Source organism: Nuphar pumila, chromosome 14, assembly GCF_984573655.1.
Source record: "Nuphar pumila chromosome 14, dmNupPumi1.hap1.1, whole genome shotgun sequence".
Lineage (NCBI taxonomy): Eukaryota > Viridiplantae > Streptophyta > Magnoliopsida > Nymphaeales > Nymphaeaceae > Nuphar > Nuphar pumila.
Window position 1 is genome coordinate 77,946,043 of NC_143262.1, and position 72,089 is coordinate 78,018,131.

The following is a 72,089-nucleotide window of genomic DNA, read 5'->3' on the forward strand; positions in this document are numbered from 1 at the left end:
TGTGTGCTTGGTCATATATCTCAATTTCAAAGGTTATATGATTCTATGCCTAATTATAGCATAATGAAAGTCTTTGGGTGCACTTTCTTTGTTTTATTGCCTAGTAGGTATATAGATAAACTTTCACCATGCTTCATAAAGTTTTGTTGGGGTTTTCTCATGGACAAAAGGGATATAAGTGTTATGATCTGAAAAGGACTCTGGTGACTTCTCTTTTCTGTACTTTTTTCTGAGTAAAAGGGGATAGAGAGGAATGTGAGAGTTCAGGGAGAGATAACTCAAGAGGAAGTGGGTAGGTTTCATTTATCCTACTCCAAAAGGCAAGACAATGTGGTAGAAAGTGCACCTCAGCCTTGTAGAAAAAGGATGGAGACTCATGGAGGACTTTATCAACTGAAAACCATTTATGATAGAGCAATATCATTTTTGGATAAGATAAAATCTAAAGTAGGAAATCCAGAGGCCAATTATTATTTCCTTGCAGTTGATGTAGAGCACACTAGTTAAGAGCCTTCCCCTTTATCACCTTCACCTTAAGTATGTTGTAGTTTTAGAGTTTCTATTCCTCCTACTCATTTTGTGTCATATGAGCATTTTCCCCCTCAACATCATATTTTTCTTACTTATCAAACCTAGTTCTTGTGCAGAGAAACCTCAAAAGAGGAGCGACAAGAGGCAATGGCAGAGGAGTTGAAGGCTCTTGAAAGCATACATGCATTTGACTTTGTAGGCCCTTTGCCTGGTAAGACTGTAATAGGGAGCAAGTGGGTATACAAAATCAAGACTGAAGTAGATGAATCAATTGAGAGGTATAAAGTGACACTCGTTCCTAAATGCTATAGCCAACAATTTGGCATTACTTTTGCTAATATCTTTGCACCAGCGGCCAACATGACTACTATAAGGACTTTACTGGTAGTTGATGCAATTCGTTAGTGGAATCTTTGGCGACTTAATGTAAAAAACATTTTTTGAATTGAGACTTGAATGAGGAGGTTTATATGGAGTTACCTCAAGGGTATTTAGATTCACTTTGTATAGGCTCAAGCAAGCACCACGTGCATGGTTTGAGAAGTTTAGTAATGCAATAAAGTCCCTTGGTTTTGAGAAGAGTTATCATGACTTTGCTTTTTTTGTGTCCTCTTCTAAGCATGAGAAATGAATATTGCTCCTATATGTTGATGACATGATCATCACTGATGATGCTGTATAGAAAATTGTGGGCACCAAGAAAAGTTTAGCTACAATATTTGTGTTGATCTAAGAAATTTGAAGTATTTCCTAGGTTTGGAAGTTGCATACTCAAGGAGAGGATTCTATCGGTCATAGATCTAGTGATGAAGACATGATTAGCAGATGACTGCAAGAGAGTTGCAATCCCCATGGAGGCAAATGTCAAAATGAGAGCTTCAAATAAAGAGAAACTTGAAGATGCTTTGCTTTATATGCAACTTGTGGGTAGTTTGATATATCTAATTATTAGTAAAATTGACATCACATATGTAGTTCATGCAGTCATTCAGTTTATAAGTACTCATACTTCTATTCATCTTGCAACAATGCTCAGAATAATCCTGTATGTGAGTGACACTATGCGTTTTGGCATGTTCTTTTTTGCCTCATCCTCCACAGACATTAGAGCATATTGTGATTCAGATTTTGGAGGAATGATTAAAGATTGTCTTTTCACTATGGGATTTTGTGTTTTTCTCAGCAGTTCCTTAATATCTTGCAAGCGCAAGAAGCAACAACATGTTGATTTGTCCACAACCGAGGTAGAGTACAGAGCCATGACATAGGTTTTTGCAAAAATCATTTGGATAAGATGGTTTCTTAAGGATCTTGGTGTAAAAGTTTGCGGAAGAACTTCTGTGTATTTTGATAATATAAGTGTCATTCATATTGCTAAAAATCATGAATTTCATTAGAAGACAAAACACACTGAAATTGATTGTTACTTTATAATGAAGGCAAATGAAGATGGGATCATTTTGTTAGAACTTGTGAGCTCAAAGGAGCAAGTGGCTAATGTGTTTACTCAGACTTTAGCTCCTTCAAACTTTCAACTTTTCATTTTCAAACTTGGGATGATTCCCTTAGCATCATCTCAAGTTTGAAGGAGAGTGTTTAGAAGTGTAATATGCTTTGTATCATATGTATTACTATTTTTGTGTTCCCTTATCCTTTTATGTATATAGATTATTTAATGAGGGCATTTTTATACTTTAACAAGTAGTTAGTGGTTATGGGTCAACAATTTTTGTCATGTAGTGTAACAAAGAGCGGACACCCCCTTAAAAATGTATTCTTTCCCTCATTTGCAAAGTAGTAAAGTTTTCTTCTTCTTCTTCTTATTGCTTCTCTAACCTTTCTCCTCTCTCTTAGCTTCGACTTAATAACAACAAAGCTAATTCTTATGGTTCACCAGCTCTGGAAAGCTCTCCAGAACACGCTAAGGGAGAAAACTACATGTGGATGATCTTAAACATCACCAAGTCTGCTATAACTATGGTGTTGCATGCCATGTAATGCACAAATCTCCTAGAGGAGATGCTGCTCAACATGGGAAGTTTGACAGATTCAATCGCAGGTAGAATGGTAAAATTAACTCCAGTAAAGAGAGTCATGGATTTAAGAGACCAAGAACTACTTAATGGGAAAGGCCATATAGTAATCGAGATCCTTTGTTATCTAGGAAGCGATTGGCCAATAAAAGACATTAAGATCTGGGCCACTTGGAAGAGAAGAAAAAGGAATAAGAGCTTCTTAGAGAACAAGAATGACCTGTCATTCTCATGGTAAGGAGAGATTTCAGGACCAAAAAGGTAGGAATGAACATGACACTAGGAAAAAGCACCAAGAAAAGAAATGGAGGAGATCCAGTTTGTTGTTGCATCATTCTGAGAAGGCATTGTATTCCTCTAGTTATAGGCACTTCTATTTCATGGTCACATTCGGTGTCATCAAAGTCCTTTGCAAGGGAGGGTTCACATTCTCCCTCAAGTTCTATATCCTCAAAGTCATTTTTTGTATCTTCACAAACAAGTTCCAAAAGTTCTACATCTAAGTCAATGTTTGTATCTCCAAGATCCTTGTCTTTATCTATTTTGTTAGTTCAATAATTTCAATCTTTCCCAAACAGGGTGCATCCAGATGGTGCTGATGCTTCTAGTAGGAATTTGCCAGAGCATGTTTTGCACCTGGCTGCAATGAAATGAGTTTGTTGCATGTAGAAGGTTGGAAGTTAATGAAGCTTAAGAGAATATAGCACCAAATGTGTCAAGCTATCTCTAAAGATGAAAAAACTCTTGCTCTCTCAATATTGAGACTGAAAAGCAACAAGATCATGCTGGACATGGTTATACTGATGAAGTCCATTTAAGTTAAGCTCTTGGTTATAAAGAGAAAGGTTCAAATGCTTTTCCACCTAACAATGATGATTTTTCAGATGATATTTTGTTACTAGAGGATTATGAAGAGAGTGTGGAGTATCGGAGGAGCATACACATTATGTATAACACATATTTAAAAGGGATAGAGCCACATACCTATCCCTGTCATTGCGCTGATGTGAGAGACAGATGATCTCCTAAACTAAACTGCTCATGTTGATGAGTACATGCCTTCAAGCAGTGGGTGAGCAGGGACTGATCTCTGTAAGCCTTCAATTCCACTTGCTACACCACTGCCTAACATGTGGTATATATAGGTATCCAAGGGATACCTTTGAAGGGTCACCATGCATCATACCAAAAGGTATGATGCATAGGAAGAGGCACATACAAAGGGACATTTTATTTCCCAACATTCTCCCACTTGACCCGAGTATGTAAAAGTTTATGTGGATAGGTCTTAAGTCCACTTTATCAGTCCAAATTTGTTGCTATGCTAAACTCTTAAATTTTATAAGCAAATTTGATGCATAACCAACAAAAGAAAGAAAGAGACAATCATATCTTTATTACAGAAAATGTGATCACATAAAAGTCAGTGTACATGATTACAGGGTTTCAAACGTGCCCATCCTCTTAACATGTTCAACATATAATCCTGGAGCCAAACCCTTAGTAAGAGAATAAGCTACCATTTCTTTAGTCCCAATGTTATCAATATACACCAAAAGATTTTGTCATCTCCTTTACAACAAAATACTTCAATTTAATATGCTTACAGAACGTAGTACTTTTGCTGTTATTGGAGAAGGATATGGGGGCTTCATTATCATAAAATACTTTCAGTGGTCTCTCAATAGATTCAACCACCTGAAGTCCTGAGATGAAGTTCCACAACCAAATGGCCTGTGAAGTTATCTCGAATAGAGTTATGAACTCAGCCTCCATGGTGTGGGCAGTAGTAGTTGATTGCTTCCCACTTCTCCAAGAAATCGCACCACCGACTAGTAGAAATATGTATCATGTGGTAGACTTTCTACTGTCAGGACAACCTCCCAGATCTGTATCTAAATAGCTGATAACCTCAAGGTGGTGTGCCTTTCTTTAGGTAAACATATAGTTGTTATCATTGCAAAAATTTTACTTTTACAAGTGAAACTGACCTTTGAAAAAGATTTTAAAAATAATTCGCCTTTGTTTTAAAATGTAGGATAATTCTGAAGAATGGGACTCACCTGTCGGTACGAGGTTCAACCGTTCCTAACACCATAACCCGGGGTAATTGAACCAAGGATCAATCTGGTCCTTTGCTTTGCTCAACTTGTCTAAATCGATGTTCTATTCTTAAATGCATAAAGAATCAGGCATGTGCTATGAATTTCAGAAAATGCAGATTGAAAATATGATGTTTGCTTCAAATATTGGAAATACTTGGAAAAGAGGACACTTTGAAAATTATGAGCCACATTTAAGAAAGTATTTTAAAGAAAAGGAAAATCGATTTATGAAGAAATCCTGATGTTTTGAGAAAATCGATTTCTGAGAAAATTCAAATAACTTAAAAAATTTTGATTTTTTTGAGATAGGATTTTGAATTGATCAAAAGAATGGGTGTGTGGCCCTATGAAATCCTTTCCTGGTGCACTTTAAACCTAAATGATGCATGAATGCAATTTGAGAAAATATTTTTTTTAAGAAGTTTAGGAAAATCATTAATAAAAAAGGATTTTTGTGCCTTATAGAATTTAGATGAAACAAATTCTTTACATATCCCTGACTATGACCACAAATATGTATTGAATAATATCTCATTTGATTCTAAAAGGGGTAAATACTTAGAAAAGTTTGGAAAATATGCTATGATTTTTTAAAATGCCTAAGAGTGTAGGCTATTTGTGGCTTATAAAAAGATGATAAATCTGAGTTTTGTTCGTATTTTGACTATGGCCACAAGTACGAAACCCACCGAGTTTATTAACTCCTTAGAAGCTAGTGCACATGCCATTCGTATGGACCGTAGTGAGTTTGACTATGCATGAATCATCATCCATCACACATTGACATTTATATAAAATTAAACTATATGCAATGCAGCCTAAGCTAAGCAGGAAATTAAATTCTTATTCTAATATTTTTATAATTTATATCAATAACAAATTGAAATAAAAAAAGAAAACTAAAAAAAATACAGCCTTGAGTGTCCCTGCAAAACTAGCAAACTTGTTAGTGAAGATATGTCAGCTTTTTGGGATTTATCTAGTAATATATGAAAATTATTGGATTTATCCGAATATAAGCCTTTTTCCATGTTTCTCAGAGATAAACATAATAACATATGATATAAAATTGAATAAATAATAAAAATAAATAACTTTAAAATTTGGAATTTTAGGAAAAGTGACCAAAATGCCGTTGAAAACAAGACTATGACCTTGAAATTAGAGTTTTCAGAAAAGATTTTTGTAAAACTTTTAATTTAGGGATCAAACAGATTCAAATCAACACCAAATCGGGTGTGGAGCACCCTAGCATGATTATGAACATGATTAAATCCTAAAAATATGAAAGTTTTTATAAAAAAAATGAAATATCATGAAAATAGTATTTTTTTGCCCATATTTTAGTTGAATCGGGACTCCACGGGCATCTTATTTTAATGATTTAATTAAATAAAGCCTCAAATGAATTTTAAAATTTATAAAAATTGACATGGATAGTTCTAATAACTTTAAATTTAAAGAGCAATAAAAAAATTTATATTGTTGGCATTATTTTAATATAGAAATTGAATAAAACATAAAATACACAATTTTGCCTGCGGGTATATAGCTATCACAGTGTCAGACCCAAATTGGGTATCAAATCACCATAGAAATTTATAAAAAAATTTATGGTGATACTAGACAAATAAAAGAAAATTTTACTTTTTATAGATCAGAAAAAGCATCTCTGATTAGGGAGATATTGTTCCGGCAATATACGCTTGATTCCGGCGAACACATAATGAGTTAAAATAAATAGATCCGGTTTTAGGTGCAGGGAAATATATAAAACAGTGTTCAAAAATTATAAACTTCTTGCAGATTAAAGTAAACACATAGATAAAAATACTATTTTTTACGGATCATCGATCAAATTTCTGGTTAGGAAGATACGATCAACACAAGTCGATCTAGGGTTTAGACAATGCATAACGGGCTCTGTAAAACTGATTCTGATTTCTGACAGAGTAAAAATAGCAAATAGATATATAAAAATTTTAAAATTTTATAGAATATAGTAGACATAATAACAAACATATTGTAACTTACGGATTGTTGATCAGATCTCTGATAAGGGAGATATCTCCTCGACAAGCCATTCTCAAATCCACATAGCTTTTTCATGTTTCAAAAAGTATAGTTCGGTTTCACATTTTTTAACAGGGTTATAGAACCCAAAATAATCCTATTTTTTTATAGAAACTTACTGACAAATGCTTGGATCAACCCTAAAAAAATTGTATGTTTTTGATAGAAAATCAAACATAAAATAACCTCATTCCCGCGTGCCCGGGATAAAAAATGCATATTATCTAAAAAGCACTTGAATAAACCTAATTTAAGCATGCAAAAATCATTAAAAATATATAAGTAATACAACGAATCAAGTTTTGATGCATGAACACATAAAATAAACATTAATATGATGAAATAAGATAAAAAAATCAAGGAAAGGATGGTTGAAATTTGATATAGCCTTTAAAAGAGGGATTCGACCATCGAACGGTCGAATCTCGATCTTTTTCGGGCGTTTGATATAATGAGCATGATGTCAACGATCTTGATGAATCAAAAAGATGAAAACAGACATGAATGATCAATGGATCATGATATCAAATCGTGGAGCATGAATCTTGAATAAAAAAAATGAAAAGGGGTCATGCATAGGGGCAGCAATGGTGAAGACGTGAAGAAAATAAATAAAAAGTAAAACAAGTAAAAGAAGAGGAAAATGAACTTACCTTGGGGATGCAACAATGGAGGAAGGAGGAAGGCTGGAGGAGAGGAGAAGACCACAAAATTTGGGAGAGAGAGAGACTGAGAAAAGCATTGGTTAACCCCCCTTTAGGTGCCCCTATTTATAGAAACTTCAAAGCATTAATTAGGAAGAATTTTGATTATTTTGGACTCTTTTTAATTGGTTTGGATGAGTCAAATAAGGAGGGGACGATTTTCTTGAAGAATCCTACCCTAATCCAACACTAATTAGCTAACCCAATTGACCTAATTAACCTTTTCAAAATATCTCAAATGTGGCACCACCTAGTGTGGCCCATATTTGGTTTTTCAAACCCTAAAAAAGAGTTAAAACAAATTTAAAGTTTTAAAATCAAATGGAGTTTTAAAATCAATTAGACTTTTCAAACTTCTAACCTAATTAAGACACTGACTGATCCCAAGCTAACCAAAACTTTTTCAAATGTAGCGCCACCTACTATGGGCCCCACTTGTTTTTTAGAAAACGATTTCAGAACTTTGAAAATAAAGGGGTTGAAAACATTTTTTTTTAGAAACTTCAAAAGGATACTTAAACTAACTAATATTTTGTTGTATTTTTGAAATATGAAAGATATAAAATGAAATAAAATTGAAAATTAGGGTTTTGCACCCCTGCATGGTGGGCATTGCTTAAAGAAAGTTGAAAACTGATTTGAAAATCAAGTTTTTGAAATAAAGGGTTTTAAGAAGGAAAGTCTTTTGAAAGAAAGTTTGAAAATAAAATCGAAGTTCTAAATCAACTAGTGTCCTAAATGGATTAAAACTCTTTTAGATGTGGCACCAACTGCATGGGCCCCACTCTAGAGTTTTAAAAAAGTGGAAATAAAGATTGAAAAGGGTTTTGAAACGGGGTCAGAAGTTTTGAAATCAGAGTCCTAAAATTTTAAACTCTGGAACAAAGGCCTGAAATTTTGAAACTCTTAAATTTGGGTTTTTGAAAGACAAACAAAGAGATTTTGAAAGATCTAAGAGATTAGTGAAAATGAACAAAATACGAGACCAGAGTTAGATTCCTAATCAACTGGGATTCTAGGATAGAGTCCCAGAATTTTAAAACTCTTAGGATTGAATCTGTTTTCGAAAAATAAGTGAAAATAAAGTAAAAAGAGGACATCAGAGTAGAGTTCTGGACCGACTGGAACTCTTGGATAGAGTCCTAAAATTTTGAAACTCTACAATGAAGTTCTGAAATTTAAAATTTGATTGTTTGAAAGATAGATAAAGAAGATTTTCTAAAAAAAAATGAAGTCAGGAATAGAGTCCTAATCCAACTGAAACTCTGGAACAGAGTCCTGATTTGACTAAAACTCTAAAATTTTGACTTCTTTTGAAAGATTTTAAAAGATTTTCATAAAAACAGGTAAAAATAGCTGTGAGAGATACAATCCTGATTCGACTGAAACTCTGAAATAAATTCCTAGTCCAACTAAAACTCTAAAATTTTGACCAAAATAAAAGATTTTGATAAATTTTGTTGAAAACAAGTAAAAATAGAGATAGAAGACAGAGTCCTAGTCTGACTGAAACTCTGTAGATTTTGGCTCTTTTGAAAGTCAGATAAACATGTTTTTGAAAACAAGTAAAAAACAAAAATACATAATGAAATCAGGATAGAGTCGTAGTCCAACTGAAACTCTGCAATAGAGTCCTAGTCTGATTAAAACTCTGAGATTTTGGCCAAAATGAAGGAAATGGATTAGGGATAAGACTTCTTCTGGTTTAAATTCAAAATAAAATTTTGAAAAGGTCCAAAAATCTAAAAAGACGGAGTCCTAATCCAACTAGACTCTAAAATTTAAGAAATTTGGATGAAAGAAGGGATCCAGAAGCGACACCACCTAGATGGGTCTCATTTGAGAATTGAAATCAATTAAAATTGAGTTTAAAATGAATCCAGATTGCTTTTCTAAGAAAAATATTTTGAAATAAAGAAATATGAGATCCTGGGGGTTGACAAGTGGAAAAATATCGATCGAAAACCCAGGTATTTGAAATTGATTCTGAAAGAAAAGTTTTTTAAAATCAAATCTGCATTTGAAGATTTTGAAAAACCAGAGTCCTAGATCTCGAAAATGCCATGCCAGTCAATGAAATGACATAAAATGATATGAAATGCTATAGAATGTTATGAAATGATTGGAAAAGGCAAACCCTGGATAAGGGATTTAAAGTCCCGGACCCTGACAGAGGCAAAGATTTGGAAATTCTTGTCTGAGAATGAGAACTAATAATTAAAATTGTGCTAAAATAGAGATTGAATCTTGATTGCAAGATGAAATGTTTGAATTTAGTGCAAAATTTTGGCTTCGAATAGGTCTAGCTCAGATGTCGACCAACTCGTTTCCTGAAGGATTTAGAGAGCGGACCCTAGTGACAAGAGGAAAGGGTTTGTGAGCGAAGGTAGAAAATTTAGGGTGTTTACAGATGCCCCTCTTTGCTACTAAGCCGGTTAAAAGCCGAGCTTAGTGGCAAAGAAAAACACACCAAATTTAGACTATAAAAATGCCCCAGTTAGAAGAATCCGACTGGGTATGAAAGAATTTGCTCTGGTGATGATGGTAGATATGACATGGAGAATGAAGAAGAAGATTCACCTCATCAGAATGAGGCTCAGGCTCAGCCCTTAACCTAGATGGGACGAAAAATACCTATGGAAGAATGAGGTTCAGGCTTGACCCTTGACCTGAACGGGAAAAATAAAATGGAGAAGAAAATTTACCTCATCGAAATGAGGCTGAGGCTTAGCCCTTAACCTGAACGGGAAAAATAGCGGAATCCTCGAAAGAAGAAACCATAATGGAACCTTCGAATTTTGCACAATAAATCTGAGAAGGGTTTGCAAAAGGATGAAAATGAGGTTCCCTAAAGCTTAAAAATGGGTTGATCTTGGGTATCTCATTATTGAGACTGAATGGCTTTTAAAACCGATGATCTTTCACAAAAACAATTCAGGTTTAACCCTTACCCTGAACGGAAAAAATGAAACAGAATCCTCGCAAGAAGAAACCTTCAGATTTTGCATAATAAATCTGAGAGGGGTCTGCAAAAAGAAGAAAATGGGGTTCCCTAAAGCTTGATAAGGGGTTAATCTTGGGCGTCTTATTGCTGAGACTGAATGACTTTTAAAATAGATGACCTTTCGCAAAAATAATTCATGTTTAACCCTTACCATGAACAGGAACTGTCTATGGTGGGACAATAGGGAATATCGGGAAGTGTGCGAATTTGAGAGCCCAAGTGCTTAGATTAAAACAAGAAGGGATGGATCTTGAAAACTCTTGTTATCAAGTCCTAAAGGGGGATAAAAACAACGCCAGGATATATCAAAATGGACATCAAGCTCTCACTTCGTGTCGGGATAACTTAAAAATATTGTCAATAAGATAAAAATTGTAGTTGATTCAAGATAATTGAAATGTAAGCACATTTGTTTGAAAGATATTTCCTCTTCTACCTAGAGTATTAACTCCAACCAGGGTAACTCCATAGAATCTAAAATCAAATTATTTCTGTTGAGTTTCTTCAAGGAAGCTATCCATTCCCTTGATATGAAAAGAAAGGAATTTGTTCTTAGTATCATAAAAGCGTTTTATAAAAAGATATTGATAAAAGAATTTTATATGAATAAAGAAGATTCTTGGTAGTTTTGGCAATTTGATACTTGGGGTTTACCCATGATGATCTTTTTGCACTCTTTTGAGATATAGAGGTTGGGCTTTCTTGGGGTTTGGTGAGAATTTCATCACATCATGCTTCAACTCGACAATGTTCTGATTTTCCTTGAAAGGACACATCACATACTCCTTCAACTCAGAGATGATTCGAGTCTTCTTTAGTCCCAGAAATTATATTAATGATGTTGTCTCTTTGATTGAAATCACTTGATAATCTTTTGCACTGTTTTGAGACATGAAAAGTAAGTTCTCTTGAGATTTGGCAAGAATTTCATCATATCAGCCTTCATCTTGGCGATGTTCTAATTTTCTCTGGAAGGGCACGTCACATGCTCCTTCAACTTGAAGATATTTCGAGTCTTCTTTAGTCTCCAGAATTATATTGATAGAATTGTCTCATTGGATTGAAAATCTCTTTATAATAACATTGATCAAATATCTTTTAAGTATTGTCGAGAGGTTCATCGCATCATCTTTTAACTTGACGATGATTTAAACTTTTACCAGAAGGGCACGTCATATGCTCCTTCAACTTGGAAATGATCGGAGTCTTCTTTGGCCTCGGAGGTCTAACTCATTCACCAGTCTTCAACTCGATGATGATTGAGAGATCCCTTTTGCAGATAGTTGATTGAAGCTTGATTGATTGGAGAAATATTGAGATTGAGTGAATTCTTTTATATCGCCCATGATATTTTTACTGTCTTATTACCAAAAGAATGATCTTTAAAAATGTGCCATAGCTATGATCAATATAAGTTCACTTATGGCTTTTCAACTTCATTGAATTTTCCTTGCTAGTCATATCGAGGATTTTTCTTCATCCTTTTGGTTGACCAACAGACAAAGCTTGAATTTTATTCTTTCTTCACAAAAGCGTTGTCCTTTTAAAGGAAATACTGAAGGTAATATGAGGTAAAATTTTGTGCAATAAAGATTTTGAGATCAACAATTATTTTTCATGACAAATTGACAAAATATTCTTAAAATCCTTGATGAAAGAAATCGCTTGAGGTCTAAATGACACATCCATGGCTAAATTCTCCTCTCCTTTCCCAAAGAAGAGACTCAGGCTTGACCCTTACCTGAACGGGTAATAAAAAAAAAATTTCCTCTCTTCCTTGAAGAGGAGGTGTTTGCAAAATGAACTTTCGAAGCAAAATTAAGTTTTCATCAAAACTTCCGAACTTTAGGCTTCTCTTATGGAAAGGTGGCCAATAATAAAGGTTGAGAAAAATATCATAGAGGAGCAAGTCCATTACACTCTCCCTGAAAAAGGATCCTTGATGATGGGATGACCTAACAAAAAATATTGGGGGGCCACTAGGAGAACGAGCTTTCGTCGAAGCTCTCCCTAGAAACAAGGTTCCTTGTGTGATAATAAAAAATTGCTTTGCAAATTGTTCGTAAAACACGAGTCCCTTCAACCTCTCCCTAAAAAAAGGTTCAACGAACCAACAAAAATTGTATGCGAAAAGAATGAGCTCGCTCAAACTCTCCCTATAAGTAAGGGTCCCTCACAAGAGAAATGATTGATAATTGATTTTGAGCCAATTGGCAGACGAGTTCGACACAAAGGTCAAATCTTGGATGACCATGATTGATGGATGCAACCCGAAGGTTAGAAAATAATGACTTTGATAGAATAGATAACCCAAAGGTTTTCTTGATAAAAATTGATGACCCAAAGGTTAGATTAAAAATTTGACAAAATGGGCGACTCAGAAGTCTAATTGATAAAACTTGATTGATAAAAATTGATTGACCTGGAGGTCGGAAACTGATTGATTTTGACAAAATTGGTAACCAGATGTCTGATTGACAAACTAGAGTGACTCGAAGGTCTGATAAAGAATGTTTGGCTTGTAGGTTTGAAGATTGGTATTGAGCCTAAACCCTAATGCGAGACTAGTGTTTGAATTGAATTTTGGAAGAGCGACCAATATGAAAATTGGATTTCGAAGAAGCACCAGCACGAACACTGGGTTTTGAAAGAGTACTAGCATGAACACTGGATTTTGAAAAAGTACCAGAACGAACATTGGATTTTGAAAAAATACCAGCACAAACCTTGGGTTTTGAAAAGTACCAGCACAAACACTGGATTTTAAAGAAGTACCAGCACAAACACTGGATTTTAAAGAAGTACCAGCACGAACATTGGATTTTGAAAAAGTACCAGCATAAACGCTAGATTTTTAAAAAAGTACCAACACAAACACTGGGTTTTGAGAAAGTACCAATATGAACACTGGGTTTTGAAAACATACCAGTATGAACACTGGATTTTGAAAACATACCAGTACGAACACTGAATTTTGAAAAAGTACCAGCACGAGCATTGGATTTTGAAAAAGTACCAGTACGAACCCTGGGTTTTGAAAAGTACTAGCACAAACACTGGATTTTAAAGAAGTACCAGTATGAACACTGAATTTTAAAGAAGTACCAGCACGAACACTGGATTTTGAAAAAGTACCAACACAAACACTTGATTTTTAAAAAAGTACCAGCATGAACACTAGGTTTTGAGAAAGTACCAGTACGAACACTGGGTTTCGAAAATATACCAGTACGAACACTGGATTTTGAAAAAGTACCAGCATGAACACTGGATTTTAAAAAAGTACCAACGCAAAGCTGGGTTTAGAAGGAAAGTTCGAGTCAAAACTCGAGTCTTCAAAATAAAACTAGACAAATTGGATTTAAAAGAAGATTCCAGTCAGTCTTCTGGACCAATTCTTGAATTTAAAAGAAGATTCGAGTAGAAACTTGAAATTTCAAAGTAAAACTAAACGAATTGAATCTAGAAGAAAGTTTGAATTGAAAATCGAATTTTCTAGACCAACTCTTAAATTTGAAGGAAAGAATATTAGATGAATTGGATTTGAAGGAAGAAAGTTCGAGTTGGAACTCGAATTTTTTAGACCAATTCTTGAATTTAAAAGAAGTTTTGAGTGGAGACTCAAATTTTCAAAGGAAAGCTAGATGAATTGGATTTAGAAGAAAATTTACGTCGAAACTCGGATTTTCTAGACCAATTTGAATGAAAGAAAATTCGAGTTGGAACTTAAATCTTCAAATGGAAACTAGACGAATTGAATTTGGAAGAAAGTTCGAGTCGAAACTCTGATTTTTGAATTTAAAAGAAGGTTCGAGTGGAGACTCAAATTTTCAAAGGAAAGCTAAATGAATTGGATTTAGAAGAAAATTCGAGTCGAAACTCAGATTTTCTAGACCAATTTGAAGGAAAGAAAATTTGAGTTGGAACTCAAATCTTCAAATGGAAACTAGCCGAATTGGATTTAGAAGAAAATTCGAGTTGAAACTTGGATTTTCTAGTCCAATTCTTGAATTTAAAAGAAGGTTTGAGTGGAGACTCGAATTTTCAATGGAAAGCTAGATGAATGGGATTTGGAAGAAAATTCGAGTTGGAACTCAAATTTTTAAGACCAATTTAAAGGAAAGAAAATTCGAGTTGAAACTCAAATCTTCAAATGGAAACTAGCCAAATTGGATTTGGAAGAAAATTCGAGTCGGAACTCAGATTTTCTAGACCAATTCTTGAATTTGAAGATTGGCTTGAAGGCTGAATTTTGAAATCTCGATTAGTGCGAAGACTGAATTTTGGGATAGTTCGACCAATGCAAACTGGATTTAGGGAGTTTGATCAGTGAGAACTAGATTTAGAGAGTAGGCTTAACCCGAAGGTTGATTTTGACATGATCGGTGAAAAAAATGGTTTTGATAAAAGACTCGACCCGAAGGTCGAGTTTGAAAAAGATTGATGTTTTGAAAAGTGCTTGTGGATTGTGATGGTAGATTTTCAACCTTTATTTTCACGATGACTTGGACAACTGCTGGGGTTCAGGATTTATCCCTTATCCTGAATGGGTATGAATTCGATGCAAATGCAAATGAATGCAAACAAATGCTAATTTATGCAAATATATGCAAATGAATGGTGAGAGATTTTGTTTGATCCTGCCTGCATACAAGACATTTTGAGGTAAAAATAAACTTTCAAAAGATGCCCCAGTGTGACTAGAAAATAAAACATTGAATAGAAGGATAAATAATTGGTATTTGACAAACGCTCTCTGAAGATAATAAGGGAAAAAATTGACAATGCATTTCTTGATTGACTCGGGAGGCACTCTAAAAGAGGTTACTCCTTGCAAAAAGACATATTGCAAAGAAAGATAAACAGTGACAATATATAAAGAAGATGACACCAAACTATGAGGAAAATTGATGTCTTATTGATGCATTGGAAGAGAGATGACAAATCGAGGAAAGAATTGAGACTGCATCGTCCCTTCAAAATGATAGAAGCAAAACAAAAGAGATGAGTGAGCATTGGCATTATCATTCTTCTTCACGTCTGGAAAAGGTATTGGTGAGATAGCTAGTTGATTCTCCTCCTTGTCTCGCACAAGAAGTCCTTCATCGATGCAATCCTACACAATGTTCTTGAAGATGAAACAATGTTCTAAGTTATGCCCCGTCGCTCTGTGGTATTCGTAGAATCGATCATTCCATGTTTCCATGGCAACAGAAGGATCAACGACCTACGAAAGTCTTACCATGTCTTTTGCCAGCATGTATGCGAGAACACTCTTGAGTGTTTGATCCAATGGGGTAAACTTGCGGTCATGGTTCCACCCTTCAGGCTTTATCTTTTGCTGAGCGCTTGATTTCTGCTGAGGCTTGACCAGGACAATCGACTGGTCCTCTTTTCCATCTTCAACGAAGAGATTCTTATCGATGAGTCTTGGACGATGTTCTTGAAGACAAAACAGTGGTCGATATCGTGCCATATTACTCGATAGAATTTGCGGAACTGACTCATGAATCTTTCCATAATTGTGGGAGGGTTCGTGGCTCTTGGGAGCTTGACTAGTCCCTTGGTCAACATGTATTCAAGGACTTCTTTGAGCGGCTGCTCTAGGGGAGTAAACTGACGGTCATAACCTCAGCCATCATGCTTCATCTTTTCTTTATGCTAGGATTTCTGGTGAAAACTCGACTGAAAACGCTTGTTGTCTTATTTGAAGGTACCTCCCTTTTTGCCTCCATTGCTGCTTCTGTCGGGCATAGAACCTTCTGTGCTGCTGCTCTTGCTAGTGATATTCTTGGAGAGGGAGACAAATGTCTTCTTCTCGACGGGAACCTCTCTAGAACTGGCTTCAACTTGCTCAAACAACATTTTAATCATCATTTTCTTAAACAACTGATGTATGGCAGCATCAACATCATCATTAGTCTGCTGACTCTAGTTTATGACAGATTGCAAGGAGGTCATTCCTTGTTCAGATGCAAATGGGTAGCTGATCTATTGGTGTTATCATCGCAAAATTTTTCCCTCCCACTGTGAGAGAGAGAGAAACTATTCTGTGAGTCAAACTCGACCAAAGTTTTGAAAATGAGTTTTTGAAAATAACTCGTTTCCGTTTTTTAAATTTGTAGGAAAATTCCGTAGAATGGGACTCGCCAATCGGTACAAGGTTCAACTGTTCCAGATGCCTTTACCAGGGGTAATTGAACCAAGGATCAATGTGTGCTTAGCTAGGCTCAAATATTTAAATCATGCTCTATTTCCTAAATGCACAAAGAATTAGGCATGTGCTATGAAATTTTTGAAAAATGCACATTTTGAAAAGATGATGTTTGCTTCTGATATTTGGAAAAGATATTCCTTGGAAAATCATGAATCACTTTGAAGCTTTCCTTTTAAAATGAAAATCAATTTCTAAAGAAGATTTGAGAATTTCTTAGAGGTAATTCAAAGATTTTTGACAAAATCAAAATTTTTATGAAATATATCAGTGAAAGGAGATTTGGCCCTTTGAAATACTTTTATAGTGCAAATTAGCCAATATGAATGAATGTAACTTCAAATGATATTTTCAAAGTAAGTTTATTTGAGAAATGCAGTGATTTTGAAGTTAGCCTAAGAGTGTAGGCTGAATGTGGCTTATACGAAGACGACAAATCTGGGTCTCATTCATATTTTGACTATGGCCATAAATACGAATTCCACCGAGTTTGTTAACTCCCTAAAATCTTGTGCATGTGTCATTCGTGTCAACCATAGTAGATTTCAAAAATGCATGAATCATGATTCATCAGATATCAGAATTTATGAAAGCAAACTATATGCAATGCATCCTATTCTATGCAGGAAATGTAAACTCTTATTTCAATATTACATTTGATATTACATTTGAATAAGAAAAAGAAAAGGAATAAATGAACAAAATCTTTCACTTGAGTATTCCTGCAAAACTAAAAAATGATTTAACACAAATATATAGTTTTTTTTTATTTATCCGACAATATCAAGAAATTATCATATTTTATCCAGATATAAACCTTGATTCATATCTCCCTGATATAAACATGAGAAATAAATGATGAAAATGCATGAAAATTCAAAAATAAAGATTGGAAATTCAAAATTGAGGTGAAAATGACAAAAATGGCCTTGATAACAAGATTATGGCCTTGAAATTAGGGTTTTCAGAAATAAATTTTGTAAAAATGAGAGTTTTGAAATTCAAATAAATGCAAATAAAGATAAAATCAAACATAAGATTATATGATATGATTATATGCATGCTAAAACCTTAAAAATGCAAAAATATCACAGAACACTGAATTTTGCCTGATTTTCACCTTTCTTTTGATAGTTTAGCTAACACACATGGCAATTGAACTCAAAATCAAACCAAATTTAGTATGAACAACTATGTTAGTCCTAAGAATGGAATGAAATACGTAAATCATTTTTTTTGGTATTATTTCAATATGAAAATTAATAAAAAACCCTAGAATGCATGCTTTTTGCCTTTTAGCCTACACCTATCCTAATGACAACCTAATTTTGGGTATCAACTTACCATAAAAACTGACCAAATTTTGCAGGGTGATAGTGGACAGTTAGGCAATGATTTTTTATTTTTGCAGACTTGGGAGTCGACCTACGATCAGAGAATTACAACTCTGGCAATATCGATCGAAATTCAGTGAGTTTAAAATCGAAGGCAAACTGACATGCTTTCATACAAATTAGGGGAAAAATAGTAAACAACAAGCAAAATCTCTGAAATTTTAGGAGGATGTTTTAGACAAACATAGGAGCATATCCTTTTTTTATAGTTTTGGCATTGGACCTACGGTTGCAGAGGACACACTAGGTTATCAGACCCCTAAATCTATCAAAATTGTAAAAATAGGAAATCGACAGGTAAACTTTTAAAATCTAGGAAAAATAGAAATCTAAATCCTAAAATCCTAAAATTCTAGTAAATGACAAAGGATATCATGAGGAACGATTCCTCTTTTGACAGACAGATCATCCAACTTACAGGTCAAAAAGCCACAATTGATTTAGGTCGGTCTAGGGCTCCGACGACTTGTAACAGGCTTGATACAATGGTCTGTAAAACCTGATTTTTGATAGATAGCAATTTTTATCAAAAAAATTTATTAAAATCCAGTAAAATACTAGATTTTTCCATGGATCCATTGTATTTTACAGATCATGATTCAGATCTCCCATGAAGGAGATCTCGGATTAACAAGTCTGCTACAAGGGGAGATCTTTGATTTTTAAAAAGAAGATGCAGACCTCGAATCAATCCAAGTTTTTGAAAAGAGATCACAGACAAACAAACATGACTGTCATAAAAATTTTAGGATTTATGGACGAAAAATTTAACATAAAATAATACCTGGACTGGACACCTGAATTAAACTCTACAAGCTAAAAGACATATATTAATGAAGCTAAACAAGATACCTATAAAAGAATAATCCTAAACTAAATGCGATGCCTAAAACATATAATCTATGTGAAAAAGTAAAAATAAAAATGAAAATAAGCAGGGGCATACGAATCATCTTTTTCTTTTGTGGTTGTGGGAAGGAAGGATCTGATCCATGCATCGGATGGATCCTTTCCTCTATAGCCTTGATTGGGGTCACCTCCTTGTAAACCCATGAGATATGGCTTCCCAGCCATGTAAATCCAATTTTAAACTGAATTTACATGGTGAGTTCATAGGTATAAGAAAAAAAGAGAGAAGAAAATATGAGAAAAGGTTTTACCTTGGAGGGCCTTGCTTGATCCGGCTGAAAGAGGAAGGAAACGCCTTGCTGCTGCGGCTACCACCAAGGCTGGAGCTGGCTGTGGTGAAGAAGACTGCCAGTGGCTTGGATCTTGCTGGTTGGAAATGATGTTGGAGGTAGTGATGCGGCTGGAGGAGGTCTTGGAGCATATGGCTGCACTTGGGGATGCTGAAGGTTGAAGGTGGTGAAGCAACCAAGGGTTGTGCATAAATGAGAGGAAGAGAAAGAGAGTTGGAGAGGAAAGGTAGAGTTAGAGCTGAAAGAAGAGAGAGTTCCAATGCTTCAGCCGTATGGTGTGTAAGAGAGGGAGAGAATGAATGCTTAGGCATGAATGTGAGAGCGCTCCAATTGCTCCAGCCGTGTGATGCTTAGGATAATTAGAAAGAGGAGGAAGTAATAAGAAGAAAGGAAGAAAGGAGGGAAAAAAAGAAGGAAAGAAAGAAAGAGATGAGGGAAAGAAGAGAAGAAGGAAGAAAAGGAAAAAGAAGAAGGGGGAAAAAAAGGAAGAAAAGAAGAAAAGGGGGCTGGCGACAAGGAGGAAGAGGGAAAGGGAGAAGGAAAAGAGGGAAAAGAAAGAAGGAAAGAAAGGAGAAAGAGAAAAGGAAGGGAAAAAGAGAGGGAAAAAGGGAAAAAGGAAAGAAAGAGAAGAGGGGGAAGAAAGGAAAGGAAGAGAAGAGGGGGAAGAAAGGAAAGGAAGGAGAGAGAGAGGGGGTCGACCCCCCTTGCGCAGTCCACTTCCTTCTCTAGATGAAAATAAAATAAATAAATAAAAGAATACAAGAAAAAGAGAATTTCTTTTAAAAAAGATTTTTTTTTGAAATTTTTTGAGTAGGGCGTCACCTTGAAGGTGGCCCACATATTATTTTGAAATTCATTTTGAAAATCAAAGGGGTAGAATGATTTCTTAGAATTTTTTTTGGATTAAATGAAATATTTTTGGCAACTTTGAAATAAAACTCAAAATTTGAAATTCTATACCTCTTTATAGAGCAAATCCAGTTTGAAAATTTGAAAATCAAGTTTGAAAGGAATCCAAATTGTTTTCTCAAGAAAATATTTCTAAATTTAGAGTCCTGGGGGTAAAAATGTCAATTTGAAAGCCTAGGGTTTCAAATTGATTTCAAAAAGCTTTAAAATTCGAATCTGGATTGGAATTTTCAAAATTGGAGTTCTGGATCTCGAAAATGAAATGATATGAAATGATGAAGAATGATAAGAAATGATGAGAAACGATATGAAATGTCATGTGAAATGCAAACCCTAGATGAAGGATTTTAGGTATTGGACCCCGATTGACAGTTGTACCAGTTTAAAAAGTGATAATTTTAATAAAAACATGCAAAATGGTTCAAGAAATGTTTTTGTCTCTACAGAGCCAAGGGTGACACTGAAAATTGGGGTTTTAACTAGAATGAACTAGGTTCTAGGGTTTCAGAATTCAAATAAATGGACAAGACACTGACTCAACTAAACTTTTAGACTGAATTGTCAAGAAATGATGCCATTTTCAGATAAATGGTGAGAAATGATCACTAGAGTGAAGTGAGTTATGAACAAAAACTGGGTTTGAGCTGGAACAAAGATCAGTAATACCGAGATGAACTAAAACTGAAGCTCAAACACTAACTCGAGTGACTGGACTTAGCTCAATTTCAGCTAAAATGAGCTGAAATGGGCTAAAATGGACTCCTAGACACTAAGAAATGAATTTAAACTGAAACTGGAGCACTTGAACTCTTGGTGAGCTCAAGTTAGACTTAGGAGGATAGGATTGACTAGGAATGACTGACTCAGAGACAATTGGTTTGGATTCAAGTTAGAAATAAGCTCATTTCTGAGGAAATGAGCCCATTTTGCCAGGACTGACATGCTCATTGTGAGCTCAGGTGAGCTAGAAATGACTGACATTTTAACTGTTCTGAGCTTAAGAATGAGCTTGGCCGACTCTGACTGATAGAGGTTTTGGATGACCTAGGGGTAAAATAGTAATTTTTATGGTGAAAGGGTTAAAATGGCACTTGAACTGGGATAAACTTGGAGTTGAACTCCTATACTGGCCTACCAGAGTTGGCATCTGCAAGAGGGGAGGATGTCTGAGAATCAATAAGAAAATTTTGGGGTGTTTACAGTTGGACGGGTGTAGTTTTCTTGTTAGACCTTGTCTGAACCATGTAGAATCACAAGTGCTCTCTGCAGAATACGAGGGATCATTAGGTTCTGAAAAAAAAATTGGGATAAAGACAAATAGAGAAAAATATTTGTTGAGGATCAGGTTGACAATTTGAAGGATATCCCATTACCATGGATTAGGTCATCGCTGGAATCACGACAATTGCATTGATATTCTTGTAAATGAGATCAACAACTAAAATATGCCCTGTTACCTAGGTGAGGTCGTCAAACCATGATAAAAAGATTAATTGTGGAAGAAAAATGATTTTATTAATAATAAACTTGACAGAGAGGAGGTGAACAAACAATCTGTCACCACTCATGGTAATCAGAAGACACTCGAGGACCAGGAAAAATAGTGAGGGTTGCAAAAGAATCTCAGCTATGAATGAAAGAATATTATGTTCTGGACCAATGGGCAGACTTTAGATCAAACTCTAGCACAATACTTGACAATAATTGAGCCTCAATGCGCTTCTGCCTCTGTGAGAACTCTCTGACACATCGCTCTGGCTGGTAATAAACTGAGAAGAAAGGTCCGAATAACTTGAATCACTTTCCATATGCATAAGTATATCGAGGGGGTGACTCCTGACGGTTTAAGTAGTCCCACACGATTTCCTCTTCATAGAGGTTCTCGATCAAAAATCTGTACCGAGAAGTAGGTAGTGGCTTCTTACTGTTATATCTCAATGAGCTGACTCGAGTTGGCGCATGCCGGAAGAACCAAGACCGTAGTGCGTAGATGCACCCTTCTACTAAGATCAAATCTTTGAGCATGAAGGGGGTCAATCCACGGTACAAGAAGGCAAGTGCAGCCATGACGATTGAGAGACGGTTGATCTGTCGACTTCCCCATCTTCACAAAAGCTATACTATTCTGATGTCATCGTAGTTCTGTCCGTCCTGAAAGAAGGCTAGTCCTACCATGCACAAGACCATTGCATGCTGAATTCTCTCTCGTGCTACGCAGGATAAGGAATCAACTTCTTCAAATGTTTTATACTGTCAGTATAGCTCAAACAAGTTGACACACTGAGTCTCATATACCTCTATCAGTGGCCAGGATCTGCGTCCAGTCATTCGGGCTAGAGCATCTCGAGGGTCGAGTCCATTGATCAAGAATTATTGTTTTAATGGATCCTTTGGCTGACCAGCTGGCTCAGGTAGGCCCATAATATATGAAAATTTGTCCAATAGTAGAGTCATCTCTCCCCATGAGAACCAAAAGGTACAGGTGCATGGATTCCACCGCTCTGCTAATGCTTGAATCAAATTCTCGTTGATAATCTGTTCTCCCACTAATGATGCCAGTTTCAATCCGCAATCACTTAGATGGTTCGGTAACATACGAGAGAAATTCTTGAGCCAAGAATAGTACCATCAGGGAATGAAAGATCTAGTGTTTAAAGTTAGATGATCAGGAAGACCTTACTGCACCTCATAAGAGATATGACCTTTGGGAAAAACTGAATCAAGCTGACTGGATGCCATTAGGATAGGCTGAAAAATAAAAAAGAGATAATGACAAGACCTGAAAAGTATACACAATTTTTGGAAAAGTTGCAGGCAGGATAAAAACAAAGCTTGAAATTTGAGATCCAGAGGAACGAAAGGATAGGAAATCGCCTGGAGTTTTGAGGAAAAGTAAAGGATTTTTTTGAAAAATCATTTAGGGTTTGAAAGAATAAAAAGAAGATGCAAGATATTTTATAAAAAGTAGAGGATTTAAAAATCGTCCAATATTTCTAGAAAATTTATTGAAGAAAATAAAGAAAAATAATTGAAGTACATTCAATCACATCCTGCATAATCAAGTATGCATATACAACATTCCCTAAGAAGCTGACTCTAAATGTATAAATTTTGAAATAGTTGTAGGACCCTAATTCTAACTCTAAAGCTCAGATCAACTGTGTCTAATCATGTTATGCCGATATACTCGAGCCGAGGCTCGATGTACTTGGCATAAAATCAATTTCTCTGGTTCTAGGCTCATATTTTCCAACATCCTTGAGCGCCTGCTGATATACTTTGGACTATGACCCTCGGTACGTGGCAGGGGGAATCAACCCAAATAGGTGTTCCAGTTGTGAGGCTTTATCCCAAACTATGGTTCTGGAAGAAAGCCCAACAATGTGGTGGCCAGGTAAAAGTAGGTGGGGTTATTTTTGAAATATGATCAACATGCAAAAAAAACAGAAGGCTCTAATGACCTAAAGAAGTAGAATTTTAAAAAATTTATGAGAAACAAACATCGTTTTCAATAAAATCCTAGATTGAGGAGGATTGTATTTGACCTAAGTCTAAGTGAGCATGAATAATGCCTCATCAATCGGTCCTACCAAACCATGTCTAAGTCTACATGAGATCCATATCAGCTGGGTTTGAGTCTAAGCTCTTAGGTTCATATGAAATAGAGCTAACATTGTAGAACACGTTTTTGACAAGTTGAACAGAACAAAGCATTAGATTAATCAGGCAGAGACAAGTTCCATCATGGTCGCCAAACTTGTTATCATTGCAAAATTTTTACTTTTGCAAGTCAAACTTACCTTTGAAAAAGATTTTGAAAATAACTAGCCTCCATTTTAAAATGCAGGATAATTTCAAAGAATGAGACTCGCCTGTCAGTACAAGGTTCAACCGTTCTTGGCACCATAACCAAAGGTAATTGAACCAAGGATCAATATGGTCCTTTGCTTTGCTCAACTTGTCTAAATTGATGTTCTATTCCTAAATGCACAAAGAATCAAGCATGTGCTATGAATTTCAGAAAATGCAGATTGAAAACATGATGTTTGCTTCAAATATTGGAAATACTTGGAAAAGGGGACACTTTGAAAATTGTGAGCCACATTTGAGAAAGTATTTTGAAGAAAAGGAAAATTGATTTCTGAAAAAATCCTAATGTTTTGAGAAAATTGATTTATAAGAAAATTCAAATAACTTTGAAAAAATTAATTTTTCTGAGATAGGATTTTGAATTGATCAAAAGAATGGGCATGTGGCCCTATGAAATCCTTTCATGATACATTTTAAACCTAAATGATGAATGAATGCAATTTGAGAAAATATTTTTTTTAAGAATTTTAGGAAAATTATTGATAAAAAGGATTTTTGTGCCTTATAGAATTTAGATGAAACAAATTCTTTACATATCCCTGACTATGGCCACGAATATGTATTGAATAATATCTCATTTGGTTCTAAAAGGGGTAAATACTTAGAAAAGTTTGGAAAATATGCTATGATTTCTGAAAATGCCTAAGAGTGTAGGCTATTTGTGGCTTAGAAAAAGATGATAAATGTGGGTTTTGTTCGTATTCTGACTATGGCCACAAATATGAAACCCACCGAGTTTATCAACTCATTAGAAGCTAGTGCACATGCTATTTGTGTAGATCATAGTGAGTTCAAATATGCATGAATCATCATCCATCACACATTGACATTTATATAAAAATAAACTATATGCAATGCAGCTTAAGCTAAGTAAGAAATTTAATTTTTATTCCAATATTTTTACAATATACATCAATAATAAATTAAAATAAAAAAATAAAAAATACAGCCTTGAGTATCCCTGCAAAACTGACAAACTTGCTAGTGAGGATACGTCGACTTTTCGAGATTTATCTTGTAATATCTGAAAATTGCTAGATTTATTCAGATATAAGCCTTTTTCCATGTTTTCCTTAGATAAACATAATAAAAGATAATATAAAATTAAATAAATAATAAAAATAAATAAATTTAAAATTTAGAATTTTGAAAAAAGTGAACAAAATACCCATGAAAATAAGATTATGGCCTTGAAATGAAGTTATTTAGAAAAGATTTTTGTAAAACTTTTAATTCAGGGATCAAACAGATTCAAATCAATACCAAATCGGGTGTGAAGCACCCTAACATGATTATGAACATGATCAAACCCTAAAAATATGAAATATTTTATAAAAAAAATCAAAATATCATGAAAATAGTAATTTTTTGTCTGTATTTCAGTTGAATTGAGACTCTGCGGGTGTCTTGTTTTGATGATTTAATCAAATGAAGCCTCAAATGAATTCCAAAATCTATAAAAATTGATATGGATAGTTCTAAAAATCCTAAATTAAAGTGGAATAATTTTTTTTTATATTTTTGGCATTATTTTAATATGGAAATTGAATAAAAACCTAAAATACGCAATTTTGCCCTCGGGCGTGTACCTATCATAGTGTTAGAGTTGAATCTAGTATCAAATCACCATATAAATTTATAAAAAATTACAGAGAGATACTAGACAAATAAATAAAAATTTTCCATTTTATATATCGGAAAAAGCATCTTTGATTAGGGAGATATCATTCCGGCAATATATGCTTGATTTTGGCGAACATGTAACAAGTTAAAATAAATAGATCCGGTTTTATGTGCAGAAAAATATTGCAAATAGTACTCAAAAATTATTTTTTTTTTGCAGATTATAGTAAACACACAGATGAAGATATTCCTTTTTACAGATCATCGATCAAATTTTCGGTTAGGGAGATACTGTCCGCATAACTTGATTTAGGGTTTGGACAATGCATAATGGGCTCTATAAAATCGATTCTGATTTCTGATAGAGGAAAAATAGCAAACAAATATATAAAAATTTGAAACTTTTATATAATATAGTAGACATGATAACAAACATACTGCAACTTACAGATCATCGATCAGATCTCCGATGAGGGAGATATTACCTCAGCAAGCCATTCTCGAATCTATATAGCTTTTTCACATTTCAAAAAGCATAATTCGGTTTTTGATTTTTTTGACAAGGTTATAGAATCTAAAATAATCCATTTTTTTTTATAGAAACTCACTGACAAATGTTTGGATCAACCCTAAAAAAATCTTATTTTTTTGACAGAAAATCAAACATAAAATAACGTCGTTCTCGCGTGCTTGGGATAAAAAATGCATATTATCTAAAAAGCACATGAATAAACCTAATTTAAGCATGCAAAAACCATTAACAAAATATAAGTAATGTAACAAATCAAGTTTTGATGCTTGAACACATAAAATAAACATTATATTATGAAATAAGATAAAAAAATCAGGGAAAGCATGGTTGAAATTTGATATAGCCATTAAAAGAGGGATTCGACCATCGAACGGTCGAATCTCGATCTTTTTCGGACGTTTAATATAATGAGCATGATGTCAACGATTTTGATGAATCAAAAAGATGAAAACAGACATGGATGATCAATGGATCATGATATCAAATCATGGAGCATGAATCTTGAATAAAAAAGATGAAAAGGGGTCATGCATAGGGGCTGCAATGGTGTAGACACAAAGAAAATAAATAAAAAGTAAAACAAGTAAAAGAAGAGGAAGATGAACTTACCTTGGGGCAACAACAATGGAGGAAGGCTGAAGAAGAGGAGAGCACCATAAAATTTAGGAGAGAGAGAGAGTGTGAGAAAAGCATTGGTTGACCCTCCTTTAGGTGCCCCTATTTATAGAAACTTCAAAGCATTAATTAGGAAGAATTTTGATTATTTTGGACTCTTTTTAATTGGTTTGGATGAGTCAAATGAGGGGAGAATGATTTTCTTAAAGAATCCTACCCTAATCCAACACTAATTAGCTAACCTAATTGACCTAATTAACCTTTTTAAAATATCTCAAATGTGGCGCCACCTAGTGTGGCCCACATTTGGTTTTTCAAACCCTAAAAAAGAGTTAAAACACATTTAAAGTTTTAAAATCAAATGGAGTTTTAAAATCAATTAGAGTTTTCAAACTTCTAACCTAGTTAAGACATTGGCTGATCCCAAGCTAACCAAAACTTTTTCAAATGTGGCACCACCTACTGTGGGCCCTACTTGTTTTTCAGAAAACAATTTCAGAACTTTGAAAATAAAGGGGTTGAAAACGTTTTTTTTCAGAAACTTCAAAAGGATATTTAAACTAACTAATATTTTTTTGTATTTTTGAAATATGAAAGATATAAAATGAAATAAAATTGAAAATTAAGGTTTTGCACCCCTGCAGGGTGGACCCTGCTTAAAGAAAGTTGAAAACTGATTTGAAAATCAAGTTTTTGAAATAAAGGGTTTTAAGAAGGAAAGCTTTTTGAAAGAAAGTTTGAAAATAAAATCGAAGTTCTAAATCAACTAGTGTCCTAAATGGATTAAAACTCTTTCAGATGTGGCGTCAACTGTGTGGGCCCCACTCTAGAGTTTTAAAAAAGTGGAAATAAAGACTGAAAAGGGTTTTGAAACAAGGTCAGAAGTTTTGAAAACAGAGTCCTAAACTAACTAAAACTCTAGAATAGAGTCCTGAAATTTTGAAACTCTTAAATTTGGGATTTTGAAAGATCTTCTCAGAGATTAGTGAAAATGAACAAAATACGAGACCAGAGTCAGAGTTCTAATCAACTGGGACTCTAGGATAAAGTTCCAGAATTTTAAAACTCTTAGAATTGAATCTATTTTGGAAAAAAGTGAAAATAGTGAAAAGAGGATATCAGAGTAGAGTTCTGGACCGACTGAAACTCTGGGACAGAGACCTAAAATTTTAAAACTCTACAATAAAGTCTTGAAATTTGATTGTTTGAAAGATAAATAAAGAAGATTTTCTAAAAAAAAAAATAAAGTCAAGGTTAGAGTCCTAATCCAACTGAAACTCTGGAACAAAGTCCTGATCCGACTAAAACTCTAAAATTTTGACTTCTTTTGAAAGATTTTAAAAGATTTTCATGAAAATATGTAAAAATAGCTATAAAAGATAGAGTCCTGATTCGACTGAAACTCTGAAATAGAGTCATAGTCTAACTAAAACTCTAGATTTTTTGACCAAAATGAAAGATTTTGATAAATTTTGTTGAAAACAAGTAAAAATAGAGATGGAAGACCGAGTTTTAGTCTAACTGAAACTCTGTGATAGACTCCTAGTTTGACTGAAACTCTAAGATTTTAGCTCTTTTGAAAGTCAGATGAGAAGGTTTTTGAAAACAAGTGAAAAACAGGAATACATAATGAAATCGGTATAGAGTCCTAGTCCAACTGAAACTCTGCGATAGAGTCCTAGTCCGATTAAAACTCTGAGATTTTGGCAAAAATGAAGAAAATGGACTAGGGACAAGACTTCTTCTAGTTTAAAATCAAACTGAAATTTTGAAAAGGTCCAAAAATGTAAAAAGACAGAGTCCTGATCCAACTAAGACTCTAAAATTTAAGAAATTTGGATGAAAGAAGAGATCCAGAAGTGACACCACCTAGATGCGTCTCATCTGAGAATTAAGATCAATTAAAATTGAGTTTAAAATGAATCAAGATCACTTTTCTAAGGAAATTATTTTAAAATAAAGAAATATTAGATCCTGGGGGTTGACAAGTGAAAAACTATTGATCGAAAACCCAAGTATTTGAAGTTGATTCTAAAAGAAAAGTTTTTTAAAATAAAATCTGCATTTGAAGATTTTGAAAAACCAGAGTGCTGGATCTCAAAAATGACATGCAATGCCATGCAATGTAGTAAAATGACATAAAATGATATGAAATGCTATGGAATGTTATGAAATGATTGCAAAAGGCAAACCTTGGATAAGGGATTTGAAGTCTCGGATCCCTGACAAAGACAAAGATTTGGAAATTCCCGTCTGAGAATGAGAACTGATAATTAAAATTGAGCCAAAATAGGGATTGAATCTTGATTGCATGATGAAATATTAGAATTTAGTGAAAAATTTGTGCTTCGAATAGCTCTGGCGCAGATGTCGACCAACTCATTTCCTGAAGGATTTAGAGAGCGGACCCTAGTGGCAATAGGAAAGGGTTTATGAGCGAAGGTGGAAAATTTGGGGTGTTTATAGTAGTCCTTTGTCCCTTGCAAATAGCGCATGCCTTTCTTAGCAGCCTTTCAGTGAGCTAGACCAGTATTCAACTAAAATCTGCCAAGAACCCCAACTGTAAATGATATGTTAGGGCGAGTGCATGTCTGAGCATACTACAAGCTACCAACCACTGATGCATATGGTATCATGGTCATCTATCATTTTTCTTCTTCAGTCTGTAGGCAATCCTTAAGGCTCAATTTATTCCCTTTTAATATGGGTGCCATAGTAAGAGCATAATGCTCCATCCCTTATCTCTTGAGAACTTTATTAATATAAGCTTTATGAGAGAGACCTAGTACACCTTTAGACCCATCTCGACGGATTTCAATGCCGAAAACATAGGCAGCCTCTCCTAGGTCTTTCATTTCAAAATGAAAGGATAAAAATTGCTTGGTTTTTATCAGCATATCCTTATCGTTGGTTTCAAGTAAGATGTCATCCACATAAAGTTATGTCATCCACATAAAGTACCAGAATTATGAACTTACTCTCACTTATCTTGAGGTATACACATTGATCAACAATGTTATCTGTGAATCTAAAAGTCAAAATAACTTTGGTGAACTTCGTATACTATTGACGAGAGGCCTGTTTAAGTCCATATATTGACTTTTTCAACTTGCAAACCAAACAGTCTGACTTATCTTTATAGAAACCTAGAGATTGTTTCATGTATACGTCTTCACTTAATTCACCATTTAGGAAAACTATTTTTACATCCATTTGGTGTAGCTCTAAATCAAAATGAGCTACTAGGGAAAAAATAATCCTCATTGACTCCTTAGTCAAGACAGGAGAAAATGTCTCATTGTAGTAAATGCCTTCCATTTGAGTGAAACCTTTAGCAACCAGCCTTGCTTTATATTTTTCGATATTGCCTTTAGAGTTTCTTTTGGTCTTGAAGACCCACTTGCACCCTACTAGCTTGACTCTTCTAAGTAATTCAACAAGGTCCCATACTTGGTTTTTGGCCATAGAGTCTAGCTCTTCTTTCATGACCTCTATCCAAGATGATGATTACTCACACTCAACAACTTCCTTAAGAGAAGATGGATCCTTAATATCTATGAAATCATTGGGCTCCTGTAGATACACTACATAATCTGGATGGATAGCTAATCTTTTAATTCTTGTGAATCACCTGACACGTAAACTAACTTGATCAACCTGTGGATGCTCTTCAACATGATCCACAAATGGTTCTTCTTGAGTTGGTGCATCACTAACTGGATCGACTTCTGTTTCAATATTCGAATGAATAATGAAAGAAAGTTTTAAATTTTTAGGTAGAGTAACTTTATCCCGAATTTCCTCAAAAGAGAGGTTTTGCAATGCTTTTATACCAACTGAACCATCTTTTAAAAATCTAGCTTTATTCGTTTCTACTATTTGTAGTGTATAAGATAAACGATAAAACCTGAAACCTTTTGACCTTTCTAGATAACCAATGAAGAAACCAATGATTGTTCTGGGGTCAAAAGCCTTAATGTGGGGATTATATAATTTTGCTTCTGCAGGACAACCCCATATGTGCATGTAACTTAGACATGGTTTTCTACCTGTTCACAACTCATAAGGTATTCTTGAGACAACCTTAGTAGGAACCTTGTTTAAGACATATACGATTGTTTGCAGATCTTCACCCCACAGGGCGATGGAAAGGGTTGAGTAGTTCAACATTGCACGTACCATTTCTTTAAGCGTACAATTTCTTCTTTCAGCTATATCATTCTGGTATGCACTTCTCGGCATGGTATACTGAGAGACTATTCCTTCTTCCCTAAGAAATCGTGCTAATGGTCCTTCCTGTTGTCCCGTCTTAGTGAAACGCCCATAGTACTCGCCACCTCGATCTGATCTTACTATTTTTGTTACGTCTCCTGTTTGTTTCTTTACTTTTTTCTTGAAGTCTTTGAAAATATTATAGACTTCAGATTTTTCAAATAACAAGTAAAGATACATGTATCGAGAGTAATCATCAATGAAGGTGACAAAATACTTTTTTCTTGTATGGCAAGGAGAGAAAGGTCTACATACATCCGTATGAACAATTTCCAACTTGTGGTTGCTCCTTTTGACACTTTTCTTGTATGTGTTGGTTTGCTTGGCTTTTATGCAATACAAACACGGTTCCTTAATTGTGAAATCAATGGATTTAAGAATCCCTTCTTTCACAAGTCATTGGATTCTATCTTCAGATATATGACCCAGACGACGATGCCAGAGCATATAGGATTGTTCATTTAGTAAGCCACATTATTTGCCAATTAACACATTTTCTAAGGAAAGGGTTTCACAAATTTAGACATTAGTTTCCAGACGATACAATCCATCACATATATTCACGGAACCAACAAAAATTGAATTATTAGCGATAGTCATTTTTGAATTTTCAAATTAAAAACAATATCCAATAAAATCCAGTTTTTATACAAAAATGAGGTTCCTACTGTATGTTGGTACATAAAATGTATCAAATAAGTCTAAAATAAACCCATTTCTCAAAATCATTCTACAGGTTCCAACGGCCTTAACATGCGAGCACATCTTATTTTCTGAGAAGATGCTCCTTTCATGATCCATTGGATCCCTTTTGTTGAAGAATACCTACAAGGTGTTGGCAATATGGACAGTGGCACCTGAATCAATCTAGCAGCTATTAGTTAAAATGATGATCAAATTACATTCATGAGAAATAAATGACAAATTACCTTTCTTTGCCAGCTATTTCTTGTGCCTCATGCAGTCTGCCTTTAAATGTCCCTTCTTCTTGCAAAAGAAGCACCTGATAGAAGATTCTTCATGGGACTTGGCGCATGATCCGTTGAACACAAATGCATCTAAGTTCCTCTTTGCCTTTTTTTTTTAATGACATTCTTCTTTGGTCCATGCCTTTTGCAACCTTTATGAGAAGATATGTGAGCATTATGTATCTTCTCTCCTTTCAGTCTCTCTTCTTCCTCAACACACTTGGACATCAAGTCATTGAATGTCCATTCGTCATTATGAGTGTTGTAAGAGATCTTGAAAGGTCCATATTCACTAGGCAGAGAAGTCATTATTAAGTGGACCAGGAAGGAATCAGATATGCTAACCTTCATGTCATTCAATTGAGTTGTTATATTTCTCATTTCTAGAATGTGTTGTCATATGTTCCCCCCACCAGTATAATTCATAGATATTAACTTTGTCATCAAGGTGCTAGTCCTTGCTTTATGTGAATTGACAAATTGTGCCTCTATAGCTATCAAAAATTCTTTTACAGTTCTATATGTGGGTATGGTGCTCCTAATATTCTTAGCCACACGGGACTGCAGAAGCAGTAGGCTAAGTCTATTTGAGCGCTCCCACTTATCAAAATCAATTTTTTGTTCAGTTGAGTTATTGTAAGTTAATAGTGCAGGCTTAGGCTTGCACAAGGCTAAATCTAGATCCATATAACCTAATATGAATTGTACAAATTTTTTCCAATCACTAAAATTTGATCAATCTAGAAAAGAAATATAACTTTAACCATCAGGAACCACAGAATTGGATACTGTAATGACAGAAAGACATTCATAAATATTCATGCACATTCGAGATTTGAAAAGGTAAATGCAATAATAAAACCTCTTTATCATTTACACTTTTTTAGGCAAGTGCTAGGGGTCATTGTGGTCCCACTTTGGTGAGTACCCATAATACGCAAATGCACTTCGCCTCCCACTATTTGATAAAATTGAAAAGATATGTAGCCAGAGACAAGTCGACATGGCACCCTTGGGTGCTACATGTTTCAAGTGCTGGGATACACTCTTTTTATTTCATCCTACTAGACTTTAAACATGACATCACTGCCTTTGAGTAGTCCATCATTTCATTAAGTTTGACACAATTCCAATATTGACTCATTCCATTATTGGTACAAAATAACTTAATTAAGCATACATTTGACCACTTTGGTGATTACAAATGCATATTAATCAAAATTCAAATATCATACTTTATGTCAATATTGTCCATATGATGCACAAAAATACATATTTCTAAAACATAAATAAAATATCATGCATCATAACATAATATGTGTGAAATAAACTAAGTGTTATACATTGAATGTGTTTAAAACTCCTTAATTGATTCTAAAACTGTATGAATCAATCACAATGATACTTCAAAACGGTCAAAGAAAGCCCCAAAAACATTGAACCCACACCAAAACCATCCAAATCGATCATTTTATTCATAAAAAGTATTAAAAAACATGATGAACTGGTGAAAATGGCCTTTGAACTGGTCAGAAAAGTAGTGAACTGGTCTAGAAAACCCCTGAATTGGTCTGGAAAGGCTTTGAACCGGTCCAAAATACAATAAATCAGACTGAAACAGATAGAACCGGTCTCAAAAAACACTAAACTGACCCTCAAATGCCTCAAATCAATTTTGTATTGTCTCAAACCGGTCTCAGAATGTAAAGAACTAGTCTAAAAATAGGTAGAACTGGTCCCAGAATCAATCAAAACCTGATTAACTGATTTTGGAATCAATTTGTTCAGTTTCAGACAAATTTTTTCTGGAGTAATTTGTTCCCTGTTGTCCGAAACAGGAACTGGATCGGGTCGGGTCAGGTTCAATGATAAACAATACCCAGGATCCGAAACAGTAAATGGATTTTGGTACCGGGTCTAAAAACATGTATTACTCGAGGTCCCATGATCCGATACCTGATGGATCTAAGTAACGAATCTGAATTCAAAAAATCTAAGGACCCAGGATTCGAAAACCAAATGGATCCGGGTCTTGGATTTGGATATTGAAGCTCTTCATGGCTTAGGGTCTGTAAACTTAATGGATCTGGGTCGTTAGGCCAGGTCAGTGACATTGGCAGACCCAGATCCATAAAACTTTAATGGATCCGGGTTGCGGGTCCTCAACGGGTCGAAACAGGATCTTCATATCGGGTCTGCACACTCTAGACTTGATCCAGAACATTAAATAAAACTTGTTAGGGTGTTTCTTTTCACCTTCTCGAAAGTTCTGAGAGAGAGAGAGAGAGAGAATAAAGGGGAAACAGTGGGCAGGCCGAAAGCGGCAAAGGTCGGGCGGACCACCAACGACCGATGTCTACGGCGGGTGGACCGAAAGCAGCAAGTGTCAGGCAGACCACCGATGACCGGCGTCTCCAGCAAGGGGGTGCAGAACAACGTCGGGAAAAGGTTTTCCCGACGTTGCTCCTCGACCTTGACCTGTCGGTGTCTCCGGCGGGTTCGATTGACCCACATAGGGCAGATGACCTTCGACCGATGGTCGATGGTCCGGATGATCCGTTGGCAGATCCTGGCACCGACGAAACAACTTACAGTCCGACATTCATAGGGGCAAAAAAAAGGGGATTTGAAAAGCCTCAGATGTCGCATGTCGTCGGACGACAAAAGCACTCCCCCCCCCCGCCGTCAACCCGCGGTGTCCTCGGATTCGGCGGTAAAGTCCTTCCCCTCTCTATTTTTTTTTTACAAATGCAATATCCTGACAACGACTGGCAACAGATGTCGTCGGCTGGGACAGGGGAAAGGGAAAAGACCAGTGACGAGTCGCCAACTTGAGTTTCGAACTGAAACAGTTTGATTCTCGAGATGAGCGATCCAACTCGATTCAGTAGAACCAAGTCTCTGTTCGTGTCGCATCCAACTAGATCTGACTCAGATCTAAAGGGATCCGAAATGAAACCGATTTCGAAAATGAACCCAGTCAAAAAAAAAAATGGGCACGCCGGTTCTTGTTTTTTCTTCTTGTTTTAACAGAAATACAGAGAGGGGAAAAATAGAGGCAATGGGGAATCATGATTCTGATTCTACAATGTGGAGTATCGGAGGAGCATACACATTGTGTATAACATATATTTGAAAGGGATAGGGCCACATACTTGTCCCTGCCATTGCACTGATGTGAGAGACGGACGATCTCCTCAGCCAAACTGCTCCTGTTGATGAGTACATGCCTTCAAGCAGTGGGTGAGTAGGGACCGATCTCTTTAACCTTTCAATTTCACTTGATACACCACTGCCCATCATGTGGTATATATAAGTATCAAAGGGATACCTCTGAAGGGTCACCATGCATCATACCAAAAGGTATGATGCATGGGAAGAAGCACATACGAAGGGATATTTTATTTCCCAACAGAGAGAGCTGATGTTCTGAATCATGAGAACATTATTGTGAAGCGTATGGCCATTCAATCTGATAAAGATGCTAGCAATGACTTTTGCAAGTTAGATTATGCCAAACATAATTCACATTTTGTAATGAGATGTCAGGACAGCAACTCTATAAGCATATTTTCATGGGAAGTGCATGTGATTTTGAAACACTATGGGTTGCAAGTGCCTTATGTCTGAAAACTACTTACCGGTGGCCTTATTTTGGTGCTGCCCACATGTGGCCTTGGGAAGTGGTAAGCTGTGGCTTTCTAAAAAAGGGGCTCATTTCTACTGAGGATTATAAAGGAAGAATGGCTCAAAATAAAGAATTTGGTATTCTGGATAAGTATATAAGCAGCAGTAGTGGGTTGGCAGAATGTGATCTAAAATAACCATGATCGGTACAGGAAGACTTTTTCACCTGATTGTCTAGGCAACTTGCGAAATTGTCCATTTGGCAGATTTGGTAAATTGTGGGGCATTTTTTTAAAATGCATCATGTTTGTCTTACAATACGGCCATTTTCGGTTGAATAAATGAGTTGGTGATTTTTTTTGCAATCCTATGCTATTCAACACTGGTGGTATGAGATGTCATTTCCATCCACATAATTTCATTTCTTAATAAGGACTATCCCCTATTTGATTACCTTATTTTTTTTTCTCAATTTGTATGGTGTGTTCGGATCCAAGCCTGCCTATAATGCTTTCGAGAAGGTCAACTCATTTTAGTGACATTGTCACGTTTAACTTCTTTCTTTTAACAATTGGAAGATGGGTTATTTCTTTCCGATTAGATGTGTTTCTGGCCTTTTATGAACAAGTACTCAGGGAAAAAAGTGTGTTACTCTGAGAAGTATTGCTGTTAACAAGCATGTGGAGTGCTTGCATTTTGAAAAATCATTTGATTGACACCGGATATTGTCGGTATCGGCTATATCTCGGTGAGGCTATTTCTCGTGATATTATAGGTTTGGTGATAAATCTTGAATAAATCTTGGGAAAATCTCAGGTCTTAAAAAAATAAAAATTATAAAAAATAAAAAATAAAAAAATAAAAAAATAAGTAAGAAAATATCATATTTAAATAATAAAATACATATATAATAAAAAATAACTGAATATACAAAATAAAGAAGAAAAACACATTTAAGATGTAGAAAATAAATAAAAACAGTAACAATAATTGATATTATTACAATATTATCAAATTGTCGATATTTTCAAAATATCCTGATATTTTACCTATAATATCGTTTGCTGAAAATACAGCGATGATATCACGACATTTTGAAAATATCGCTGATATCTGTGACTATGGTCCTAAATACATAATTTTCCAGTAAACTCATTAAGCTTACTAGTCAATGCTAATTTTTGGTTGTTTTCAAACTTTCCCTAATCTCTTATCCTTTATTGTTGCATGAACTGTCAATTAGCAGGTGCATGGTGTGAGAAATGTGTTTGTGAAATTGTTCTGTTCCTTTTGAGTTGTATAAAATACAGAGATGAAGTACACAATGTCTCTGATCGGTTTATCTTATGGCTTTTCCTCCTTTCTAGAAGGACGATTTGGGAAATTAATTGGTGGGGATTTACAACAATTGCTAAACTGTTATGCATTAATTTGCATGATGCCGATGTTTCTCTAACTGCCCATACCTTTCATTAGTTGCAATTTTCATGGAAAGGCCAATCTATGTTGGGTGTATTTTCTTTGACCCTCTTGCTTTTAGAATCTTCAGGCTAATGCTTTAGGTTGATGGAGTCTTATCCTGCACGATTCTTTTCCCCTTACTTCTTGAGGTAAAAATTGCAAAATTTGAATGGCCTGACATAGACCATCTTAATAATTTCATTGGTTGAGTTACACGATCTGAACAGATCCATGTTTAGATGATGCTCTTAGTCCCTTTCTGGGTTGATAAGATATTGGAGCTTGCAGCATCTCCAAGCCTAGATATCGGTTTCTTTTGAAAGAAGACCCAGCTGTACTTTTCCACCAATAACCTTGGCACCATGGGCATGACCCATCCTCAATAAATCACTTGCAAGTTTTGGAAAGAGCAATGAATGTCTGATATATGATATAGGTTGTCATGGTTTGGGATGTAGGTCAAAAGCAGAGAGAAACGCTTGTTGGTTGGTAGGTAGGCACCATTGGGTGAGCCAAGATGGTGCAATTGAGCTAGTAGGTTTAGTCTTGTTTTGTTATCGACAATGGAAAAGTCTTTGGTGCGGATGTGCATATTGCCAATAAGTCGTTAAGTTATGCTTTCAGTATGGTTTATTTGTCAGGGATCAATAAGTTTTTTGAAAAAGTACTTTTTTAAGTCATGAAAATCTGGCGCATTTGCAGCCATTAGATTTTGAATCAGCCAAAAAAACCTTATACACCATAATCCAGTGATTCAAAAGCTGATCTCTACTACCCATGTAGATCACTTATATAAAGGTTAGATTCACTTAGAAACACGAGCCATGAAATATTACTCGTTTCAACTCATTGACACCTTACATTTTAACTTTCCAAGATTTTTTTAATGGTTGATGACGCGTGACTATAAATGAGATATGTGGATAGCTTTGACTTTAATAGGTTGGACCGTCCTCAAAAGCACACAAATACATGGTCCAGGAAATAACTATTGTAAAAATAGTGTTTTTAGAAAAGCTTCACAATTTGCCAAAATTCTCACTGTGTCTAAATTTTTTATTCATGATTTTTTAAGACAATTTTGCCCTTTCACAAATATAGCAGATCATTTTTGTGAATATTAAAAAAAATGTATGACCCTCTTTTTACTAAAAAATTTTTGCATAAAGGGCATTGGGAAAAGGATGTTCGCAAATGTGTGAGGACATTTGCATGTGAAAGTCAGGACATTCGCAAATAATGAATGTCTTCAAAATGTGCAAACTTCTTTTTACTAAAATTGCATAAGGAGCATAGATAGGACTTTGCAAATGTGTGAGGAGCGAAGGTCTTTCTCTTTCTCTTTCCCTCTCTCTCTCACCTCTTACCTTTCTTTTTTTTGTCTCTCTTGTCCTGACCTTCTCATGCAAATGACCTCACACATTTGTGAGTGCCCTTCTGCTTGTCTCTTATGCTATTTTAATATGTTAACATTCTTTTACTTGTGCTTCTTATGCAATTTTAATAAAAGAATGTTCACACTTTTTAGAGATATTTTAAAACCTGATTTGCGAAGGTTGTATTATATTTGTGATTTTTTTTAATTAAATACTCGCATATTTGTGAATGTCTTGACCTTCGCATGCAAATGATTTCAAACATTTGCGAACGTCCTTCTTCCTATGTTATGCATTTTTTTTTAGTAAAAAAAGGTTATTACATTTTTGAGACATTCACAAAAATGATTTATTGTGCTATATTTGAAAAGGCCAAAAATACTTTAAAAGAGTTGAGAATCTAAATTTTAGACATAAAAAAGATACTATCAAATTGTGAAGTTTTTTTTTAGTAAACGCTATTTTACAAGGCCCACTTTACTATATGGTACGAAATGTTGGGCTGCCAAGAGACATCATATTCAAAAAATGAGTGTAGCTGAGATGCGTATGCCTGAAATGGATGTGTGAAAATACAATAAAAGATAAGATTCAGAACCAGGAGATACGTAAGAAGGTAGGCGTTGCACCCATTGAAAATAAGATGAGAGAGAATCGTTTACGGTGGTTTGGACATATTCGACGAAGGCCTAATGATGCTCCAGTTAGAAGGATGGAGAAATGGAAAAATATATTAGTTAAAAGAGGCCGGGGTAGGCCTAGGAAGACATGGATGGAGGTGATAGGAAAGGATATGAATGCTTTGAACCTCACCGAGGACATGGCATTGGATAAAAATGAATGGAGGAAAAGGATTCATGTGGAAGACCCAGAATGATTTTCTTTGTTGGTTCATATCGCCGACCCCAATTGTTTTGGGATGAAGGTGTAGTAGTAGTTGTTGTTGTTATTGTATAAACGCTATTTTACAAGGGCAGTTCTGTTGTCACATGCACTGCACCAGTAGCTAACCACTCCGTTGGAGCACACCCACAATTTGTGATATGATGGTCCTTGTATCATGCCATCCTGTCACTTAAACCGATTCAAGTTGGAAGTTTGTCTCGTTTCATTCTAACTCTTTGGTTTTGACATCTCTCTCTGTCCATGCATGTGCAAAAGGCTGCATCTTACAACTTTTGAACTCCGAATTTGGCATTCGGATATAATGAAAATTTTGACTCTCTCCTGGCAGTGTTGACGCTGATGTTGTACTTGGAAGGAGCTTGTTGACTGTCAAACCTATACCGAGCCATGACGGTATTCATTTCATCATTTGGTTCAGGAATCAGTGTCTCTGAATATTTTATGTCAAACTTCTCTACCTCCCTTCGCATTTCCCAACCTTAATTTCTTCAAACTTTTGCCCATAGGTCTCATTATCATGAAGTGAACTGAAAGATGAGATAAATCCAAGCCACTCCCCTGCCCTCTTCCCCACTTCTCCACTCCCTTCGTCGCCATAATAAAAAAAAACAAGAAAAAAGGAAAAAAAAAACAAAATACAAAATTGAAGACTGGGTGTCATTTATTTTCTCACATAATTTCACCATAAAAGACACAATTGTTGGGTCCTTGTTAATTATTATGAAGATTGAAGTTGAAAAAAAGCAGAGAGAGAGAGAGAGGGAGAAAGAGAGAGAGAGAGCAAAAAATTATTGGTGCAACTCATTGCAGGGCAACGTGTTGCGGTAATAGCAGGTCGCCCAAATTGAGTATGGCAACAGAGGGAGCATTTAGTGTATGAAGAAAGGAGTGCTAGGCGGAAATAAATTGGTATTTATCATCTGACGTAATACTCTCATTATTCTCAACCGTTTCAATTACTCATGCAATAAATTGTTTTTATGGAAATTCAATCCAAAATAGTCATTCTTTTCAATGCCCCTAACTACCAAAGCCCCACACCACCTCCTTTTTCTTTTCCTTTTATCCTCGTTCAAAATCCCCCCACAAAATCTACCCTCCAACTATTAATCAAACACTGATTATAATCTAAAAGAACACAAAAGAAAGGAAAGAAACCATAGAAAAGAGTGAACGCAAAGCCTTCTATATATATGTATGCAAAACAGGAAGCTAAGCAGCATGGAACTTGTGTACGTTAAAGCCTTCACATCATACGCTTTGATACGAAAATTGGGTTGTGATCATGAACCCATTTTACATATATTCTACTACTAAACATCATAGAAAAAAAAGCAGCAGGCTATCTGCGTCTTGCTTAGAAATTCCTGTTCTTCTTGTTGGTGTCCTGCTGGAAGTCAAGCAGGCAGGTGCCCTTGCATTTTGGGCACTTTGGATCATCCTCAGACAGCATGACATACATCAAGCAGCGTGGGCAGCCAACCAGGACCATGGAGGCCGCCTCCGGGCTGTTCGAGTAGCGCAGGGTTTGGTTCTGGTCTGCCTCGGAGCTCATCCGGTTCTCTAAGTTGAGCTCCGAGGAGATGCACGACGACGGCGGCGATGTCCCCGAAGACGATGATGAGAAATAGGAAGATGGTGATGACAGTGAGACCGAGTTGTTGTCGCCGTTGGAGTCCTTTGGCGGCGACAGATTCAGCTTCAAGTCCAGCTTGGGGATCACCCCTTTCTGCTTACCTTTCCTGTTCATGGTGCAAGCCTTGTTCTTTTTATGGTATACACTTCCTGTCTACATATCATCAACATACAAAATGGAAATCACAGAAATAAAAGAACAAGCAAAAAGCATAAGCATGTGACAAACTTCTTTAAACCATAAAATATATAGGAAACAAATAAAACTATTGCAAAGACGTGCATGCATGTCTATCTAGTACATGTATATTTTTATATATGTCCAACATCAAGTAGCGAAAACAAAAAGTACATAGAGAAGAAGAAGAACCTCGAGAGCAAAGTAGTTATCAAAAGAAGAAGAAAAGGTGGACCTTGAGATCAAGCAAGGAACTTGTGGCAGCCAGCGGTAGAGGAGATACCTGGTCCAATTCGACAGGTGAAGAAGCGGAATTTGAATCGAAGAGCTCGAGGGTGACTTCAGAACTATGCCGGAACGTGAGGAGTCCCGGTGAGCCTGCTGTCTCTCCGGACCTCTAGTGCCGTCAACAGGGGAGATGTGGATGTGTATATATAACAAGTGGGGTGGGGGTGGAGGTTGCTTGCTAGAAGGGAGAGGTGTATTCAAGTAGAGCCAAGAGTGATTGAATGGAATTGAAGGATTGGTAGAAGACGAGTGTAAATCACCCTGGAAAACGTATTAATTGTGGAAAAATCCCAAGATGTTTGCAGGAGGAAATTGCAGTAAATATTGCAATTACAGGTGCAGGCTGCCTTCATTCATTGCTCAGATAGTCGGTGAAACATCGAAGGCAAAACCAACTGCAACTCCTTCCCATGATGATAATTTACACCATGCATGAATGCTGCCTTTGATATTCTCCATATATCAAACGGGTTTATGCTAGAAATACATGTGTAAGGGATTGTGGTTACTTGGTTTCTCTGGGTCTGGTTGGGGTATTTTGTACTTTGGGCACAACTTGGGCCTTGCCACATCAACATATATAGTGTAGGACAACGTTCAGTTCCGTTTCAAATTGGCCTGATGTGATGCCATGTGGACACATGATCAATATCAATGAGGGACATTGAAAATACTCCTTTTTTTTTACATTCTTAGGTCTTCACCATCTTTTTACTAGTCCTTCTCACATCCCCTTATTTAGGAGCTTTTCACACTCTCCAGATCCAACTGTGCTGCACCAAACCTACAACCTGCCCATACACGCACACACACACATACACACATGTACGCGCTCATGTGCTTGCACACACACACACACACACACTTTTGCAAAATGTTGAAGAAACGTAGCATTTGAGAAATTGCATTGGTTTGTTGTCTTAAGAGGAGTAAAAACCAAAGGGGTCATTGCTGTCATATGCACAAGTTGCCAATTATTTTACTTGGTCTCATTTTATTAGCACCATATTCTCTTTCAGACAAACCACTAAGTCAGTAAATAGATTGACAAGAAAATAACGAATTTGTTAGTACCATTGGAAATGAAATACTATTCTGATCCATCTTTTTCTATACTCGCTAGGACTGATTTTCCATTATTGCCTGCCTACAGAAAATATGTGGGGACTAATTATCCCAAACTAAAGGAAAGAAAGCAACCCGTCTATCAAACATAAGGACCATAATGGAAAGCTCAGCTTTTCTGGTGAATAGTGATTAATCAGCACATATTTCATAAATTTATGAAATTCTTTCAAATTATATATACTTAAAAGTTGTGAACCATGGACAACTTTGAAGTATATATACTTTTTCATCCTTTATAACTTCAAATTACAGTTATCCTTAAAAAGCGCCATGCACATGCTACAGTTTTTATTTATTTAGTTATTTTTAAGTTGTGAACCAAGTCTCTATAGGAGAATGATGTATCTCCCCATAAATCTTGCTTGTAGCTGCTATCTTGAATTTTTCATTTTATTTCAAGTTGGTCATGGTAACATGGTGGCTTGATCATGTGATGCTTCGAGTCAATGCTTGAGCTGTAAAGGTTATGGCTGTTTTTAATTTCCCCACCTCCTCTACCATTCAATGAAACCAATTCAAATATAATACATGCTCTTCTTGCCAATATGAGCCTTCATTTCCTATTATTATTGGCCAACCCATTACAGCTACAAAGTTACATCATCATCATCACTACCGCCTTCCACCACCACCACCATGATGAAAAGGATGATGATTATAATGATTATCACCATCATCATGGAAGCGAAAACATATGAATATATAGTATGAGAAAATATGTGTGCCTAAGTGCTAGTTATCTTTCTATGTAATAAATAGTGCTACTTTCAGAGAAAGCTAGCAAGAGATAAAAGCTTTAAAAAGGACAATGCGTTTAGTTGTGCCATAAAAGGTGGATGAACTCATGAAGTTCGTTTCTTGACGGAAATAGAAAAAAAATAGCAACATATCATCAAAGAGAGTTGATGATTGTCGTCCTATTTCACTTTATCTTTTTCGTCTTAATGATAATACACATGATTTTGGCCCCTGTTTTCACCACAAATCTTTCAGGCCAACTATATATATATATATATATATATATATATATATATATATATATAGAGAGAGAGAGAGAGAGAGAGCATTTATCATTCAACATTACCAAAATACATCCAACCGAATATGATGAGAGCGGAACATAAGAGTAAGACAGCCACCATCTAGATGGTGACTGTGCACAGTTCAGAGTACAAGTAGATCCAACCCCCCGTCTCTACTATGTAATTTAAGAGCCAGATACACATCAGACATAACCCGCTAACGTAGCCTTCCAAAATTGAATTTGATGCCCCTGAAAAAGATATCATTTCTTTTAGTCCATATCACCCACCATGCTGAAAACAACCATACCCGCCACAATAATCTCCCTTTTTTTTGTTTCGTAAACTCATGGGACCAAACAAGAGGTCTCAAATAACAGAACTCAAACGAGTTTGAACAGGCGGTGCACCCCAAGTTTGAAAGAATAGGTCTAGAACTATCGGGCAAAACCAAAATAGGTGATTTGTGTCCTCTATTGCCTTCTCGCAAAGAACACACATGCTGGAAAATTGAAGCCCCCGTTTCCTGACATTAATCTGGGTTTGAACACGATCCAGAACCACTAGCCATACCAACGCTTTTGCCCTTGGAGCAGGCCCCTTACCCCATATACAATCAATGGAAAACCAATCCATCCCGGATGGCAACAAGGAATAGTAAACTTGCTTAATGGAGAACCTATCTCCGCTCGCCATGGCTCAGTGAAGCCACGGGCGGCCATGGCCAGGCCTAAGATCCTTGTCACTGAAGGAGCAAAGTGTTTTCCGCCACTCCAACCAGAGGGACGAATGACACACTGAATCGGGCGTCGAAAGAAGGGAGTCAGGTAAACTACCATATTTTTCCCTAACAAACGTAGCCCAAGAAGATGGAGATGTGGAAGCGACCCATGCCCACTTCAAGACTAAAATGATGCTCCTTTTTCTCAGAGCTGGAATTTCCAAGTCGCTTCGCTGCCTCGGGAGAACGATCTGCTGCCAAAAAACAAGCGGGTACTTTTTGTGAGACGCATTCCCATACCAAAGAAAGTGCGAAAGCAAAAGGTTAATCGTTCGTTCTACTGTCGTCGGTATAATAGAAATGCTCATACGAAAATCTGGTAATCTTGCCAAAACATGGCGAATGAGCATCAATCGTCCCACAAAAGATAAATATCAGGCCTTCCAAGACTGTAATCTTCCTTGCACCCGCTCTATAGTAGACGTCCAAGACGAAGTTCTCGACGGCTATAGTGAGTGCAATGATAGACCCAAGAAATTAACAGGAAGGTCGGATATCGGGCAGTTGAAGATCCTTGCAGCAACCGATTGGAGGAGAGGGTTAGCATTGAGTAAGACCAGAGCACACTTACTCTCGTTCAGGCGAAGGTCGGAAATTGCAGCGAATATTTTAATAATGAAGCACAACCTAGACATTTGATTAACATTCGCATGACCAAATATTATAGTATCATCTGCATATTGAATTCTGTGACCAACAAAACTAGGAATGCCCAACGAATTCAAGAAGCCTGTTTGTTTTGCCCTTTTCATGAGAATAGGTAAACCCTCTGCCGCGATATTGAAAAGGATGGGGGCTAGGGGACAACCTTGCCGCACGCCTCTAGCCAACTTAAAATTTTCCCCTCTCAGTCTGTTGATGCACACCGACAACACTGATTTCGTGACCAGCTTCCTTAACCCATGCTATAAACCAGTTGTCGAACCCCATATTTGTTAGAGATTCAATCAGAAAATCCAATGCCAGACTATCATAAGCCTTGTGAAAATCCAATTTTAACAAGAAGTACGGTGCTCCAGTCGACTGTAAAAAGTAAAGAAGCTCAGTTGCACAAATAAATGACCCTTGCACACTTCGACCTGGAATAAAATCCCCCTGATTCGGAGAGACAAGTTGATCAATGACAACGCGCAACCGGTTAGCCAACACCTTAGATATAATGCGATACAGAGCGCCCATCACCGAAATTGGACTGAAGTTGGATATGTCTGACACCCCTTGCCTTTTAGGAATCAAAGAAATGACTGCCACATGGTATGGTTTAGGCAGTCTGGCATTACGATAGAATTCATCGAACAACTGGAGTAGGTTAGCTTTAACAATTGGCCAAAAAGCTTTGAAGAAGTCTACGTGGAAACCATCAAGGCCTGGCGCCTTCCATCCTGAGAGAATGCTAATAGCATTATAAATCTCAGCTTCGGTGAATCGAGCCTGCAGAGGAATAGATTGATTTGCCGCCAACCGCTTATAACCCATATCGTCGATGACCCCCCCAACGCCTACGTCAGTCGAATACAGCCTGAAGAAATAAGAAGTAATAGCTGACAGGCAATTATGCTGACCAAACTAGCATCCATCGATCTCGATCGAGAGGAACCGGTTCTTTCTGTACTTATTTGATGCGTTCATATGAAAAAATCGTGTATTATCATCGCCATTTGCCAACCATGCAACTCTGGCCCTCAATTTTCATCTAAGCTTATCCCGCGCTCTCCATTCTGCAACGAGGGCAGAGAGGACAGCGATACGCTTCTGTAATTGAAGCACTTCACCCTTCGGTACACCAATAAGATCGACCTGACGTTGAGCCAAAGAGGAGAGCTCAGCTTCCCACTGACCGATGAACCTAAACTTGTTCAGGTTGTTAACGCTGAGCCATTCCTTAATACGATGATGAAGACGAAGAAGCTTTACATGGATGCAGATGGCCACTCAAGATCCTGAAACCGGTTGAGCCCACGATTGACCAACCAGCTGCTGAAAGTCTGGCACACGAACCCACCATTCCTCAAAGGAGAACCTATGACACGCTTTAAATCCTGCGCCCCAAGAAATAGTTAGTTGTCCATGATCGGACATGGTACGCGGCATCAGGCAAGCAGTGACATCCGAGACTGCGTGAAATAGATCTGGCGAGAGAAATACACGATCAAGTATCCGCAAGAAAGGGCGAGACCTCATATTTGACCACGAGAATTGCTCCCCCACATGAGGTACCGAGTACAACTGGTTCCGCCGAACAAACTCTTGAAACCCCCTAATAGAGGAGTTGAGAAGAACCTGTAGACTAGAATTTTGTGTAGACAATAGGCAATTGAAATCTCCTCCTAAGCACTGAAGAACTCCAAAGGTAACCAAAACTCGGTCCAAGTCAGCCCAGAAAGTTGGTCGCGAGGACGACATGACAGGACCATACACAAAGGTGAAGACGACATCTTGTAGTGATGGCAACAAGTTTGCACAAAGAGAGATGGAATAGAGACCAATATCCACTATTGTCGCCTTAAGAGAAGCTTTTCAAAGAACCAGGATGCCCCCAGCAAACCCAACGACCGGTTTAAAAGCATATGTTGCACCTCTCCATAAGTAAGACACCACTGATAACGAAATATCATCCATTTTGGTTTCACAAATTGCAATGATGTCCGGACTTTCATATCTAATCCAATTAGCTAAAAATAAGCGCTTACGAGAGCAATTCATGCCCCTAATATTCCAAATGCACATCTTCATGATAAATAATCAGGGAGCACCCTAGTGCGCCTTTGCCTAACTGAGCGTCGCATTGAGCTTGATCCATCTTCTTGAAACCGAGCTTGCGAACGGGCCAATGATTTCGCTCTACGAAGACTATTTGCAACCTTGTCCGCCAATCGTGCTCGAGGAACAATCTGCTGCTGGATCTAAGAAAGCTGCCCGGGTGAAATCTGCACTCCTAATGCCCATGCAGCCTCGACGAAGGACATACCCCAAATGACGAACCTGTCATCGACCCACTGTGACCCACACTCCGAACGTAACAAATCTGGGCAAGGTTGTGGATGCACAGGTTGCGAGCAAGAGACCTCTGAGACCCCTTGAACAGGTGCTCCGAGAACCTCCATGGGACAACCCCCGTCTTGATCGGGCAGGCAGTCCGTCGAACAACTTTTTGTTGGACATTACTCGAACGCACGCCGCTGATCGTGCATGCGATCAGCAGTGCACTCACATTAATAATAAGAATGACCTTTATCTGTGGTCGCGACTGCTGCTAAAGGTCATTATTTTGGCCCACATCTTTAGCAGTGGTGAAAGACTGGGGCCGCTAATTCCCTTAAACCAATGTCGGGTGTGCAACCGATGTTTTGGCCGTTCTCTTTCTTTCTCTCTCTCTCTCTCTCTCTCTATATATATATATATATATATATATATATATTAGTAATGTGAGCCTACTAAATATGAAGCATACTTTAAAATTTTCAAGAATTTTTGGTGTGTTTTCAAAATTCTGGGAATCACTTCTTGGAACATTTGATTCCGATGCATGGATATGCTTTTATATTGTTTCAAAATCAATGGCCTACAATTTTCATAATTTTTGAGGCTTCAAATACCATTTATCCATCCAAAATGCATGATCCAAGTGATGGTTTCTAGTAAATCAATCATGATGAACACATCTATGGGGTTAGAATTTCAAGAAAATGACCGAAAATCTATGTTTAGTAGGTTTTATATTTAGTAGGTTCCCATTTTCCATATATATATATAGTGCTACTGAACATCCATATTAACTTGTGGTGGTACCCTCTTGATTTACATAGATCTAGTTTCTAAAATGAAAAACTGAACTTAGAATCATGCTTAGAATGATCTATTTATTATAACCATGCATTAAAATAGACTCCAAGATGATGTTTTCGGTCATTTCTAAGCAATACTCATCTTCATGAATTGTGAACCATTGATTTTTCACTGTCTTGAAAATTAAATTTGATGATGCATTAGGGTGACTAAACCTAGTGACACGCTGAATAAATCATGCTAAGCATATCAGCATGGTTAGAAACTAAAACTTACATTTGGTGACTAGACACAAACAAGGAGGTGTACGACTACCAGTGGGAATTCCGCTTGTTTGGTAGGATCGAGCTGTTAGTTCACGTCAACTTGTGTTGGGACGTTGCAAGTTCAAATCCCAATGGTATGATTTATAACTGGTGGGGGTCTGACCAACCCCAGCTTGCCTATAAAAAAAAGGTGTACGTCTAGTATACTAGATATAATACATATATGCAAGTTGGAAAACTAACCATGAAACCTCTTCACTTGAATCAAATGTCAGACATCAGAGCAAGCTATGACATTATAAAAAGTACCACGGCCAAGATACTGTTTCGAATGTTCACAATTTGCTGAGAGTTGGTAAAGCTAAGCCACGATTGTACATGATCGTTACAAGTGCGAGTTTTGTGAATATTTACGCTATTGATAGACCTTTTGGTCACCTTAATTTGAAGAGAGAGTGGAAATAGAAAGAGAACTGTTCTTAGCCCCAGCTGAATTTTCTTGTGGTTAGAAAAAAAAAAGTAAGCGCTTCCGTTTGCACACTCAAATTTATTGTTTGCCATTTTCATTTGCTCCACGAATACCCATAGATCAGTGAACTTTCATCTTAAAAGTCTAAACCATATCAACTATAAGGTTCCTAAAGTTCAAACCCTCCAAAGTCAACACCTATTTAAAATTAAAGGTTTGTGTATAAACTTTCTTAATTAGGAGGTTCATCTTTTACTCATTGACTTTCATTATATTAATTTTCTATTTTTTAAATGCTAACCAAATGCATCTCCTAAGTCCTACCCTAGCTAGGTTCCCAAATAAAGGAGGAACATGATTAGGTATTTTAAAATTTCAAGGAAAAATAAACCTTTACTTTTTTATCTTATCCACTTGGGCAAGTCAAACATGAAGAAGTTTCTGATTTTTTTTTCAAAAGAAGTAAAAAAGAAATACCGAGAAGATAAACCAATGAGAGAAAGAGATTCAAAATATTTAACTAATACAAAGAAATTAAGAATCCAACTCTTTCATTCCCCCCCCCCCCCCCCCCACACAATGAAATTAGCATAACAATAAGCACATCTCTCTCTCTCTCTCTCATACGCGTTGTAACCATTTGATGAGCGTTATGCATCCAATCTCATACTAGAAAATAAAAAAGTAAATGACATTGAAACAAATCCCCTAAAAAAGACATTGAAACAACAAATACTCTTATATTTCTCAAAAAATGAGCAAAAATTTCCCCATATTACCCCTACATCAATATTAACAACAGTTACGAGATATAGACAACCTTTAAAGAACGATCTAATTGGATAGAAACCAAAATGAAGTTGACAGGAGAAGCAAACAATTGTTTCTTAGTCATTTTGCTTACTTTTAATTTAATAAGCATGCAAATATTCACAAAGGAAGTTAAAAAAAAAATTTGTAGGCTTTGAGATGAGGAAGGACTATAGGAAAGGGTTTCCTAGAGGATTTGGTACACCAACTCCTAAAAAGAGGGGACGTCCAAGAAAGGTTAATCAAGCAAAAGGTTTCACCATGGAGCTAAGGTCAAGAGCCGCTTCTAAATGTTCTGGTCTACTATATTTAGCTTACTTTAAACGAAGTATGGTATGCCTTACTTATGGATCATGTTTCAACGATTGAAGGGGTTGGATACTGTCTCTTGTCATCATGCATTGGATACGTTTTAGGAAAATTGAAGCACAAATCTTTGATTATTGATGAGACACCTTAGAGCCACAAGGCACATTAGTGCAAAAACACACACATGCGCGTGCGCACACAGACGCAGAGAGAGTAGAGAGAGGTCTTCCCCAAGTTTGGCGTGGCCGGTTGTGCAACAGGGTCAAGCACATCTCTCACTCATTCTAACTCCATTGATGTGTTCATCATTGTTTTTTAGAAATAAGATAATGATCTTTCAAGTCATGAAGTTTTTATATATTTGTGCTGTGGATTTTTTATGCCGTTGAAAATCCGTCTTTTACACAACAATGATATGATCCGAAATCTGTTTCTTACTAAACAAAATATGTTGATGACATTTATAAGGCTTTTTTGACATTATGACTACTTTATTGGACAGTTTAAAGTGAGTAAAGCATCGTAGAACTTGGGCCTACATAACTTCTACACACACTCACATAGGGTTTTTCAACTTTAAAATGGTTATCTTGAGGTTAGAAGTGCTCAACCAATCAGAAATGGCCAAAACACTCTTTAAAGGCAATGCCATTTTTCAAAATAGTTAATTACAGTTTAAGTTAAAAAAGTTACTTATACTTGTCAAATTCAAATTATAAGAGCGTACCTTGTTACTTTTTAGAAAATGTGTTTTTTATTTCTTTAAAAAACAAGAGACTTACTTTAACCCTAAAAGTAATTTTGCACTGTAAAAAATGCCACTTTCTCAGAGGTGATTTGTTCATATCAATAAAATGCTGCTAATGTTAATATAACTAGTTCAAAGTATATATATATATATATATATATATATATATATATATATATATATATATATATATATATATATATACACACACGTGTGTGTGTGTGAAAGTATTTATGTATGTATGTGCAAACCAATTAGACTGTAGGTGACTCCACCTCTTGTTTGCCAACTAAGAATTATCCACTGCTAAAAAGAACATTGAAATTCATCAACTTGACTATGCTTCGGATGTCAATACATATCCTTAAGTATGTAGACTTAAAGAGTTATCAGTTCCATGTCTAAATAAGCATGTGGAAGTGTTAATTACCTTAGAAATTAAAGCTTCCATATCATGAATTTATGGTGGGGTTACAAATTCATGGCTCTTGGATCATTTTGCTTCATAAAAGAGAAAAAAATATGCTTTTGATACTTGAAATAATGAACCTTACGCGGTTGAATGAGATAGCCTGATGGTTAGCTTGCACTATCATAACCATAGTTACTGGAAGCTTCTTGCTACATAGGGAAGCTCACTTTGGAAGCAGGAAACTCCACGTTTTTCAAAAAGTAGAGGATGATTTGAGAAACCTGCTTCCGAAATATGAGAAACTCGTTTCCTTTTAGTGGAAAGCCCACTTGCTTTTTGAAATCAATTCTCTTTGGCTTCCTTAAAGTTCCCCTCACACTTCTTATCACTTTTCATTTGCTTCTCCATAACTTTCTACGTTTTTCATATAAAAAAATAATAAACTTGTTATAACAAGCTTACATATTGATTTTATGGGAAGAGGGACAGTCCAACAAAAGGAACACTACAAGAAACATGTGGATTAGCGACAACCTAAATCCACCGCTAATCCGCCGTTAATCCGTCGCTAAACAGCTTAGCGACGGCTTAGTGGCGGATTAGCGACGAATATCTTCCATCGTGAATTTTTTGATGCTAAATAGCGACGAAATATATCTGTCGCCCATGTCGTCGCTAAGTAACGATGGGTTGTATCTATCGCCAGGTCCGTCGCTAAGTTGCAACGGAATAACGAATGCCAACATCTGTCGTAAGGCCGTCGTTACTATACGACGACTTTGGTTTGGCGACGTATTTATAGTCGTCGCTATATTCAACGGTAATATTAAACAACGATGGATATATTCGTCGCTAATCCGTCGCAAACAAGAAAAAAAATTAAAAAAATATTTAAAAATTAAATATCGAGAAAAATTTCTCGTAATACAATTTATATTTCCTGTACAATTTATATTTTCTGTGAATAAAAAATAAAGTACACATTAAAATACATAAAAAAGGAAACTAAAATAATTAATCGATCCACTTTAAAATTCGCAAGTTCTAATTATTTATAATTCAACATTTACATTTTTGAAACAAAAAGAAGGTAGAACAAATTCAACACATGAATCTAATCATCGCCAAGATTTTGTGTGTCCTCTTGTTCATTGTCTTGATCTGTCCCTTCAGCTCCACTACACTGATTATCGCCAGCAACCTACATAAGAAAAGAAAGGTCAATATTGATAAACAAAATATATTGAAATAAATTATACTCTATATGTAATTCTATCGTCCTCATATGTGTTTTAAGGCAGTAAAAACTGTATATGTGATTCTATCATACTCATATGTGTTCTAAGGCAGTAAAAAAACTGTATATGTGATTCTATCATGCTCATATGTGCTCTTAAGGTAGTAAAAAAAACTTATATGTGATTCAATCATGCTCATATGTGCTCTAAGGCAGTAAAAAAAAATGTATATGTGATTCTACCATGCTCATATATTTTCTAAGGCAGTAAAAAAACTTTATATGTGATTCAATCATGCTCATATGTGTTCTAAGGCAGTAAAAAAACTGTATATGCGATTCTATCATGCTCACATGTGTTCTTAAGGCAGTAAAAAAAACTTATATGTGATTCAATCATGCTCATATGTGCTCTAAGGCAGTCAAAAAAACTGTATATGTGATTCTATCATGCTCATATGTGCTCTAAGGCAGTCAAAAAACTTTATATGTGATTCTATCATGCTCATATGTGTTCTAAGGCATACAAAAAACTATATATGTGATTATATCATGCTCATATGTGTTATAAGACAGACAAAAAATTGTATATATGATTATATCATGCTCATATGTGTTCTAAGGCAGTCAAAAAAACTGTATATGTGATTCTATCATGCTCATATGTGCTCTAAGGCAGTCAAAAAACTTTATATGTGATTCTATCATGCTTATATGTGTTCTAAGGTAGACAAAAAACTATATATGTGATTATATCATGCTTATATGTGTTCTAAGGCAGTAAAAAAAACTCTATATGTGATTCTACCATGCTCATATATGTTCTAAGGCAGTAAAAAAACTTTATATGTGATTCTATCATGCTCATATGTGTTCTAAGGCAGGCAAAAAACTATATATGTGATTATATCATGCTCATATGTGTTCTAAGGCAGTCAAAAAAATTGTATATGTGATTCTATCATGCTCATATGTGCTCTACGGCAGTCAAAAAACTTTATATGTGATTCTATCATGCTCATATGTGTTCTTAGGTAGACAAAAAACTATATATATGATTTTATCATGCTCATATGTGCTCTAAGGCAGTAAAAAAAATGTATATGTGATTCTATCATGCTCATATGTGTTCTAAGGCAGGCAAAAAAATGTATATGTGATTCTACCATGCTCATATGTGTTCTAAGGGAGTTAAAAAACTTTATATGTGATTCAATCATGCTCATATGTATTCTAAAGGCAGTAAAAAACTATTTTTGTGATTCTATCATGCTCATATGTGTTCAAAGGCAGTAAAAAAATTATATATGTGATTCTATCATGCTCATATGTATTCTAAGGTAGTAAAAAAACTGTATATGTGATTCTATTGTGCTCATATGTGTTCAAAGGTAGTAAAAATATTATACTGAAATATTATATAAAAGGTCAGTATTGATAAACAAAATATACTGAAATAAATTATATTCAATGCACCTAAGTTAAGGTAATAAAAGTGATATGAAATCTAACGACATGCAATATATTACATGAAACTTTCATACCTGAGAGACACCTACAATCAAAGTTTCCCTGTTCTGCAAAAAATTGTTGAACTCATCTCGAAGAACGTCGGCAATTGTTTCATGGAAGTAGTCACGCATTGTGTCCTTAACGATCTGGCATACATTATCATCGGAAAAAATAGGATGCTTGGAGTTGATGTCGACGGAAGAAGTCTGTGAGCCGTAACTGGAGGAAGCAATTACTGGTGAGGTGTTTATATTACTCTCAAACCGAACACATGACCCTTTTTGGGTTCACCTACTGCAGTCACCTATGTTGCTGGATCAAATGATGGATGCAGAGTAGAGTCATCGTCATATCGCTCTACCATTTGTTGCTCATATGCCTCCTACAAAATAATGTTTACAGTATACATTAATAATTAAGAATTATAATGTTTATGATAACTTGTATACTACAATAATTATTAATACAATAAATACATATCATTGTCGTTCTCGCCTTCTCTGATACGAACTCTCCTGTGGTCTTACGTTTATGTATTTCAACAAACACATCCTTGTATGGTATAATGTCTCCTTTTTTTGCTTCTTGCGAAGTGAAATGATAAAAGATTTAGTTAACAGGTTTGCAACAATACTTATAAAATTGACAATATATATATTGATGAGTTACCATTTTCTTCAGGTGGCTCCTAAAAGTCCTAGATCCACCTGTGTGTAGATGAGCTTCGGACATTTTCGCTCGATTTTGTGCAACCTTTGCTGAGCGATTTCGAAATGCATCCCCCGCCCACTTGTCGCACATTCCCTCCCAATAATCTTTTCTCACAATAATAGGGCCATGACCCTTCCACTGTAGTGAATCATCTATTCCGCCAGATGTTTTTTTTGCTGCAGTCTTCATATTGTGCAGCATGTCTGCAAATCGATTGATAGCCACCTTCTGCCACACCTTTCTTGCATCATGTTCCTCTATCGTAGTCACGAAGCGATTCGAAGCCTATATATATTTTCAGAAAGTTAGTAGACATGACTATAACAAAAAATTAAATATGAAACACATTAACTATGATAGATGACTGTATACCGTGAATGAGGACTATAATTTGTCTATCACCGCTTTGGATACTCTTTCCATTGAGCGACCGGTCCTAGTAGATGTTGAAGAAGTGAATTCCTAATATTGCGTGCTGCTTCTTGTGGCTCAAACCTCGTGCTGCATATGAATTGGTACACAGTAAATATCACTATACATTATTTATAAGATATGCAATAAGTGAAAATGAAATACTTTTGGTCGATTATCGATATACACTATTCAAATGAGTCTTCTTGTGCCAGACTGAGAAGACTTTTCATCCTCTGTTGGCTCTTGACTTGTATAATCAACTGGTGTAGGTGGGTCATGTACAGGCGAAATATCATCTGTAAAAAATTATGTTAGAAATTCTTAGAATGCGCATTTCAACTAATCAAGCATCCAATTAGTTAAATGATATACCTATCAAAGGAGCCCGTGAAGATGAAGGTTGAGCCTTGCTACTACTGGATAAACGACCACTGTAAGCTCCACGAACCATATTCTAACAAATAAAAAATGTCATACAATACATTCAAATTGTTTCAAATCATTCACATCAATGCAATACATTTCAATACATTCAAATCATTCAAATCAAGTATTGCAATACATTCAAATCATTCAAATCATTGAAATACCTGCAAATCATTCACATTATTGCAATATATTCAAATCATTCACATCAAGTATTGCAATACATTCAAATAATTCAAATCAAGTAATGCAATACATTCAAATCATTAGAATACCTGCAAATCATTCATATCATTGCAATACATTTAAATCATTCACATCAAGTATTGTAATACATTCAAATCATTCACATCAAGTATTACAATACATTTAAATCATTCAAATCATTGGAATACCTGCAAATCATTCACATCATTGCAATGCATTCAAATCATTCACATCAAGTATTGTAATACATTCAAATCATTCACATCAAGTATTACAATACATTCAAATAATTCACATCATTGGAATACTTTCAAATCATTCACATCATTGCAATACATTCAAATCATTCACATCAAGTATTGCAATACATTCACATCAAGTATTACAATATATTCAAATAATTCAAATCATTCATATCAAGTATTGCAATACATTCAAATAGAGATTTATATTACAAGATTTTGCTCACTAGCTTGAGAATTCTTCCTCATCACTTGTTTGACTTTCATATTTTTCTTCTTCATCTTCTTTATCTTCTTCTTCATTGTTTGCCCATCCACTTGGTATATCATTTGGATCACAGTCTTCTATGAATGTTTCATCGACCAATGAAGATATGACATGCATATCATGCGCAACATCGTGATCATAAGAGAAGTCATAGATATCATCTGATTGATAGTAATCACTCTCTTCAGTTAACTTGTCTTCCTGTAACTGATCATACTCAGGGTATAGTTTGGACTTCACCTTGTAAACTGCCCACCATTCATTTCTATCTGACTCTTTTGTACTCGGATATGAAGTATAATAAACTTTTTGAGCGTGTGAGGCTAATATGAATGGTTCATATGTTCCAAACCTTGATTTATGATTCACCTCCACAATGCCTGAGGCTTTGTCGACTCTTGTTGCAGTTGGATCAAACCAATGACACTTGAATAAAGTTACCCTATTATTTATGCCTAAGTAAGTCAACTCCATTATTTTCTCTATAACACCGTAGTAATCATGTTTATTTTCACCATAGCTGATACTCTTGACACACATGCCACTATTCATCGTTGATTTGTTTATACTGTAATCTTTTGTATGGAATCCATAACCATTTATGATGTGCCCGTTATAACATTGCACAACTTTGGTCGGACCATTTTGTAAATCACATATTCCTTGATCTTTAACATCACCATGGCGGACCTACACACAAACATAAACAATGATTGTGATCACGACCAATTAAGTAACTTAGTATTGTTTACAAGTACACAATTTATGTGAGCGTTCTTACCAACTGTTTCAACCACTCCACAAACTTAGTTTCATATTCTTTTTGTACTTCTGCATCAGCGAGATGTGAAACTTTTCTTCGCAACTTCAGATCAAATGGTCTCCAAACCACAAATACTTATATTACCAAACCATGTATGCACGTATAGAACATAAAAGGATTTAGAATTATGTTGCGTCTACATATACTTACTCGATGTATGTGTCGATCGCTGATTAATTAAAAAGAATATAATGTGTGTTGTGTCTTGCTCTCGATCTGTCAAGAGTCTTGATCGATAACTACCAAATGCATGCCCAAGTGGTTGAAATATCGACAGCTTGTCAGCTACAGTTACTTGTTCTCCATCATCGTTATGAGGCGAGAATGTGTAACGTGTTGGAATGTGAGGTTCAAAGTACATAGATGAGAAATTTGAAATCTCTTCTAAAGTGTACGCCTCACAAATAGAGCCTTCTACTCTTGCTTTATTGCGAACCTTTTTTTTAGGTCAAACATGCATCTGTCAAAAATATACATTTCAAATTTGAAATATCTGTCATTGAAGAGACAAATATAATAAACCATATACCTTTCAAATGGGTACATCCATCGATATTGCACAGGACCACCAACCCTTAGTTCATATGGCAAATGTATGATCAAATGTTTCATAACATCGAAAAATGCTGGCGGAAAAATCTTTTCTAGCAGACAAACAGTAGTGATGACAGAGTCCTCGAGATTCTTTACATCAGATACTACGACTTCCGATGCGCACAATGTTCTAAAAAATCCACTCAACTCAGACAATACCCCCCATATAGGTTTGTCTAACATATCATGGAAAGCTAGGGGTATCAATCGTTGCATAAAGATATGACAATCATGTCTCTTCAACCCATATAACTGTCCATCATCAATCTTCACAGCCCGAGCAATGTTAGAGACATATCCATTTGAAAATCTCAACTGTCTCAACCATTGATATACCTGCTTTATTTGATCAGGTCCAAGCACGTACCTTGCCTTTGGTTTTAGTACTTTGCCATTATACTCTTTGAGTTACAATTCTGGTCTTTTACATATTACTTTTAAATCCATACGGGCCTTCGGATTATCTTTTGTTTTCCCTTTAACATTCATTACTGTATTGAACACATTATCAAACACATTTTTCTCCACATGCATCACATCCAAATTATATCGTATCAATAGAGTCGACCAATATGGTAGTTTCCAAAAAAAAGATTTCTTTGTCCAATTGTGATCCTTCCCAAATCCAAAGAAGGGCATCAGACTACGGGCATCTGCTAATACATCTAGAAAGTATTGCAATCTTCTTAAAATCTCTATGCCAGACAATCTTGTGGGTGAACCTTCCATTTCAGTTGTGCCTACTCGAAACATATTCCTTTGTCGTCAGAATGGATGGTCGCTGGGTAGAAATTGACGATGACACTCAAACCAGCAAGGCTTCCTTCCATGCGTCAATCTAAAAGTTTTTGTATCCTCCATGCAGTACGGACATGCCAACCTTCCATGTGTGCTCTAACCAGATAACATACCATATGCAGGGAAGTCACTGATTGTCTATAGAACAACGACCTTCATATTGAAATTTTATTTTTTGTGGGAATCATACGTAATAACACTGTCATCCCACAGTACTTTTAGTTCATCAATCAATGATCTTAAATATACATCAAGATTTTGGCCAGGTGCGGTCAGATCAGGGATCAATAAAGACAAGAAAAGATTTAGACGCTTCATACACAAGCTTGGTGGAAGGTTGTATGGAGTTACAAATACTGGTCAACATGAGTATGAAGTTGATCTACCCCCAAATGGATTAAATCCATCTGTACATAGACCGAGTTTAACATCTCGCACTTCCATTGCAAAATTCTGATGAGTACGATCAAAGTGCTTCCAGGCTTCCACGTCAACAAGATGTGTGATCTTGTCTTCATCATGTCGAACTTTATTTGCATGTCATCTCATATGTTTAGCTGTCCTTGAAGACATATACAATCGTTGCAATCTCGGAGTGATAGGAAAGTAGCAGAGTGACTTGTATGAAATTTCTTTTGATCTCGTGCTACCATTGCCTCTTATCTTTGGCTTGAACCAAGGATGCGCACATGACGGGCATAATATGTTGTTTTCCTGATTCTTGAAATACAACATGCAGTGATTTGGATAAGCATCTATCTTTTTATACCTCATACCTAAAGCGTTGACCATAACCTTCGTACGATAGAAATTTTGTGGCAATTTCTCATCTTTGGGCAATATACTCTTCATAATCATGCACAAATAGTCAAAACATGATTGACTCAAATTATACTCGGACTTTAAATTCATTAGTTGAAGAACTGCAGACAAGATAGTGTGACTCTCGCAATCGTTCCAAAGTGGCTAATCAGCATCTCTAAGTAAATCATAAAATCTACTAGCTGCATCATTTGGTGATTCTTCATCTACTGCAGTTGTTACATCATTAGGACCCATAGCAGAACCCAGTTCTGTTCCTGCGGCATCAAATATCAAATCCATATATAGATTATTATGCACCTCATTCACCCGTGCATCAAAATTGTTTCTAAATTCTTCACCATGAAACGTCCAATTCTGATAATCGCTCACAAAACCCTTCTTGTATAGGTGATGTCTAACGCCATGAGGTTCTACAAATCGATTGTTCTTACAAATCTTGCAGAGACACCTAATCCGACATGTAGAACCCACTGTACTGACACTTGCCGTTGCAAATCCAATAAAACTTTCAACACCATACATATATTCATGCGATAACTCATTGTCAACTATCCTATGGTACATCCATTCATGATTTGCAGTCATTTTGTCGTATGATGTTACGAATAGTATCCTAACCAGTTAAAAGAGAATCATCAGTATGATGAAGAAAATATCAAATTTATCATGCAATATATGATGTCATATAATCACAAGAATTATGATGCGTGCATTGATAACTTAATATTTTCATATGCAAACTATTTATAACACGATACATTCATTTAAAGCATGCTTTCATTATACAATTTCACATGTAAGTCATAATCAAATTGAAAGTAACTACATGCAAGCATGGATACAATCACATCAAACATTGCAATACATCAAAAGCATTCATATCAAAAAAATATCAAACATGAACCTGCAACAAACACACTCCAATATCACGCTAACTACTACCATGCCTAGCATGGAATCCGTACTCCAAAAATAAGAACACTTCTATTCTCATAAATTAAAATCATGCTCAGCATGATCTCCAAACTCCAACAAAAGCAGTCCTAGATATCAACAACAAAGTGAGTGTGTCAACAGTAAAGTGTTGCATCCAATAAATTAAATAACATGTGATGCGCTTGCATCACTTACTCACCACGAGTATTTACCTGATTTGCATTATTTTTGTCACTTACTTACCACGGGTGGCGGGGCACAAGCAGGATCTATTTAGAAATCTGCAAAAGACATTGTGTTAAAATGAAGTCACCTTCTGCTGAAAGAAAAAAAATTAGAATAAATATCGAAGTCGGACGGGATTCCGACGAGGCTGAACGCCTCCCGAGCGTTGACCACCTCTCTGTTCGGCTCGACCACCCTTGAGTTCAGCCGGCCAGTCAGTAGGCCAACGATGTATGACAGCAGCACGAGGTCTCCGGAGGCAGTGATCGTCCCTCGAAGTGGCAGGCACGGAGTGATGCCAAGGTTCAGGAACCCGACGATCGTCGGGCGCCACCCGACCCGTCGCCCCCCCTGCTGAAAAAAAAATAAGGCAGGAGGGGCGACCCCCTACCGAAAAAAAAATGAGGCATGGTCGCCCCCCTCCCCTCTGCCAAAAAAAGCAGGGAGGGCGATCCCCTGCCCGAATAAAAAAATGAGGCATGGGGGTGACCCCCTGCCGAAAAAAACAAATGAGGCAAGGGTCGCCCCCCTGCCGAAAAAAAGAGGCATGGGGGCGACCCCCTGCCCGAATAAAAAAATGAGGTAGGGGGCGACCCCCTGCCGAAAAAATAAAATGAGGCAGAGGGTACCCTCCCCCCCCCCCCTGTCGGAAAAAAAAGTGGCAGGGGGGCGACCCCCAGCCAGAAAAGCAGAGGGTGATCCTCTGCCCGAATAAAACAACGAGGCAGGGGGGTTGCCCCCCTGCCAAAAAAACAAAACGCGGCAGGGAGTGCCCCCTTGCCAAAAAAAAACAAATGAGGCATGGGGTCGACTCCCTGCTGGCCCTGCCCGAATCAAACAACGAGGCAGGGGGGTCGCCCCCCTGCCAGAAAACACAAAACACGACAGGGGGAGTGACCCCCTACCAGAAAAGCAGGGGTGCGACCCCCTGTTCAAATAAAACAACGAGGCAGAGGGTCGCCCCTCTGTCGGAAAACACAAAACGCGGCAGGGGGTCGACCCCCATGCTGGAAAAAACAAACGATGCAGGGAGGCGAACCCCTATCGGAAAAGCAGGGGGCGACCCCCTGCCCGAATCAAACAACGAGGCAGAGGGGTCGCCCCTTGCCGGAAAACACAAAATGTGGCAGGGGGGCGACCCCCTACCCAAATAAAACAATGAGGCAGGGGTCGCCCCCTGCCAGAAAACACAAAACGCGGCAGAGGGTCGACCCCCCTGCTGGAAAAAACAAACGAGGCAGGGGGGCGACCCCCTGCCGAAAAACACAAAACGCGGCACGGGGCGACCCCCTGCCCAAATAAAACAATGAGGCAGGGGGTCGCCCCCTTGCCGGAAAACACAAAACGCGGTAGGGGGTTGCCCCCCTACTAGAAAATACAAACGAGGCAGGGGGGCCGACCCCCTGCCAGAAAAAATAAAAGGGGCAGGCACCCCTTTTATATAAAAAAACTAAAAATGGATTTACCTGGGAGTCGCCGGGTGGCGGGCGGCAGACCGGGGGGCGACGGGCCGGGGAGCAACGGGCGGCGGAGGATTGCGTCGGGCGGGCGAGAGAGACGGAACGAGAAAGAGGAAAAAGGGCTCTGATTAGGGATTTATACAAAAAATAGCGATGGATTTGGCGATGGCCAAATTTTGTCACAACGCCATCGTAAATTTAGATGACCAGTTAGCAACGGAATAGTTCCATCGCTAACGTCGTCGCTACGTAGCGACGGAAAAACCTCCATCGCCAAATCCGTCATCAACCGTCGGGTGTGTTGCGACAAAAACCTGTCGTCTTTAACTAGCGACAGAGGTAGCGACAGAAGTGTTCTGTCGCTAGGTCCGTAAATATTACAAATCTTAGTGACTGATTAGTTTCTCTCATTAATCCGCCGCAACTTGACGACAGAAAAAATCTGTCGCAAATATTCGTCGCTAATTGACAATTTTCTTGTAGTGGAAGGACAGGTGTTCTTTTTCTAATGTTCGAGTTTTTAATTGATCAGACTTTATAAATTGGTTTTTTATCATTTATTTAGTAAGTGGCATATTTTAAATTATGAAATTTCAATATTTAGATGCATTTTTTAAAGTCCTAAAGATCAACTGCCCACAATACTTTGTATTGTAAAGTTTTGAATGCATTGTGAGTCAACTTTTCACATTTTTGAAAAGCATGTCTAGATGTTCTAAAGTCATCGCGTAAAGCATATTTCTTAATTAATGAATTATAAAAATAAATATATAAGGTCCGATCCATGAAATGCTCAAATATTGGAGAAGGTTGTTTAATCATTATTGGTTGTAGATTTTGGACCTTCCTTTGGTTCCCACAATTTTATATCGTTTTATATTTGTATTAGTGTCATTTCTTATTTGCTTCAACCAGTGTTTCATATTGCTTTCTATTGTCCCCTTTTCATTTTTCATATGCTTGTATAATCACTTCACAACCGCATTCCGCTTCTCGCTTCATATCACTTTTAAGACTTGCTTCCTTGCTTTAGTTTTGCACATCACTTCTAGTATCCATTTTGTTTCCTGGTAACTATGATCATAACCATGGGGTCTCTTGCTCAAATATGTTAAGGGTATGCATATTGGCACCAAAGATGAGAGGGTCCAACTACCTTGGAAACGGGCATTGGATCTGAGGATTGGAAGATCGTTTTATTTTTGTTGTCAAGAGGGCTATGATTCTAGATGGACTTAGTTAAGTTTGTTATCTCATTATGCAATTGTATCAATTATCATGTACAATTACTAGCATTATCCCTTTTGTTGTAACTTCAGTATCCTCTCTCATAACTTCATCTCTCATTTGGGTAAAGACTAGAGTGAATGAGGAAGTTCATTCAAGTCAACCTATTTTGGGTCTTTATATGGTATCAAAGACTAGTAGTTCTCTACGTCATGGAGGACTCAACAAGATCCTTCAATCTATGGCAGCCATGGAACCTGTGAGGTTCTAGGTGCCCTAAGACAAAATCATATTTGTCATAATTTTTTTTTTTGAGGAACATAATAAATATCATTAAAGCATAAATAGCATATAACAATTTACATTGATGGTGCGTGATGAGATATCACACCTCCGTCTAGTAGAGAAAAGAAGATAATTTTCATTAATGTGCCTAGAGAAACTTTCAGTCCATCATAATGTGCCTAGAAATCCTTTCAGTCCATAATTCTCTTTCTCTCCCAGCTTGCTTGCATTATCTCCTTGCCACAAAGTTATTAGATGATGACTTCTTGTTGTGGGAGTCTACATGACATTACTCCAGTTATGGCCTTATGGGTCTCATTACACCATGCATGAACAAGTATGTATCAACTGAACCTAGCAAACAATTGAGTTTTAATCCTACCTATTTGTAGTGTCATTATCAAGATTAGCTTTTATTAAGCTAGCTTCTAAGATCACTTATAGAAACTATCTGTAGTCAAGTGATCGATCAATTAACCTCTCATGAAGTTTGGACACCACTAAAAAAGACAAGTTGCTTGCTCAAGTGTATCATTTAATAGTAGAAAGGACAACTACAAGATTTGAATAAAAGCTCCCACTTACCTTTGCCTATTTCAACAAAATCAAGGTCCCCCTTGCATCTAAACTGGTGATAGATGATGAGTTGTTTCAGCATATTCTCTTTGATTTATGGGCTATTAAATATGGTTCTTTGTGAACCTCTATTTGTACCTAGATCGAGCTGATTACCATTGGCAAGTTATATGGGTTGATATTAACTCATGAAGCATAAGTTAATATATCCAACTCAAATAAAAAGTAAGTTTATTTTTAAACTTTGTTCATAAAAAATATGGTTATGGGAAAGGCCAAAACTGTTATGGACCCTTTCTCACTCTTGAGTCCGACCAACCAAATCTACCCAGCTAGGATTGCACAGAGGGAGTTTCTTTTTTTCCCAAGACTCCTTGAAAAACCCACTTAGCTTGAAGTTTTACCCAAGTTGGGACTCTGGTGAGACACCCCCACTAGAGTCCTTTTTAGGATGAGAACTGTTTGTATTTTTATCCTTTTGCCATCTTATAAATTTATAAATTGATGTATCTAGCTTAAATTAATTTTTAATAAAGTATTTTGGTAAGAATTCTTGTTCCTTAGAGGGAAAGCCCTTTCTCCATCTACTCTTCCATATTTTTTCTCAGTAGCAGCCCACCTAGAGGGATCAATATTCTCCCTATCTGATATAAAGCATAGTCAAATCAAGAAAAAATTTCTCTTTTTTGACTTTTTTCTATACGAGAGCCTTTCCCAGGCCAAATTTGAAGACATCATTCATCTATAGGACCGAGTTTCTAACAGTGGTATCAGAGCATTGTTCAGCTGTTGCATTGGGATGATGCAATAAGGTCCCAAGCCCTTCACGGCTTCTCATGATTGATTCAGTCACAACCAATAGTTATTTGCATCAACTGCAGTGACCTATACCCCAGGATCTCTCCTCTGATCATTTCAAGGAGATCACATTGTCATTAGATTCTTTGATTCTCGTACATCTAAATTATTTTTTGAATTGTTAGAATCCAACCATTGGTTACCCCAAATCGAAATTGAGAAGTCAGGCCAAATTTCTATATATTTTTAGGAAGGATCAGTATAGGCTTGCATCCTAGACCGATTTTTTATAATTTATTTCATCTCTTTGATCATCTAAAAAAATCCCAAAAAATCACCGCAATTAGTTCTGTCTGTTTTAAACCGAACCTAATTTATAGATTAGAAAAATCATAACCTGATCTATAAGTATCATTTTTTTTATCGAAACCTATCAGATCAAGCATTTGAATCTTGATGACCTAACATTTTTTATCTTCAAAAAATTCACTAAGCCCGATCCTAGTTTTATAAATCCTAAATTTTTTTACCATAGGAACATATATCTTTAGCTTTCAAACCCAATTTATAGAACTCAAAATTCATTCGGATCGTTGATATCTAATCTAATCTTTGGAATCTTTCAGAATCCAAAAAATTAACTAAACCTGTACCGCCCTGACCTAGCACCAAAATAAATTATTTCCAGCCTTTTAAAATCCTATTTTTTTTAAATTAATTTTTTATACTTGAGACCTCTGATTAGGCGTCCAAACCCAGAGTCATCCTTAAATCTTAGCCCACCCCTCTTCACTACCTGAACTTGAAACCAACAACATTATGTCTTGCAAGCAAACAACACTTGACTTGGAGAGTGCAATCGAGATGGATTCATTGCGGTGCAAGGTAGACAATGTCTTGCGAGATTTGACAAATCCATTCAGCAAAGAAAAAGAATGAATCTAGACTGGATCATTTATTTTACAAATCTTTTATCGCTCTTTGTGGGACCATATGAAGATTGTCAGAAAATGGATCTAGTTCTCCATGATGTGAATCTTGTGTCATTCTTTGAATAAGGCATGACTGAAGCACAACCCTACAATGGCCACTACGGGTACACCGAAATACATCAAGAACTTGATTTAGTTGTGGGAAAAATGAATATTGAACTGATCTTTCGGATTGTTGCATTTACCAATCATCAAGACCTTTCTCAAGATCCAAACCTAATTTAAGAAAATTTGAATCCAAACTCATGTCTTGAATCCAAGTCTCCTATATTGGACCCTCTTAAACCCACTGTAGACCCTTATGTCCCCATCTCTGAAAACCTTAAAATAGACCTAAACCTGAGCTTGTTAAATCCAATCCCAAAACCTCCCCATGTTCATTTTTCTAACCAAATTGAAACCCTTCCCAAACCCATATTATCCAACTCAAATGTGTTCCATACCTTCAACTTATCTGGACAAATCAAGTTCTTTAAAAATAGATCTATCTTTTGTCTAAATCAACTACTCCAAACTTTTTTAACTCGTTCCACTTTGGAGGCCTCTCACATGACTTTGGTTGGATAAAAAAAATTGTTTCTGGCTTCAATACACATGTTGGGATAGATTTTGCTTGGTTTATTCAGTTTATAGAGCAACCTCGATATCTGATTCTATATTATGGACCCATACCCCACAAGGTTGAACGAGATTACAAAAAAAGGAGGACCGACTAAAAACTCAGTGCTCAGAGTTATCTCCTTGAGGGCAAGGCGAGTTTGAGATGGGTAGTTTGGTACAGACAATTTCTTGCTTTAGGTCTGAACATCCAAATCCACCCAACCAGGACTCTCCCAACTAGAGTCCCGCTCAGCTAAGACTATGAAGAGGGAGTTTTCCTTTCTCCAATAACTCCCAAAGAAACCTGCCCAGCCTAGAGTCCTACCCAGACTGAGTCTCTGGTGAGATGCCCCCCCAAGAGTCCTCTATAGGGTTGGAACTATGTGTATTTTTATCATTTTACCCTCTTGTAAATATATAAATAGATGTATCTAGCTCAAGTTAATTTTTAATGAAGTATTTTGGCCCATGAAGTATTCTTCATTCACCTTATTTCATGATTTCTCTTCCTTAAAGGAAAAGTCTTTTCTTCCTCTACTCTTTCATATTGCCTCTCAGTAGCAGCCCACCCAGAGGGATCATTATTCTACCTTTGCTCTGTTATTTACACTATTTGATGCAGAGCATAGCTAGATCAAAAACATATTTCACTTTTTCTCAGCTTTTCCTTGAACCAGAGCCTTCCAAAGGTCACATTTATAAAAAAAATCTCTCTATAGGGCTAGGTTTCTAACAAAACAATAATAGCCAAATGTATGAACTAATTACATTGTTGTTTTGTATAGAGAATATGGTGGTCAATTCTCAAACCCTAGTTGGCATTCTTAAAACCATCAAATAAAAGAGGCTCCAACTACACCACTAGTATGCCAAGCATATAGAAAATATGTCCACAATGCTCTTTAGTATTGCTCCTATAAGTTTTATAATGAAACTAGTTGTTTGGAGGCTTTTTATGTTGCACCTTTTAACTATAAAGATAAAGGTATGTGTAAAGAATGAAAGTCTTTGAAAAATCAGTAATGCTTGCTTAATTACCATTGATTAATAATGATTATATGGTTACATGAGAGAATGAAAAAAATTACAAAGGTTAAATACAATAGTTTACAAAGGTAACCACTATAAAATGAGAGTTGATTTGTGGGCCCATGTGTTGCTGACCCTTTCCTTCATTTATGATGAGTTGGTTGGCCACTTAGTTGGCTCCCTTCATTCACACTATCTTGAATCCTCAATCTCCTATATTCACATAGAATATCTAACTCACCTCCCTTTGTTCACACCCTAAGTTAATCTCCAATATGCAAGGCTGAACTAAGCTGGATAGGGATAACTTTAAGGTTGAGCTGAGTTAGATAGGGATAACTTCAATACTTCCCCTCAAGATGGAGCATGAGGATTTAACATGCCTAGCTTACGAATCAAGATTTGATATCATTCTTTGTCCATGGCTTTGGTAAAGACATTTGCACATTATGACTTACTGGGCACATATTTGGTACACAATATCTTTTTTAATCTTCTCTCGAATAAAGTGGTAGTCAAGCTCAATATGCTTGATCTACTCATGGAAAACTGGATTAGTTGTAATATGAAGTGTTGATTGGTTGTCACAATAAAGAGTGACTAGTTGATAGTGTAGAAAACCAAGGTCACGAAAGACACATTGGGGTTTTTCTAATGACAATTCATTATTTTCGGACCCTGATAACGACACTTTAAAGTGCTGCTAATGACACAGTGCTAATTCCTAACGATAATTCAGGGATTGAAGTTAGTAGATGGGTTGGACTGTATTAACATGTTAACTTGTTTTGGCCATAACTTCCTATTTGCATGTTCTTTAGAGGTAATTTTTGATGAATTAGAAATCTAATATCTTATACTTTAATTCGTATTTTAAGCAAAAAACAAATTTTGATAGTTTTAGAGGTAAAAAATATGCTCAAAGTGAGCCTTACCTAAAAAACCAGATTTTTACTAAACATGTCACCTTGTTTTGGACATAATTCTCGACTCCTATGTTGTATTGACCTGCTTTTTATCTTGTTTGAAAGTTGATATCCTTTAGTTTATTTTATCTTTCTGGGTAACAACTTTGAAGGCAAAAAATGAAGTTATATTTAAAATATCTATGAAATGGACCAAAGACATTGAATTTTGGAATATGATTTTAACATGAAAATGATGGTCAAAATTGGAGTGTCTATAATAATAAAAACAAAGTTAAATATAAAAGCAAGTACACAAAACATTATTTAGAGATACACTAGAAGAAATATGAACATATATTATAAGAATAATGGGAGTAGATGACTCATTGGGAAGTTTAACAAGTTTGGACGTGATATGTGGTTTAGCTATATCAAGGAGAGAAAGTGAGAAACATATGTGGTATGTTGCTTCAATGTCTAGAATCAAAATATTAGAAAGAAAGATAGCGGTAAAAAGATTACCTGACATGTTGGCCATTGTTTAGGGAGTTACTAATTTGATCAAGGGACCAATCCATTGTGAATCAGGGAACCACATTAGTGGTGATTTTGACGTTTCGTGCTTAGACATTATTGGCACTCACATTCTTTTGTAAGAAGCCATGTAGGAAATAACAATGGTCTTTGATGTGACTCAGTTTTCCACAATAATCCCACTTCGTGCCATCTTGAGTCACATTTCCTATGCCCTTCCCAATAGTTTTGGGTTCATTATTGTCGGCTTGCTATATCAAATTTTTCAGCATCCACATAGGCAATAACATTGGTTTCAAGAGAGGGAATAGTGATCATACCTTTCTGGCATTCTTATTGAAGCATAAGATTATATGCTTTGTTGATGGTGGGCAAAGGATTCATAATGAGGATCTGACTCTTGACCGCTGCATATGTTTCATTCAAGCCCATTAAAAATTGTATAAGTCATTCTTGATGGTGCAAGTTAAATAACACCTTGGAGGCCCTACATGAGCATGACAGATGAGTGATATGAGTTAAGAACTCATCCCAAAGCATTTTTATCTTTGTAAAGTACGTCATTGTAGCACCAACAAATTTTGTTTTTTTTTTTACTTTTAAATTTGAGCAAAATTTGAGCTAAATTCAGGCAAAATTCAATAGTTTTAATTGAACTAGAACTCTAGTTAGATTCATTATGAGCCATAGATCTCATAGGAGATCCGATTTGAGGATTTTGGATTTGGGTTGGTTCAAAAAATGCATTTTTTAAAATGAATCAACATTCATTTTGGATTTTCAAACTTAGATTGGATCTAGAGTTGAATATTTCAAAATTGACCTAGCCATGTTTTGGACTCAACCCAGAGTCCTTGTGGGGCCTAGTGGACCATGTCCAACTTAGTGGAGCACCATATGTCAACATAGGGGCTCATAGGGATTATGGAGGTGGCCAAGGGTATTATAGTCTTTTACATCCTCTCTACGCCATGTGGCGATTCCAAAATGCATAGAGAATTTTAGGTGGATCCCATGTCATTTGTTTTTTTTAAATAATAGATCTTGGATAGGTCAAATATGTATAGTAATTGGATCCAATACAAATTTGGATTAATTAATGAATTTGGACCCTTAATTTAAGTAGTGGTTTTGAATTTAATTGATGTTAATTGGATTCAACTTAATTGGATTGGATATAACTCATGATATATGGATCTAATCTCATTGGATTTGACCCATGTGGGACGCCACTCATTTGGGACCCACTTGAGGCCTTAGAGTTCACATGGATGAGACTCTTAACCTTATGAAAAGAGTTTAGAAAAGGGTGGGATGTCCCCACCTCTCCAACTCTCTCTTAATCAATTAAGTAACTAAGTTGTTGAAATCAAATTTAAAGTTAAGAGTTTCAAAGCAACTAAGATTTTCAAATAAGAAAAGTTAAAAGATAGATAAGATTATGAGATTTCATAAATTATGAGATTTCATAAATTATGAGACTCTCTCCTCACCCACACGGTTTGGGAGAGAGATAGAGACCCAATTAAACCACTTTGAGAAGGGAGGTGGGCGATATATAGAGCTTCCCACACACTCCTCTCATTTCATCTCTCTCTCTCTCTCTCTCTCTCTCTCTCTCTCTCTCTCTCTTATCTCTATCTATATTCTCTTTTCCCTATCTTCTTCTTCCTCTCTCCATCTCCATACCTAGGGTTGAGTGTTGGCAGTCATTAGAGCTCCCTTACAAAGGTGATGAAGCTTAGCATCAATACCGATCATCAAGCAATTTATTGATTTACGTGATTAAGGTAGGATTCATCTCACTCGTAGTTGTACATCGAATGCAAGCGCATAGACCGTGCACCTTGCTGATTCTACATGCTGGTCCATGGTGGATTGGACCTGAAACGAGTTAGAAAAGTGCTTTAAAATTATTTTTAAATCAATATCATGCTTTGAAAAAGATTAAAAAAAATATGTTTTCGATAAAACTATACTCGAACGCCCAAACCAGAAAATCAGGTAGTGTAAAACACATAGTTTTGTGTTCTTACATAATTTTAGATTAGTTGGTTGTTGTTTTCAACATTGTGTTATTTTATAAATCATGATTCTGCAAATTTATCTCATGTGTTCTATGATGATTTAGCATGCTAGCATAATAAATTAGGTATTATATGCATAAATCATGAGCTATATGAATAGTTTAGGATCCAATGAATATTTATGATTATGTGATGTTTTCTATGAGTCTATATGGTGCGTAGGTATTCTGTATATGGTCGATGCATGGCTGAAAATCAATATTACATATTAAAACTTGCATTTTTCTTATATTTAGCATATTTTATATTATGATGCACATGTTGTCATGATTTGTCTAACCGTCTTGTTACGATAGGAAAATTATAACTCTTAAACCAAATCATTTCTGGCCAAATACTTTTATGAGGACCTTCTAGACATCTGGAAAGCAACACATAAAAAAATTGAGCCCCAGTGGTAGTACGAAATTGAGGGTTATAACTATTGTAACTAAAGACAGAAATTTTATCCTATGTGCAGAGCAAATTTTTGACAGTTAGTTTTGCAGAAAATCCAATAAATCAATGGTTTGGTGTTTATGACTGATTTTTTGATATGTTATGGTTGTTATGTAAATAAATCTAGAAAAAATAATAGAAAAATCAGATTCATTATCTGTGAATCCTATAATCTCACACAAATCAGGTAAAATTTAGGATTCTACAGAAAATCTGGATCTGAAACTGTCTTAGACAGGTTTGGTGTAGAAAATCTAGAAACTTAATATGATAGAATATTTTAGTGAAATTAGATTCATTTGAAATCTAACAAGTATAACTATCATCAAAAAATTTAAAAGGCTTAGATTTCTCCCGGATTGGATCTAGTGACTACTTCTTTGTAAAGAAAAAATCTACCATATTCTAACAAGAACTGAAAAATAGTTTCTGGTTTGTGAATTTCTATGGACAAATAAAATTGGTTCTCTTTGATATATTAATTGGATATGAGAAATAACATCCTCTGGTATGACTATGAATTTTTGAGGTCTTTGATATGCTCGATAGGATGGCCGTGTAGACTTGAGAACAAAAAAAAAAAATTTGATATATACAATCCCAGGTATACGACATGTCATGTCTTGTGAACTTTCCTTGTTCTAAATTTTATGTTTGCTTATGATATGAAATATTAATCATGTAGTTTT

The 72,089-nt window shown here is 36.2% G+C and overlaps 1 protein-coding gene across 1 annotated transcript; it reads right to left on the reverse strand.

The window, feature by feature from the left end:
• Positions 1 to 40,587: 40,587 nt before the first annotated feature.
• On the reverse strand, positions 40,588 to 41,641 carry LOC149817035 (protein GL2-INTERACTING REPRESSOR 1-like). The gene is made up of 2 exons (XM_089987629.1): positions 41,513 to 41,641; positions 40,588 to 41,205 (listed from the first exon to the last, which is right to left on the reverse strand). Exon 2 carries the CDS (start codon positions 41,164 to 41,166, stop codon positions 40,774 to 40,776), a length of 393 nt encoding a protein of 130 aa, XP_089843755.1. The 5' UTR covers positions 41,167 to 41,205; positions 41,513 to 41,641; the 3' UTR covers positions 40,588 to 40,773.
• Between the last annotated feature and the right edge of the window lie 30,448 nt (positions 41,642 to 72,089).

Excerpts from the sequence above, each read along its gene's own strand:
- LOC149817035 (XM_089987629.1), bottom strand. The coding sequence starts at position 41,166 with ATGAACAGGAAAGGTAAGCAGAAAGGGGTGATCCCCAAGCTGGACTTG.